At 32.3% G+C, this 72,089-nt stretch overlaps 4 protein-coding genes and 1 pseudogene across 5 annotated transcripts; 3 read left to right on the forward strand and 2 right to left on the reverse strand.

Moving 5' to 3' along the window:
• Positions 1–10,385: 10,385 nt before the first annotated feature.
• Positions 10,386–11,240, reverse strand: LOC114761037 (E3 ubiquitin-protein ligase ATL6-like). The gene has a single exon (XM_028950346.1). It carries the CDS (start codon positions 11,238–11,240, stop codon positions 10,386–10,388), a length of 855 nt encoding a protein of 284 aa, XP_028806179.1.
• An 8,100-nt stretch (positions 11,241–19,340) lies between these two features.
• Positions 19,341–23,766, forward strand: LOC114761046 (probable phosphopantothenoylcysteine decarboxylase). Of its 2 annotated transcripts, XM_028950354.1 has the most exons (4): positions 19,341–19,576; positions 20,964–21,024; positions 22,547–22,955; positions 23,204–23,766. In XM_028950354.1, the coding sequence occupies exons 3-4, from the start codon at positions 22,614–22,616 to the stop codon at positions 23,492–23,494; spliced, it is 633 nt and encodes a 210-aa protein (XP_028806187.1). In that variant the 5' UTR covers positions 19,341–19,576; positions 20,964–21,024; positions 22,547–22,613; the 3' UTR covers positions 23,495–23,766. The 2 variants fall into 2 exon arrangements, with proteins under 2 accessions (XP_028806187.1, XP_028806186.1); XM_028950353.1 differs by lacking the exon at positions 20,964–21,024.
• A 4,938-nt stretch (positions 23,767–28,704) lies between these two features.
• LOC114761045 (protein phosphatase inhibitor 2) lies at positions 28,705–34,951 on the forward strand. Its single transcript, XM_028950352.1, has 5 exons — positions 28,705–28,802; positions 31,183–31,254; positions 33,049–33,167; positions 33,561–33,743; positions 34,431–34,951. The coding sequence occupies exons 2-5, from the start codon at positions 31,250–31,252 to the stop codon at positions 34,664–34,666; spliced, it is 543 nt and encodes a 180-aa protein (XP_028806185.1). The 5' UTR covers positions 28,705–28,802; positions 31,183–31,249; the 3' UTR covers positions 34,667–34,951.
• A 1,264-nt stretch (positions 34,952–36,215) lies between these two features.
• On the forward strand, positions 36,216–45,300 carry LOC114761038 (uncharacterized; annotated as a pseudogene).
• A 3,368-nt stretch (positions 45,301–48,668) lies between these two features.
• LOC114761061 (transmembrane ascorbate ferrireductase 1) lies at positions 48,669–52,035 on the reverse strand. The gene is made up of 4 exons (XM_028950375.1): positions 51,835–52,035; positions 49,855–49,903; positions 49,537–49,736; positions 48,669–49,163 (listed from the first exon to the last, which is right to left on the reverse strand). The coding sequence occupies exons 1-4, from the start codon at positions 51,976–51,978 to the stop codon at positions 48,867–48,869; spliced, it is 690 nt and encodes a 229-aa protein (XP_028806208.1). The 5' UTR covers positions 51,979–52,035; the 3' UTR covers positions 48,669–48,866.
• Positions 52,036–72,089: the final 20,054 nt, after the last annotated feature.

Consider the following 72,089-nt stretch of genomic DNA (forward strand, 5'->3'; position numbering starts at 1 on the left):
AGGGCACAAACTTGAGAATCAAGTAAGTAGTACTTTTAACTAAACTCTTCTTCTTCTTTATCCTCTAAGATTGAGGAATATGATTTTATTCTTCAATTTGGTGAGTTGTATGGTGGGTTGCTAGGTTATAGGTATGGAAAGAGTGAGAGGTGAAGTTGATGATGGAAGATGGTAGTTTGAGCTAGGAGGTTTTGATTAGTTAGAGGTTGGATATTTTTGTTTTTGTAGTCAGATTGTTAACCGTTGATTTTGGTGGGGTTAGTTGCAATGGATAGGGGTTAGGAATATCATGATTGACAGAGTATGGGAGGTTTGACTTTGGTGGGGTTAGTTGTAATGGATAGGGATTAGGAATATCATGATTGACAGAATATGGGAGGAAAAATGGAAGGAGGTAATGGTTATTAATTTGAGTGTGAAGTTTTAAATGGTGCAGTGGAGGGAAAGAATCAGGATCTTGTCATTTTGAATGTTGAAATTGTAAAACCCTAATGTCAAGTTAGGAAGAGAAGAGGTCATTGGTGTTGATTTCTCTACACAAATGATTCATTTGATTGAATAAAATTATATTGAAGCTAATTGCAAAATCTGGGTGCTATAAAAGCACCTCTGGTTTTTTGTTATTTAGCTTACTATTGTTGTAATTTCTCATGGTAATGTTGTATTGCAGATTAGTTAGTTTGATCATAGTAACATGACATGATGATATGAAAATATTGATATTTTGTTTATGGGTAGAGCAATGTTAACATTTAGTATTTATTAGTTGTAAATGGTATTAATGTATATCTATTTAATGTTCTAAAATTCATGACAAACCCACTCACAGACTTATAATTTTACTTACCACAGTTGTTATTTGGCTACTTAGCTTGTCATTAGCCAAAGAAATCTAGAAATAATGTCATTTGACCACAAAAAATGAACTTCATATAAATTGCTTTTTATAACTTGTTATTTGGCTCATTTAACTTGTTATTCACCAGAGAAATCTGGAAATAGATGAAGTTGTAATTTAATATACTTAACTTGTCACATATTATACTTAAGTTGTGATTTTCTAAACTCAACTTATTATTTGCACTAGTTAAGTTGTTATTTGATATACTTGTTTTATGTAATATTTAAGTTATCATTTGCTAAACTCAACTTGTTATTTAGAATAGTTAAATTGTTATTTGATATGCCTAACTTGCTATTTGCTATACTAAACTTGCAAGAGCTGATAATGGACGGAAGGCCAAAAGAAAGAAGAAGTCATTATAGCTAGTTTCAATAGAAAAATAGGGATGAATTGTACATATTGTTATTGTATTTAAGATAGGTTTGATATTTTTTACTTTATTGATAAGTGACCATTATTATGAATTATTAATGATAGTTATGTATTGTTGAAATGACATTTGAATTTAAAATTATTAAATGTTTCGGTTTGAATTACCATTATTTCCACATTTTATTGCCAAATGACAAGAACGGTAAGTCAAATGACAAGAATGGTAAGCAAAATAATAATTTTGTCATTGGATTTCTCATGAAATTAAGTTTCATGAAAAGTTGCTATTATTTCTACATTTTATTGCCAAATGACAATGACAAGAGCGGTAAGCCAAATAACAAGAGTGGTAAGCCAAATGATAATTGTCAGTAGATTTCTCATAAAATTAAGTTTTATGAAAAATTGACATTATTTTCACATTTCACTGTCAAATGACAAGAGTAGTAAGCCAAATGATAAGAGCAATAAGACAAATAACAAGTTTGGTAAGTGAAATTACAAGTCTGTGACTAGGTTTCTCATAACTTCATAACATTCAATAGATCTACATTGTTACCATTTAGAGCTAATAAATACAAAATGTTAACATTGTTCTTCCCACAAACAAAAGACCAACATTTTCAGGTCGTCATATCATTTTGCTGCCACCATAATAACAAGTCTGTAGTTACAACACCACTGAGTGAAATTACAATAATGGTAAGCCAAATAACAAAAAACCAGATGTTCTTTGATAGTAGCCAGTTTCTACAATTAGCCATTTGAATTCAAAGGATTGAAATCAGCTCCATCACCAAAACTTTCTCTTAACAACAAATGAATTCAAATAAAAAAAAATCAGAAATCTTGGTATAAGACCAAGTATCTCATCAATCATCATCACCTTGTTTCTCCTCTGTCATGGAGAAAAGACAGAGGTGAATTAGTATTAAAAGAAGCAAAATGAGTAACCATTTGTCTCTATATGTCTAGCATAAGAACATAAATAGAAATCGAAATCGAAATCGAAATTGTTGTTGGTGGGTGAACATAAATTGCAAACCATGGAAGCTTGAGAACTCAAACAGGTCTGCAACATGTCGATGATAGAGATCTGGAGTTCACCTTCACTAAACAAGCCGCTGGAGAAGATCTCAAGTTTTCCTATGCTAAGAAGAAGCAAGAAAGGAAGTCGGATGGAGAGGAAGTCAGAAGAGAAGGAAGAAAAAGTAGAGGAGAAGGAGGAAAGAGAAAGAAGAAGAGAGGAAGAGGAAGTCGAAAGAGAAGAAAGAAAGAAGGGCATTTTGGTCCTTTAGACTTGATTTGATAATTGCAATTTAGAACCTGGTCTTTCCAAGAAATTTACTTTATTTAGGTATGCGTTTCACCATTTTACTATTTCAAGGGTCTTTCATTGCCATTTTCTCTTCAATTTTTCTAAGAACAAAATGATTCAAATATTTATTAAATTATAAAGATCGATGTTTTAGACTAAAAGAAATTTGGAAAACCAAAATCTATAATTTGGAACTTAAGAAATCAAAACCAAAATGAGTACAAACTTAAAAATTTTAAAATTGTATTAACACTTAAAAAATAATATAATTATTATTATTATTGATGTTGTTGTCATGGTCGTCGTCATCATCATCTTTATTTATCTCACACATTTTTCATTCTCCTTCCCTCTTCCTTCCTAGATCCGCATTCCGTGCTCATCATCTTGATGGGCACAGAGTGCTTAAATGAGGGACCTTTATTTTTTTTTTTTCACTATAAAAAAAATATATGTATTAAAATTATTTTTAGTTAAAATTTATCTAATACGTTTTGAGTGGTGAGTAGTATAATGACGGACCTTTAGTTTTTTTTACTACAAAAAAAGATATGTATTAAAATTATTTTTAGTTAAGATTTATCTAAAGCTCTAAAATATTTTTAGATATGTTCAATATTTTAAAATATTTTATGATATTTTGAAATATTTTCTCACATGTATTTAGTATTCTAAAGTATTTTGATGTTTATTTAGTATCCTAAAATATTTTTTTATATGCGTTCATTATTCTAAAATACTTCAGGGTCTAGTATTCACTACAAAAAAAAACATTAAATTAGCAACGGAATTTAGTGACGGAACTTCCATCACTAATTAAAATTAGCGACGAATTAGCAACAGAATTTAGGTAGCAATGGAATTAGGGACGGAATTTTTTCCATCACTAATTCCACCGTCACTAAATAATTAGTGACGGAATTCAAAATTTCATTGCTAATTAGTTACAGATTAGTGACAGAAATTTTTCGTCACTAATCCGTCACTAATTAGTAATGGATATTCCACAAAAATTTTGTACAAAATAATTATGGATTTGTGACGGAAATTTCTGTCACCAATTTGTGACAGAATTTTCCATCACTAATCCATTGCTAAATTTTTTTATTTTGTAAATTTCAAATACCACATTATTGCCACGTGTCCATCACTATGAGCCGCCACGTCATCAATGATTGCCACCTCACCAACTCCCCTCTCTCTCCTATGTTGCCACATCATCTCTTTGTCCATGTCATCGCCACGTGTCCATCATTGAATGCTACCTCAACTCTTCCTCTCTCCCATGCAGCCATGTCATCATAGCGTCCATGTTATTGCCACATGTCTATTATTAGGAGCTGCCACGTCCTCGCCTTGTCCATGTCATCACCATGTGTCCATCATTATGAGCGGCCATGTCATCGCCTTATCCACGTCATCACCACGTCACAAATTGGCTCAATTTGTGAAGAAGTGTTGGTTCAAACTTGAGACCTCCTGCGTACGTGCTGAAACCTTTACCAGTTGAGCTGAGAAGCACCTGCAAAATTTTTTTTACAAAAATAAATATATATAATATTTCTAATAACAAATACAAATATATATAATAAATATTATATACATAATTTAATATATTATTATTTATTTGAATTTAATTTTTATATTTTAGTAAAAAAAATTGTAATACTTTATATTTTTATTCAAAAATTTAACAACATAATAAGTGTATTATATATTTTTATTTTTATTTTTTAAATATTTGTATTTTTTTCATTTTATATAATATATTATTTAAAAATTATGATATATTATATTTTTATAATAAGTTTAAAAAATAATTATTATATATTTATATTATATTTTTTGTGATGGATTAGTGACGGAATTGCTACAGAAATTAGTGACGGAAAAATTCCGTCACCAATTTTCATCACAAAATGAGTTAGTGACGGATTGGTGATGAAAATTAGTGACAAAATTTTTCCATCAATAATCATTTAAAACAATTAGTGACGGACTTGTGACAGAATTTAGTGACGGAATAAGATTCTGTCACTAATCCATCTCTAAGTTAATGACGGAATAAAATTCTGTCACTAATCCTTCACTAATTTAGTGATAGAAATTTTTTTCTCACTAAATTCCGTAGCCAATTTTAGTGTAGGAATTTGTGAGAGATTAGTGACAGATTAACAACGGAATTTTAAGGTACTAAATGAATTGAAAATTTTTTAAGACATTAAATGTATGTGAAAAAATATTTTAAGGAACTAAATGAATCATAAAATACTTTAAGATATTGAAAAAAACCTAAAAAATGTTTTGAGTACTAGATAAATGTTAACCAAAAATAATTTTTATACATACTTCATTTGGTTATTAATACAAGAGTAATTCGACTAATTCAAGTATATTAAAAAAATTAGCTAAATTAGTTATTTGTAATAAACAGGCGTTGTTTTCTCTAAAAATACTTTTTACTAATTATGTCTATTAACTAGAACCACCAATTGATTAAATCTTTAACATGTGTAATTATTATAAAGACTATATTGAAATATATATATATATATAAGAGATAAAATGGATTGAAATCTTATATTTAAAATTAAATAAAATATCAAACTAGTTTTTATATTAATGATTTGAGGCAGCATAAATTTTTTTGTAGAAAAAACAAAAAAGTAAAAAAAAAATTAAAGAGCTCAGCACTCAAAACTCAGGGCATTTTGACTGATGAGCACGGAATGCGAACGTCTTCCTTCCCTTGCTCCATATCTTTCTCTCTTAATTAGAAAATGAAATACTATAAATTATCCAAATTAAAATCAAATGGTCCAAATCATTCGCCACTATAAGAAATAAAACCTTTAAAAACATTCTCAATTATCTGTTGTTAAAAATAAAACACTCTCAATTATCTAACAAACCGCAAGAAAAAAAGGTGTTAGGTCTATGATTAGAAAAGAAATTAAAAAAAAATAAAGTGTTAAGAAGAAAAAGGAAAATAAAAAAATATCTATTAAATTTGAAAATCATAAATATGATTTTGACATATTTTGACATTTTGACATGTCAAAATTATTACAAGAATAGTTAAAAAGAAAACCAGGGCTAATCAAAATCATTACAAAATTTTGACAGATTTTGAAATTCAACGAGCATTTTTTGGGTCATTTTTTCTTAAAAAATAAATATAATTTCATTAAAAATGAGATAGAATTTAGCTATAATAAAAATAATTAATTTAATTTACTCGAAAACTTAAAGGAGAGAATGAAGAAATTGAAAGGCGAAAAACAACAACAGAGGCTAGTTCATGTGAAAAATATGAGGTGGGATAAGAGTCGTGTCATCATAATTAATATGCAACCGAAAACATGATATTTCATCACAAAAAATTTGTGACTACAAATTTGTTATTATGGCATTAATTCATGATAAATTCGTCATCACAACAGCTCAAATCTGTTACAAATTTATTTGAAATTTTATCACAAATCCACCTCAAATTTTTCTGTTTTTTTCCCTTCAAGTCTTTAATGTCCAAATTTTCCTTAATTAAACACCTCCACTCAATAATCTTGATGCCGATGAGTTGAAATTTTCCATAATTAAGCTTAATAGCCATAGTCTCAGGTTGACATTTGGAAAAGGAGTTCTTATGCTATTCCTACCGTAGTCTCATTTGCCATTGGTCCGTATATTGCTGTGCCGTCCTAACGTGAGTTTCTACTTTCTAATATTAATGGGACAGAGAGAGCTGTATTACACGCATTAGTTTTGCTGTTCATCACAGTGATAAGCATCATCATATTCATCAAATCTAAACTATTTAAATTTAAAATATGTCTGATGTTAAATACTACCTCTAGTCTTAAATATAAAAACTAGTTGGAGATTCTGTTTGGTTATACACATAAGACCATAATCCATTTTATTTTCTATTTTTATTCATGTTTTCTCACAGTAGTTCTTATGATAATTGCGTATATTTCTATACTAATGCATATAATTAATAAGAACATTTCAAATTAAAAAACACACACACACAAAAAAATCCTTCAAAAGGAAACCTGTAAACGTAACTAAATATAACACCACAGAGACATACATCCTAGACGTCCTATCCTTATAAGAACTATATTAAAAATGTCAAGGCCTAAACTAGGTTCTTGTCCTGAGACATCTATTACACAAGATAATAACCACGTTATAAGATATTAGATAGTTCGCCACAAAAGTAGGGGCTTCTCTTGCGACGAACGACCCATGATCAATAGAGAACCCATAACACAAACAAACACAAACACATACAGAGAGACCACTGATCAACAATTCAAGTACAATAAATTTAGGGGGTTACAATTCAAATATCCCAAAAGATGATGACACACCAATACACTTGATGGAATATAATGGATTTACATTGGGTGCTCATCAATTTTAATGAGCACCCAATGCTCATCAAATCTGGACTGTCCAAATCTGATCTGGAGGGTCCAAATTTATTTTTATTTTATTTTTTAAAAATAATTATTTTAATAGGTATAGGATAAAAAATAAAGATAATCTCTTAATTATCATTCTTTAAAAATATAATTTTCATTTTAATATAATTATTTAATAATATTAAATTTGAACCGTCCAGATTGCTCATCAGGTGATGAGCATTGGGTGCTCATCACTTGATGAGCACTGAATGGGGACCTGAATATAATATGCATTAGAACCTCAATTAAATCCCAAACAACACAGTTAAAGTCAAATTAGCAAGTGAAAACCCCATAGATTTCAAAACTCACTTAGCAATATCTAGGTAGATATAGTGATTAGATAGGTATAGAAGATGATAGAAAGCATTAACTTGTTACGTGGTAACCCTTGAAAACACTTTAAAAAGTGCTTTTACGGAAGTTGAGATAAAACTCCACTGATATACTTCATCTACTATAAAATCACTTTTAAAGTTATGGTTTGGTTTCAACCCAAACATTCTCGCCTAAAAAAAAGCATTCCTAATTGATTGGGATATGGAACTCCAGCAGAGCTCTATGATTTGGACCAACCCCCGCCTTTCCCTTTCTTATTATTATCCCAAATGCCATGATCCAAATCTTATTGGATTTTTTTTTTTTTGACTAAGTACAAGTATCTTCCTATTAAATGTAATCCTGTTTGAGATACTAAATATGGATACCTCTTTCAATGAAAACTTGAATCCTAATTCACCACGTTGTGAGAAATTAACTCTTTCTATTAGACCTAACTCCTATTGGTTGAATTTTATCTAATTAGGAAAGTGTGCTGCAGCACAAAGTGTGCGTGTGTGTGCGCGTGTGTGTTATGGCCCATAGGACAAAAGAGGGCCCAATTTTTTCTTTGGATTTTAGGCCCCAAACCGGTCTAACATGTATATTAAGCCTTATTTACATGTATTAGACTTGAAATGCTAATTCCTAACCGATTTTAAAATTGCAATTTAATTCAAATTCACCAACCAAATAATGAGGTTGGGTCTAACAACAAAAGTTAATCCTTTATAATATAGCAAATCAATATTCAAATTCATATTAAGAAAAGTGCCTATATTTAGTGTTTGACACTGTCTCAATTGCCTCAAATGAGAGAATGTATGTGCCTAACAAAAAAATATTAATTCAAATTCAAACTCAAGCCAAATTAAATTACCCTGAACACTCCAAGACAATTCTATAACTCATTTTGACTTTAGTCTATTATAAAAAAAATAAAAATTGTGATGTTACAACCACAATTAGGAAAAGGCTTTTCACGATGACTATTCATGGCAGTTATCAAGAAAAACACTGCTAAGAAAAAGGTGGTGATATTTTTGGAACCATTGTGAAATCCTCATTTTATTACACTGACAACATTGACGTTGCTCCTAAAACTACCATGAAAAGACCTTTTTAATTACCATAAAAAGCGCTTTTTTCAGTAATGAACATTGCTAACCTTACGGTGGGTTACATAAAATTTTACTTATATGTCCCATAATGACCTTGTGATCACCAAAACAAAAAAACAAAAAACACCTGATTCCTTCCTCCATTTCATCCCACCCAACTTATATTCTGTGTACAACACCATCTTCACTGTTACTTTGTGGAATCAATCCGAAGTACTTAAACTTTGTAAATTGTGGTATCTTCTAATGCTCTTCAATATTTACCTCCAAATTAATTCTAACTTATTTCTTATTAAATTTGCAATGCACGTATTTGACCTTGCACTTATTCTAGCGAAAACTTTTCGATTCCAAAATTCACCTCCATAACTCTGGCTGACTAAATAATTCCTCTTCTCCAAACACCCAATCAAAACTGTATCATTTGCAAAAAGTATGCCCCCGGGGATCTCCTCTTAAATGGACTCACTGCTGGGACTAACAAATAAGGATTCAAACATAATTATTGATGCAAACCATCCTTGCTTCCGAGCATTCTCACACTAGTTGATGCTTCTTTATGCATACTCGACACCTCTAATAAGCAAAACAAATACCCTTCTTTTCTAAATCTCTTCAAAGCATATCTCTTAACGATCATAAACTTTTTTAGGTCAATGAAAGTCATATACAAGTCTTTTCCCTGATAAAATTGTATAAACGGCTGTTCAAACAAGACAAAGTTTCAGTCCTCTAAGGTGTCTCTATCTCATCCACATGTCATTTATTTCTTGATCGCTTTCATGCAACAACATTTTAAAAAACACAGTAATCCTTTCGCTTAGCCATAGCGCGCTTCATTATAAACTTTTGGTTGCTTTAAAAAGACGTTCCAAAAGAACATTGGATTTAAATTTAATAGAAACTAATTAAGCATAGCAAATAATCATCACTTTCAAAGGTTTTTCCTTTATCTCTTGGTAAATTTACAATTGAAACATTGTTAGAAAACTGGTTCCTCTCTGACATGGATATATTTGCCAAATAATGTATCAAAGAGATCTTCTTGTCAAAGAAAGTTGAAATCACATTAGAAGGTCGCCTCCAATGTTGGCTAAAGTAAGCAGTAAATCATCATCATTATACTCCTTCGATCTTTAATATAAAACCCATTTAACTAATTTGATTAGATTAAGAAAGTTAGGTGAGTTAGTTAATTATAAGAAATGTGACACTTTTTTCCTAAAATACCATAATCATTTTTCTTAATACCTCCATTCCTCTTCTAGCTACTTGATTATGGTTGAGGGAGTATCTATAGGGATAATTTAGAGAAAATTGATAAATATGATCTATGGTCTTATATTTAGGACCAAAACCAACTGAACAATTAGATTTATATTAAGGACCATAGGAGTAATTATATAATTATAATTGATCTTATTCTCAAACTTGAAGGACCTCATAAAATAACAATGAGGTGAGTAATAAGCCTTGCAAAGTAGAAAGGCACTTTATTACCAAACTAACGAATAGCGATAACCAATCATCAAAATAAATGTACATGTGCATGCTATTATATATTATAATGTTCGAGTAATACATACAACCATGACTAATTTGGACATTTATTCATCGTATAAACAAAATATATGTTAACTTTAAGCCGTATCCTAATCCTATGAAATAACAACTTCTCCCTAATCTTATTAACTAATTTCCTAATTTTATTAAAGTTGTTGATAGAGTGCTTTTTTTTTTCATACACTGTTAATCGAGTGTTACATAAAGGACCAGACGGAGTATAACAATAACACTAATATAGTAACTGATTAAATTCTTACCTTCATGTATTGCATTAACTTGTACATCAGGGTGAATGGATATGCCAATGCCGTTCAATATATAAATCGTTCTCTACTGCTTCCTTCACATGGTCGTCCCGGTGGCGCGAACACATTGTAGCTCATGGACCGCCGTATTCCTCCGTGATTCGTCAGAACTAGCTTCCTCACATCCTCCGACAACCTCAGAGTATACCTCTCCGTGTCCTTCCCTGCTGTTTCAACCAAACTCAGCAGAGAGTGACCCGTGGAATGACACCTTCCCAACCTGGTTCTTCTTTCTCCTGAATTATTAAGCTCCGTTCTTCTACTCGCAGAACTTTCATCGAACTCATGTTGTGCATTTACCGGATCCTGAATTACGATCACAACATCATCGCCGTCCTTGTCACCACCATGGTGCTCCGGCGTCAGCCTTGTGCGACAAACTGGGCAAGTCACATGGGAGCCTAACCAGGCATCGATGCATTGAGGGTGAAACACGTGGTTACATATCGGAAGCAATCGGAGCGAGTCGTGGTGATCGAACTCGCTCAAGCACACGGCACACTCCAGAGCTGCACTATCAAGCCTGAGGTGTTTGATGTTGGAATAGACGAGGATGGGGAAGGTGTTAAGTAATTTAGGGTCGATGCCTTGAGAACTGGAGGAAGAACAATGGGCAGCGATGCCAGTGGCCGCCACTAGGTCGGCGTCGGAGCAGTGTCTGAGGTAGATGGAGAAGAATACAACGAACAAGAAGGAGCAGCCGAGGGCCACAACCACGGGAGTGAATGATGGGTCCCAGCTGGGGATTCCTGAAAAATGAGGATGAGAAGGAGCTAGTTGCCAATCTGACTTGGCTTCAACGGCGGCCGACGAAAGAAGGAAGAAGACGAGAATGTTTGAGAGTGTGATTCCGTCCGTCATATGGATATTATCGGAAACTCAGTGAGGTGGCAGAGGGGGAGAGAGAGTGGGAATTACTGAATTAGTACTGATTTATTTGGCTTTGTTAAAATAGTAGTTGTATTTTGGCTCTACTACATAACAATTATAATAAGTGAATAGTTCGACCCTCATATAGATTTGGGTTAAGTTAGAAATATTTCTTAAGGTAAATCCAAATGATCAGCAGCTTGAAATATTTTTTTTAGGAGGGCTTAGCACCTTAAATTATATGATTTATTAGGTGTGACATAAAGTACTGTTTCATGTGTGCGCAATACCATAAATTACTAAGTATTAAATTGCAATTAAAAATATTTTACTGTGTGACGTATATAAAAAAATACTACAGGATGCTAAATGCACCAATTAATACTTTAGGCCGATGCACCTAGAAAAATAATTCAATGTGCCCCATGCACCTTGATCTTGTAAATTTTTTGAATCCTCATTCAGCTGCTCATCATTATGATATAATCTAAATCATCCAAAATCTAAAATAGATGGTTTAGATTAAGCTGCAATTTTTTAATAATAAATTTATTTTTTAAAAAAGAAATGTTAGTTAAAAAAGTTATATTAGTTAAAAAAAAGTTATATTTATTTAAAGTTCACATCTATTAAAGTAAAAAAAAAACTATTTAAAATATACACATTTAAATTAAATCCGGACCATTAATCCATGTTAAGATGAGTACTCCATGTTTATTATTATGATGAGCACCGAAAGTACTCCATAACTTAACAATGTATTACTCTCAATACTTGGGGAGAGATTGTACTGTAATTCCTACAGAATATACTCTAAATAAAACCAAAAATAAAATTAGGATTAAATATTGACTTGGTTACCATATGAAAAGCATTATGTACAATCAAATGGCTAAAGACTTGCGGCTTGGACAAAAACCAGAAGCGGGAACAATGGTTTAAGATAAGACTTTCAGTCATCCATCTTCAATATTCCTGTAAATGTTCATTTTCAGTTTATCTTATATTTTTAATATTTAATATTTATTTGATACCTTATCTTTATATTTTAATTTTATTGCTTGGAGATGATTTAAACGTTCCCTTCTTTAACAATATAAAATTATTTAATAGAAAAATATTATATAACTTTTTTTCCCGTAACGATTGATAAGTTTTTCAGATCAATTAACTGATAATGGGCTAAAAGATCTCTTAGTAAGACACATTTATATACTTGGATAATAAGATACCGCATAATGATAATATATCGTATTGTAGCCTTTGGGTACCTTTTTGAAACAAAACGATTGGGCAAAACTGAAATGTCGCTTTTCAATGAAGCTAGAAGAATTTTTCAAAATTTGAAAGATTAAAATAAATTCAATCACACTTTTTAGGTCTTTAATATAAGATCTAATTAATTAATTTGAGTATACTAAGAATGTCAGTTAAATTAGTTAATAAGATATTTTTTTTAAAGATACCCTAAGCATCTTTTTTAATTCTCTTCCTTCTTCTCTTACTTAATTATTATTGGAGGAATATTAATAGGGTTAATTTGAGAAAAAAATTGATAAACTTGTAAAATAGATTTTACATATAAGACTAATATTAACTCCTCAATTAGATCTTATATTAAGAACAGATGAGTATATATGAATAATAACTAAATTTAACACGTAGTGAATTTAACATGTTAAACTTTTTATTAAAAAACATTAGTCCAAAGCATAATTGTTATTATTATGAAAAGCACGGAATCCACACTTTGGCCGCATGATGGGAAATCGACCACGTCAAGGAATGAAGTTAAACGGGAAAAAAAAAAAAAACAAACGAAATGATGTGAAAGAAACTTGTGGTAAATCTAAAATGTGTTAAAATAAGCTAACAAAAATTGGGGAGTTGATGGATAATAATTTGGTTCAGAATTTATAAGGTTGTGTATTCAAATTCCTTATATGTAATTACTTTTATAAACCTTTTTTGAGTCTAAAAATAGTTTTGAGCTACCAAAATCCAACTTATCTAAATTTATTTTTAGGTTAATGTAAACTTTGGTTCTTTAAGTTTGTTCTCATTTTGATTTTAGTTCCTTAAGTTTCAATTCATAGGTTTTGATTCATCAAGTTTATTTTCATTTAAAATATTAGTCCTTATAATCCAATAAATGCTTAGATCATTTTGTCATTTGAGCAATCAAAACTAATAGTTTAAAATTTGAGGGCTAAAACTAAAATAAACAAACTCGAGAGATCAAAAATTATATTAACCTTTATTTTTTTAATAAAAAATCAAAAAGTAGTTATTAATTAATTTAGGAAAAATTTTCAACAAAGAAACAAAGGTTGGAGGCAAGTTTCATATTGAATTTTATAATTTATTTTAGAACTCACGATTTGAATGTGTGTGTGTGTGTTAATCATATCTCTCTTTACCATAATCATAATAATTACAATTAAGAAAGTTTATGTCCGGGGCCACAGCAACAATTATTAAACTAGAATCGACTAAAATAATTCTCAATAAGAGACAAAAATTATTAAAATTTGATCCTCTGGATTAGACTGGAAATGCCGTCTTCTCTTTGGTTTACTTTGCGTAAGAAAACTATCTTTCCAAATAAATTAACATTTATGTGGCTATGACAATCAAAATTCTATTTTTCAGCTGAAAAATGATTAATTATAAGTTTTATTTCAAATTATAAAAAATTTAAATTCTTATCATGATCTTGAGTCTATTTTTCCTCATTTAATTAGTTCTTCTCTTTCATTCATTCTAAACATCTTTTGAAGAATGTTTTGTTCCTATTTCAATGCATGCTAAAAATTTTTATATCTACCTTAATATATTTTATTCTTTGTTTGGCCATCTACCTTAGCATATTTTAGAACAAAATACTTTGATCATCCTTCTATTTTGCTTTAATTACACAAACATCTCCTATATATTAAAAACATACATTTTAATCTAAACCATTAATATCGTTAAAGAATATCCTAAAAGGATTTTTTTAAAATATATTGTTTAACTAAAAACCATGTTAGAATAAATCTTATTTACTACTTCGCCCCTCATAATATTAAATCTCTATTTTATCTTTTGATATTTATAGATTTAATATTATATTAAAACTCTATTTTTCCTTTTTAAATAATTATAATTTTTAAGAGAAGGATGTTTGACTGCTTTTTAGTATGGTAATAAGATTCACCATAGGAACTATGATTACCAAAGATTTGGTAATCTCTATTCATACTTTCCCCATATGAATAGTGATTACCACTTAGCTGCATATTTGAAAAAATCTTATTTGTCCTCAATATCTAGTGAAAAAAGACACAAAATAACCTCAATCCCCCTCCCATCTTCTCATTTGACTTCTTCCGTTGCCCCTCTCTCTAACATCTCCACTGCTGCTAATGTCACTCACCCTACCCTTATCTTTTTTCACCTCTACTGGAGTGTTCATAAAACCCGGTTGCCTGCCCAAACCTGCAAAAAAATGCCCAACCACCTTAAAAAAATGGCTCAAAAGAATTATTGGGCATGTTTGGACTGGACAAATTGTCGGGCAGGGCTGGATATCAAGTACGGTATGCTGTCTACCCATTTGGCCATGCCAGCAAAAATATATATAATGTTATTTATATATATTATTTGCCTCATTTATTTCCTGAATCAAATATACTGTTACATCAATATTCAGTGTTTACTATACTTATTTATTTTTGAATGATTTTGAGAGTTAGACGTCTTATCATTTACTATGATCTGAATGACCATTCTCTTTTTTAATGCAAACATTATGACTATTGGCAATTTGTATATTGGGAGATAAGTAATTATACATCATTTATTTTAAGCATGACTTCGATAGTCTATGGAAGGATAATTAAGTTATTTTGAAATTTGTTTTGTGTCTTATTTTTCTACAACCGCCATCTCTTTGTTTGGTTAAAATTAAAAGCTTATCAAGATACTTTAAAAATTTATTAAAAACAAAACAAAGTTTTTTTTTAAATATAACTTATTCCATCCTCTTATGAGTATTTGGGAGTTATGTAAAAAAAAAATTCATATTTGGTTAAGAAATTTTAAAAACTAGAAAAGCAATTAAGTTTAATAAAATATACTAACAATATTTTTTTATCATAGTCCACTCCTCTTAGCTACTACAAAAAGTAGTTGCATAGTATATTAATTAGCAATAACAAAATTAAGGCTAAGTTGCCATTTTAATATAAAAGACATAAATAATTAGTTAATTAATATAGTATATTGACTTCTTGGGCATAAAAGCCCCCTGCCCAGCCCGAACTTATTAGGGCTTTTCATGGACAGGGTTGGGTAACGGATTGTATTTTTCAGCCCGTTCATTCTTCAGGCCAGGCATCAGGCAGGGGTACTGTTTTGTCCAGCTCTACCCATGTGCAACCTTAACTTCCACCTTCATTTGCCATCTGCTACAATGCTAGCGGAGCATTTTTATTCAATTTCGATAAAAGCTCCATCCCCAATTCTAACACTACTAAAAAAAATTCTTTTACACTAGATAGAATGAGCATTTGACATCAGAAAGACGATCGGTGTAGAAACGGACAGTATTAAAACTCTGATCTTTTTCCACCAATTGCAAAACCAATGTAAAAAATGTTACTTTTAACACTGATTGTTATTCCAACCGGTGTAAAAAAATAAAACAAAAAAATAAAAATAATGAAAATATCTATGATTTTATGAGATTTGATAAAATCCCAGAAATAGCTGCGATTAAATCACAGCTTCTTCTAGGATTTTTATCATATATCATAAAATTCAGATCTCATAACATTGCAACAAACAATCCAACAATCCAACAAATAAAGAAATAGTATAAGAGTAGAAACAATCATATCTAATGAGATTGTGAAAAAAAATAGCCAAGTTTTTCAGAAATGATATTGATTCATATCGGTTTATATAATAAAAATACATTTGTTAAACAAAGTTCAAAATTATTCATTAAACAAACAAATAAAGAAAGATCATAAACTTAAAACAAATATGGTGGTGATGAAGATGACTACAGAACTATACAAATATAAGCATCTGGATAACAACACAATGAGAGCTTGAGATAGCATGGATTTGGATGCGTTGAATACAAATCTTGACGCCATGAGCACAGATCTGGATGATGTGAGTATGGATATCTACTTGATAATTGTGGAGAAGTTGATGAACCTGAAGAAGATGACAAGCACATAGAAGATGACGCATTATAAAGGAGACGAGAATGAAGAAGACGTCACAACACAAAGGAGAAGAGCATGAAGAAGAAGACTAGCATTGAGGTTACTGGTGAATAAAGTATAAAAAGGAGCTTATGAGAGAACTTAAAGAGATTACAGGAGAATGAAGTTTGGTTTAGAAGAGGCAGCTGCAAAATGAAGTAAGTTAAACCTTTAGGATTGAAATCACCTTTTGAAAGCTTATAAATATCATTTTTTTGAAAAAATATTCTTAAAACTTTTTACACTGCTTTTAATAAATATCCAGTATAAAAAGTATATTATAAACCGATTGTATGAGAAACCGGTCTAAAACTTGTAAATATTTTTTTTAAAATATATTTTTTATATACTTTTTACACCTGTTGCACAAAAAATTGGTGTAAAAAGTATATTTTGCACCACACCGATTGTATGTGGGACAAGTTTAAAAATCTATCAATATTTATAAAAATGTCACCAGTCATATTTTTTACGTCATTGTCACAATAAACGATGTAGATTATGCGGTGTAAAAAAGGTTTTTCTAGTGGTGTGATTCTCTCTCAATCACATTTCCAGCTATGATTCTTTCTCTTAATTGCACAGCCAGGCTTAGCTTTTGCTTCAGAAATGCTCTGAATCGCCTCACAATCTAATCCTTTTGAATTTCTCAAGGGCCTAGAGAATTTAGTTCCACATCTGCATAGTTGGTTTGATATTTGGTTAAATGTTCTTTGCATTTTCGATTTTGTTAATAAAGCTAGTTTTTCTTGTAGGTTTTTTTTTGGATTTTGTTCTCAAAATCATCATTTTTGTTCTGGTTTTTGAGTATGATCTGATTAAGTCTGCTTTCACTCGTGATTCATGGATTAAGATTAATCTGTTGAAGTCGAATTTGTGGCTTGTTCCTCTTTTCAATTTTGCTGCCTAGTTGCCATTGATGAAATCCAGAAAGAGGAGGCAAACTTTTTTGTTGGATGAGGATATTTTTGTCTTTTTGATTTTTTTACATATACGATTTAATATACAAAATTTTCTTTTGTTCATCTCCAATATCATACAAAACATTTTAATGGTAAGGGAAAACCATATTGAAGGTACCTATACTTTCTCTCAATTTTTAATTTGGTACCTATGTGTTTTTTTCCCTTTAATTAAACATTTAATTTTATCTTTTTAGCAACATTAGCTCTTATAACTTTGTTCTATTGATATTTTTAGTCTCTACATAAGGATTAATGATGTTAATAGAGGAAAAATAAAGATTTAGTTAAGAACAAAAAACACATAGGTACCAAATTGAAAATTGAAAAAAAGTATAGGTACCTCCAATATGGTTTTACCTAATGGTAATCAAGGTTACATTACATCCCCTTGCATTGCATAGGAGAGGGTATCTAATTGAACCAAACGAGTTTATTTGGTTTGATTAGAGAGGAGAGGATATATATAGTAATAATCAATTTATTATTTTACCTGTATATATTAATTATTCTTTTATTTATATATCATATAAATTAATTTATATCTTAACTGAAACTACTTTATTTAATTCTTGGTCAAAAAAAAAACTACTTTATTTAATAAAAATTCAGTCTTGTCATGTTAATATGTGTATTAAAAAATTGGTAAAATAATTTTTATTCTAATTAATCTAATAATATATTTTAAATAATTAAATTAAAAAATTTTATTTGCTTTTAAAAAATAAAATATTTCTTCTCTTTTGACTATGATTTTTTAACTTTAATATACATTTCAATTAATAAAATAATATATTTGCAAAAGCTAATTAATTCTATAACATATAATTTTTTGCTATAATAATATTTTTTTATTTTCAACTAATTTTTATTACAATAATATATATTTTAGTTGTAAATAATATATTTTTTATTTAAAGTTGATGTTATAATAATATATTTTCTATTTTTTGTGGGAATATTAAAAATATGAGAATAAAATGATTCAAAATTTTGGCTTTGCTGAAAAAAAAAAGTCTAATTTGGAGGGAGCTCAAATGGGGATGGGGGAGGAAGGACCTCCTCTTACAAAATGAAGAGACCTCGTCATTTGAAAATCCATTCACTGTCTTTTCTCTGTCCAAAACTATGTCGTTTTTGGTGGGAAATAAGGTGGTTGATTTTCTTTGATAAGATTTAATATATTAAAATATTTTTTAGGAATACTCAGTATCTTAAAATATTTTTTGATACACTCAGTACCTTAAAATAATTTTTTAGAAGCACATAGTATTTTAAAATAACTTTTGGTACACTCTGCAACCTAAAATATTTTTTCAATAGTACTTAATATTCTAAATTAATTTTTAATGCATCTATGATCATAAAATGTTTCGGAATAGCACTTGTGCCCTAAGTTTAGGGTATTTATTACTGCCTAGAAAAATACTGTGAAAATATTGGGTGCTACTAGAATAAGAATTATTTTAAAATACTAGCTGTCATTGAAAAAATATTTTACGGTATAGAGTGTATCAAAAATTATTTTAGGATACTAGGTGTGTACTCCTAGAAAACTATTTTACGATGCAAAGTGTACCAAAAATTATTTTAAGATTCTAGGTGTGTGTTTTCAAAAAAATATTTTAAGACGTAGAGAGTATACTAAACATTATTTTAGGATACTGGGTATGTGCTTCTAAAAATAATATTTTTCTGATATTGAATATTTTATATATATATATATATATATATATATATATAAAAGCATTCAAACCTGTTATTTTCCACCCCAAACGACATAGTTTTGGGTAGAACAGGGGCTTGCTTTGGGTAAAGGAGGGAAGCTGTTTGCTCACCCTCCCTTCAAACCAAACAGGCAGCTAAACCGAGCAGTAATCGCACGCCATTTTCAGTTCTTCGCTCTCACATTCGTCAATCTCACACTCATTATATCTCCCCCTAATTTCGCTCTCTCGTTCGGCCATCACCCTATTTCTCCGTCGGTGGAGCTCTCTCGTTTGTGCCGCCCTAATCTCTCAGATCAGTTGCACTCCCTAAGCTACCAGACATCTCGCGTCATCCGTGGTGCTCTCTCATTGGGTGCAGAAGTAAAGATTAAGGGGTATGATCAATTTCCCGTTATATATGCTTCTGGATAGGTCTTGTTTCCCCATTGTGTGTAATGATGTCCTCTCCCATGGTTGAACAAAATGAATCTATTATGCAAAATGGTGATACCCGATTTCTGTATTCTTTTAAAAAGATGATTACTTTTTTTTGGCCAATCTCGTTAAATGCTATTTTATAATTCATTTCTGTTTATTCGCTTAAAAAATTGTGACTATATGAAATGGACTTCCCTCTTGTCGTTAGTGATCGAACTGCTCTAAACCCCATCCAGGGTGGAGTGGATTGGTATAGAATGTGGTTACTGTACCTTTGTTCAGCCAAAGCATTAAACACACTGCGCCCCCTTTAATATGTTTGGGAGTTTAGATGGAATGAAACAAAAGGCTTATTAGAAATGTAATGGAGTGGAGTGGGATGGGGGAATGAAAGGTAATGTTATATTTGTTTGGAGTTTTAATTGGAGAATATTGCTAGTTGTTATAAAATTAATGGAATGGAATGGATGATGAGTATGTTTTTTCCAATTTTAGACTTAGCTTATTAGCTAGTTTAGATGGAAGAACATGAATAAATTCTTTTTGTTCAAACTTTTCTTTCTGCATGATAACTTAGTAAGAACATCTTAGAAAGAATAAAGGAATAATAATCTACATCACATAAAATTTATTCAGGTTTGTTTTTTAATTTTTGTTCATAAGTGTTTGTTATCAAATAAAAAATTGCATGGATAATTAATAAATAATAACTATTTAAAATATCTATTATTTTTTCACTATTTAAAATATTTGTTATTGAATAACAAATATATAAAATATTTGTCAAGCATGTAATAAGTTAGATCATAGATTACAATTAACGGTCAAATAACATTACTTAAGCATCAACCAAATAATTAGGCTATTGCATGGAGTATTATCATTAGTTTATGGAGGTAAGGGGAATAGGAGGATGGGAAGGGAGAGTCGAATGAGGAGGAGGAGGAGGGGAGGTGGAGGTTGAGATGAAGGAGGAGTAGGAAAAGTGGGTGGGGGGTAATTTTGTAACAATGTCGTTTATTTCAAGCCATTCTATCTTTGACGTTCCAAATTGGAGGGTCAGAAAAATGCGGGTTTAAGATGGCTAAGAATGATTTTGGGAGGCCACACCATCATCCCAAGCCATTCCATTCCTTTTAAAACATATTCCCAAACAATGGTTTAAACCTTCTAGCCATCCTACTCCATTCTATTCCATTCCAAAGATGCTCATAAATGCTGCCTTCAGTTCTCTTTTCGGCCAACGTATTTCAGTACTTCGAATGTATCACTTTTTGCCTCTCTCCCGTCTCTAGCTTGTCCCTTCGCCACTCTTCACTCCACTTTGTGTCTTTTTCGCTTCAGACTGTTGTTGCCCTGTAATTCTGTTTGCCATTCTTGGCTGAAGAAGAAGAGAATATCAGTGGTAAGCATCGATTGCCTTTTAACTATTGTAAAGATCTCTCCCTCTTCTCTCAATGGTTTGATTTCTGTTGGCTTCCACTCCATGGGATCTATGTTCATAATCTGCATTTCTCTCTTTGCTTCCATTCCAAGTAATTTTAGGAGTTTAGAGCAGAGAACACACACGAATATTCAAAATAATGGGTTGCTTTTGAAAGATAATCTTGAAAGCTGATATCAATATCGTGGCTGTGTTCTTGAAAGATAATCTGCGTTTCAAGATGCTTTCTCCCTGTGTGTGTCTCTTGTGCTTTTTGGGGGGGGGGGGTGAAAGCGTCTTGAGAGGCAAGATAATGAAGGTACATGATGATGTATAGAAAAGATAGGAAAGAGGAAGGAAGAGAGAGAAACGGAGGGAAATAGGGAGAGATAAATGGATAAATGGATAAATGGCACACACAGAGAGCTTCCCTTCAAAATTTATCAAAAAAGAAAAAGCCTGACCTGCTGAACATTCAAAGGACCCCAGAATGTGCCACTTTCAGCTGCTATTCGCATCATTGCCATCAAACCTGCATCGATAGCAACCATAGAAATAGAGTCAAACAAACTATTCAAACAAATTAAGGACACTATTCTAACACAGAGAACCTAGAAAACAATTGGCACAAATTAAACACATTTAAACACCAGACTCATTTGCAAAGGACATAGAGATGTATAAATCCAAAATCCACCCATTGTCAACATTTTCCCTCAGACACAAACACCATCAGAAATCCAATGAAAGTCATTGTTTTAAGAACCAGATTGGACCAGCCATTCAACTGGAAGACGAGTGATCTAGTGCATGTTCCAGTCCAGTATATAGGGTCAATCTGTGTTTAAGAAAACTTGTGGTTTGACTGGTTTGTCCAGTCAGATAGAAGTAAATGAAGAAGATGCAGAAGAATTGCCTCTCTTGAATCAGCTTCTTGCCTCCTTTTTTTTTTTTTTTTAAATTCTTTTTAAACCTTAGCAAATTGAGAGAATGAGGAGGGAGAGAGGGCGCGTTTAAAACTGAGCAATTGAGAGGCAGAGGTGATGAAACAGAAACTAATGTTAGAAAAGAAGAGTCACGAGTCTCATCTCCAACTTTCCTGTAGCAGTCTGCAATGTGAAAGCTGAAAAGCTCTTGCTTGGGAAAAAAAAAAAAAGGAATCAAAATATAAAGCTCTTGCTGAACGTATAATTTAATTATAATCTGTTGGACTATACCTTGAGCCAGTAGCTTTGCCTGTTCAATGATTAGTTCAGTTTTGAAAACATTGATATCAACCACTGATGTTGGATCTGATATTCTCCACTTATGAGGTTATGGATATTGCACCTGATATTAGTAGAGGAATATGAAAACTTTTTAAAAGTTCATAGTGTGTGATGACCATATTGTGTCTTCAGGGTTTCATGTAGCTGAAGAATTTATACTTGAGAATTTCAAATGTCACAAACTTTCAGTGAACTTCATTTTATCTTCTAATGGTACCTTTAACTCTTGGTTGAAGGTCTTTCGAGTAAGTTGAGACACCTGTTTTCAATCCTCAACCTAGGAGAATTTTTAAAATCTGTGTGATGGCCTGCTCAGAGCCTCCAAACGCATTGGAGTTCATGCAAGTAAATGCTGGCCCTAGGAAGCCCCGGATTCTTCTTGCTGCAAGTGGAAGTGTTGCTGCAATAAAGTTTGCAAATCTCTGTCATTGTTTCTGTGAATGGGCAGAAGTAAAAGGAGTTGCCACAGCAGCATCTTTGCATTTCATTGATAGAACAGCTATTCCCAAGGATGTGACCTTGTATACTGATGAGGATGAATGGTCTAGCTGGAAAAAGCTAGGTGATAGTGTGCTTCACATTGAGCTTCGTAGATGGGCTGATATCATGGTGATTGCTCCTTTATCAGCAAATACTCTAGCCAAGGTAAACATAGAGATGTTTGCAGATCTATGTCTCTACATTGCATCACAATGGAAATATTGCATTTGATTTATAGCATATTTGGCAAATTGGATGCTCTGAGATTAAATATAGACCATTTATAGTATGATGTTTTGATTCATATTCATGAACGTATTGTTCAATTTTTGAAGTTTACATTATATTTACAACTACAATAGGGTCGTGTGCATTTAAGCACTTAATTTTAACTTAAATATCTGCCGGTGTAGATTGCTGGAGGGTTGTGTGACAATCTATTGACATGTGTTGTAAGAGCATGGGACTACAACAAGCCCCTCTTTGTTGCACCAGCCATGAACACTTTTATGTGGAACAATCCTTTCACAGAAAGGCATCTCATCGCCATTGATGAACTTGGCATTAATCTTATCCCGCCTGTTACAAAGAGGTTAGCTTGTGGGGATTATGGGAATGGTGCAATGGCTGAATCTTCTACCATTTTTTCAACTGTAAGACTCTTTTTTGAGTCAAAGGCTCATCAAGGTAATGACAATATTTGATGACCATGACACTATCTGTAATGATGCTTCGGCAGGATTTGTTTGTTTGATGTCGTAAATCTTGCATTAGTTTCATCATTATTGTTTTTAGTGATTGTGATTCCCTGTATTTAGAATGATCGATGTTGTTGTGTATTACTCTGTAGTACGGGTTTTATGTCTCCCTCAATATTGCCACTCGATTTGTATGATATTTGGAGTACAAGCTCATGTATCATCAATATGTCACTATTTGCTTTGAAATCTCAGTAAACCTGTTCGTAGAATGACCAGAAATGACCCAGCAATCTTGCAGATGATCATGAAAAGGAAAAAAACTTGTAGGTCTTGCTGATGTTGGTTATGAACTCTGTATGGTACTCCTCCGGTTCTAAATATAAGACTCTTTTTATAGTATATACTACAAAAAAAGGTTTTATATTTAAGACTGGAAGAATATATAGTTTTTGTTCAAAATATTATTTTATTCCTTTTATAAAATGTCCTAGTGAGCAGCTGATGCTACTCTTGTTCTTGAAGATTACTCCTCCATCTTTATTTTTCTAATCATTTCAGACTGTTATTTAAACCTTAAATAAATAGGTCACTGATGGTTTCAACATACTTCCCATTACCCCAAGAAGGATTGAGTGTCTGTTTTATATGGATATTCTCGTAACCCAACTTGCGTAAGTGGAAGAAGAAAAAGAATGAAAGATGTCAGCGCGTTTGTGATGAAACTGTGCTGGAAGCTGATGACCCGAGCAAGACGTAGTGGGTTTTTGAAATCTAAATACAAATGTAGTAGTAATATACTGAACTGGGGAAAAAACAGAATGCCTCATTCAGTCACCTGGAGTAGTATTATTGCTGTATGGAAAAAATATAAGGATTGGGTAGGAGAATAGCAAAAGAGGACACATTTTTGGATTGGTGTGAAAGAGAAGGTGGCGGAGTATATCTTGCCCACAGATGAACGGAACAGACTCAAGCTCAGGGATTTGGCTTCCTAACCACGTGGCTAACACTATTACTCATACTCTACCTCTGAAAGAGATGAGTCAGAAGGATATATTTATTTGGAAACCATCCTTAGATGGAAATTTTACTGTTAAATTTACTTACCTGTTTATTTGTTGATATTTTGGAATACAAACGCTACAGTGGAACTGTGCAAAAGAAAAAAAGAATGAAAGAAAAGATGGCTAGGTTAGGTAAGATATCAAGTCTCCCCACCTAGGGGTGGAGCATAGTTGTGGGTAGCCTTTGATAGATGTAAAGGAATGGAGTGGTTAAATAATGGACTGCGAGGAAAGAAGTTGGCAAAAATCGGACCAGAGGGATCCCCTATTGTACTTAATTTGCTGGGATTTTCAGTAATCTAGATGCAGGATTTTGTTAAACTCAAAGGAGAATGAGATCTCTGATAATATCCAAACAAGTATCTTTAAAGCTTGGCAAACATAGCAAAGGATTAAGGAATGTGAAGGTGTCTATTGATCGTGTAAAGCGTACAATTTGATGGTAAGAGAAACCAGAGAAGGTCATACATACCAGACATTGTTGAAGAAGCCATGTCTTGACTTGCTAGTTGCTAAAGACTAGAATGTGCTTTTCAAAACTTCACTTATAGGGACAACATTTTGATTGCTGATTTAGTTATTTATGGTACTATTGTAGTTTGCAGTTCAATTTGAATTGCAAACTAAATCTTATACTGTCTCCGGTCTTTAATATAAAAATTCGTTTGATTTTTATTTTGATTCTAAATATAAGATCCTAATCCACTTTGTTTCTCATATTTATTTATTTTTTTAAGGTAATCCTTGTAATACTGATTATTCTAACCAATACACTTGATTAATAAGGATATATTAGAAAAGACAATACATATTTATTACAAATAACTAACTTAATTAGTTTTCTTAATTTACTTAAATTAGTCAACTAGTTCCTATATTAAGGACTGGAGATAGTATTAAAGATTGGAGGTAGTATAATACTGCTAAGGTTTTTTTAACCTGTGTTGAACCTCAAATGAAAAAAGATGGCACACGATGATATGGTTTGTTTTTTTTGCTAAAGTATAGGTATCCTCCTATTGGAGGGAATCCTATTTGAGGCACTGTTGGGCACTAAATGTGGATACTTCTCCTAGTTAGGATTCGAACTTTAGTTCACCACGTTGTGAGAGACTAACTCCTTTCGCTAGATCCAACTCTTATTGGTTCACACGATGATATGTTTTTTTTTTTTGTGGTTGCCTATCCAGTTCACCGAAACTTTGTTCTGATTACATCTAGATTCGACTCGCGCTGCGCACCTGGCTGTGGTGGGTGAGTCTTTCTGCATATGCTGAGGCTAGAACTTGAGACTTCACTTAAGCGGTACCAAGCCGCTTACCACTTGACCAACCCCCCAACGATGATATGTTAGCAACAAAACATTCTTCTACCATCGAATGGCAGATGGAGTCTGCTGGTCAAAACAAAAAAACAAAAAAGAATGGCAGATGGAGTTGTTATGGAGAATACAAGTCCTTCTTCCCCTTATTGAAGGGAACGCCACTTGTTAAACCTTGTTCATAAGAAGCCTAAGATAAAATTATTAAACCTTTTATTCTTTTCTTTCGATTTATATGAGGGCGAGCTTGACTTCATACTACTTCCTCTTTCTTTTTTCCCCTGTTTTTCAATTTAGAGAAAGAAAAATTAGTCAATAAAATCTTTTATTTTCATGATTTTTGATTTGTTTTCTATTTAACTTCCATAAGAATTAGTCCCTCCAACTATCAATTCTTGGAAAATTAGTCCCCAGAGGGTGTAATTTTGCATTCCGAAGTGACTAAATCCTAGCTGACATTTTTGTACTTTTGTAATTGCAACTCTTAACTTACCTTTTTGTCTTTTAATATTTTCAAACTTCTTTTTATATCATTTTTCCTATTAACCTTTTATTCTTTTCTTTTTTCTTATCGCCTTCTACCCTTTTCTGGTTCTTTTTTCCCTAAACAAATATACTCCTTTAATCCTTAATATAATATCTAAGTAAAAAGTTAATGTTGGTCTTATATACAAAACTTATTTTATGTGTTTATCAATTTTTTTCAAATTAATCCTATTAATATTCTTTTAACAATTAAGTAGAGAATTGAGAAAGGTGTTTAAAGTTTTTTTTTTAAAAAAAACATATCACATTGACTAATAACTAATTTAACTAATATCATTAATTTACTCAAATAAGTTAATGGAGTTTTATATTAAGGATCGGAGGAGTAGTACTACCTCTAGTCCTAATTATAAGAGCCAGTTGACTAATTTGAGGAGATTAAAGAAGTAAGTTGAGTTAGTTATTTGTCCTAAATAGGTGTTGTATTTCCTAAAATATCCTTGTTAATCAAGTGTATTGACTAGAACTACTATTATTAGAAAGACTATCTTGAAAAAAATTGAGTAAATATAAGAGACAAAGTGGATTGGGGTCTTATATTTAGGATCAAAATAAAAGTCAAACAGGTTCTTATATTAAAGACCAGAATGATGTTGACTTCACTTCCTTCAAAATTTAGATTTGAAAAGAAAAAGAAGAAGAGAATTTTTATCCAAAAAAAGGAAAACCAAACAAAAACAACAAATCATGATTCAAGTTTGCTGTGGACGTTGAGTGAGGAATCTCGTTGCGATGAGGCTCTAGACAGTAGTGGAGATCTGAGTCGATGGATTCAAGACGAATATGGAAACAGCACTATGCATCACGGAGCTTCTACTTCAGGAAGGCTGAAGGAGGGTGGACGAGGGAGAGGAAGTAGACGACTGTGTGGTGTGGATAGAAAGTTCTTACTCTAAACAAGATGATGATGTCATGTGGCTCGAGGAGGTACTTTTGTCAAAGGACTTCTCTAAACTAGATTTTTTGGGTTTTTTTTCTCACCCCCATTTTTTTAATTATTTATGTTCACATGCTATTATGTAAACTTTTATTTGTCTTTTAATTAATATATTTTATTTTTTATCAAAGGGAAAAAAGAGAAAGACTATGAGGGAGGTAAAGGCAAATAATGTATTTTTATTTTGCATATTCTTACATTTTGTAATCCCCATTCATATTTTTTAATTGTATAATTCCAATGTATCTATTTAAGTTAAGAAGCATTATACTAACTCCAATCATTTATACGAGAGTTCGTTAACTAATTTGAATGGATTAAAAAATTAGTTAAATTTATTATTTGTAATACATAGGTATTATTTTCTTTAAAATACCCTTACTAATCATATGTATTAATTAGAATTACTATCTAATAATACTTTTAAGATGTGTAATTATTACAAGGACTACTTTAAGAAAAATGAATAAATATGAAAAAAATAAATTGGGGTCTTATATTTAAGATTAAATTAAATATCAAATTAACTTTTATATTGAGAATATGAGGTAGTACTATATACACCCAGCTCAACATTTAAATCACCTTTTTTCCATATGCATTGCATGCAATCCTCTTTCATTTAATCTTTAAAATTCAAATAGAGTCTAATAGCAATCACTCCAAACCATATCTTTTTTAGAATGAGTGAAGGCTAAAAGGAAAATGTTATAAATTATTAATAAAAATTTTCAATTTTTTTTGGACTGAATAAAAATTTTCAATTTAACTCTATTCAAATTAAACCAAACCCATTTTATTAAAAACGTCCCAATTTTGATTGAAATCGCTTGATTTGATTTTACTATTTACTTTACAGAAGACCGCACTTTTTTTGGGGTCAAAATAGAAGCCCACACTTAACCTTTCAACACTTGTAAACTTAAAAAAGGTCAAATTTTTTTTTGTAAACTTAAAAAAGCACGTGGCAAAAAATAATATTAATAAATATTACATTTTATTTTTAATAAAAAATTAGATAATTAATTTTAAAATATTAAACAAATTAGTTAATAAATTATTTACTACAAATATATGTTGATATTACTAAACTATTTTGTTCAGTAATATATATTACATGATTGGAATTATTCCTTACCATCAATATAAATATCCACAAAAAAAAAAGATAATAAACAAAGTAGGTTAAAATCTGGTACTAATATTTAAAATCAGATCACCCCTTCAATTAGCTTTTTCAGGAGGAGGTAATAAATAAATAAAGGCGGTGTCCAGAGTCGGGAAATATTTTAGCCACTGGAATAGAATTAAAAAAACAGTTATCACAAAAAAAAAAAAAGAATAAAAAAGAAGTCTAAGAAGAGGGGAGGAATTTGAAGAACCTGGAAAGTACGGTGCGCTTGGCGAGGCCATCGATTTTCGGCTTAGCGCGGCATTCCTTAGGTGCGACCCTGTTTCATCGTCTCGCATCGTTTTCCTTTCCGTCCTTATAATCTTTGCTTCGTTTGTTGCTCGATGAAATGTTTAGTATTTCTCTTTTAAGGGAAGGCGATTGGTGTAGATTTGGGTGCTGTAAATTTGATTGTGAATTTTCTAAATCGTCTTTGATGGTTCTATCTCCTTGGATCTACATTTTTCGTTTGTTTAATAAACACTTTCATTTGCTTACGAGACCCTGATGGACGTTTCAAACTATATATTAGTTGGCGGTTCATTATATTCGTATATACCTAAAATGAAATTGTTTTTAATTCTCATTGCCGGAATGAAATGTTTTTTTTTTTTTTATGCATTTGGTGTAATCTGTTAATTTGACAGCTTTAGACACATGATATAAATCATCGGGGGAAAAAAACTCAAAACAAATACTTATGAATCTCACAAGTTTGGCCAATGAGATACTGAAATGTAATAAATCATGGGATATGATATTTTACGCCGGAACTATGGTCTAATTACAAAAATCAATGCATGAAATTTAAAATGTATCAAATGTTAAAGCACACCATTATGAACTTTATAATGCAATAAAAAACCCCTGAAGTAATGTTTGACGTATGGTGTTCGTGGGGTGTTTTGTTACACTTCAAAGTTTAGAGGATGAGTTTTTGAGTTTGGAAGTTCATAAGCAAATTTTGTAATTTATCCGTAGTTCAGGGGTAACTGTATTTTATCCTTAAATCAATGATGATATTGAGCTTCAGATTGTATTGGGAGAGGAGCGTATGATTGGTACTGTTTTATGCATATTGTATGTCAAATGCTCTCTTCAATTGTTGGGAGCAAATAATTCCATATGGTAAGTGATTATTGGGGATTTTTATGGATTTCTGCACATTTTGAATTAGCTTTTCCCCCCTTCATAGAGTTCCAATTCTAGGAAAGACAAAAGCAAAAATTTTGAGGAAGAGGTAATTTGTGTATGAAAAAAAAATTGATCATTTCTCTCATCATTATTATAATGTTCAGCAATGTGAGAGGGTAGGTGATATACCTTTCTGGGCCCTTTGGCTAAGAGCAATTAGGAGGGTACGTGAAGAAAGCCAAAAATACTTATGCTAACTAATGATTTTAAATGACGGGGTGACTGTCTTCAAAGGAAAATTTTTTCTGAATTTGCTCAAAAGCATATGCTTCAATTTTCAGCTTCCTTTGTGCATTTGTAAAGCTGTTGCATTACAATTTTCAAATTGAAAAATGTATTTTTATTCCTGAATCATAAAATGTGTGGGATTCTAAGATTCAGGAAGTGAAAAGTAGCTGAGATGGAAAATATGACATAGGTTTGTGGTTATAATATGTAGAAAATACTCAACGTAGTAAATCTTACCCATGACTTAAGAACACTACTTAATATAAATGAAAGATGAACTCATTAGTTAGAAATTTATAACCAGATAATTCTTGACATAGTCACAAATGACATCTTAGCATGCCTCATATGAGACTGACAATATCTAACAAAAATGCAACATTGTATGCCATTTATTGTTTTCTAATTTCTGATTCATAAAATCAACCGCTCTGCCATATCAACTCCAGTCTCACAATTTGCAGCCAGCTCAGGACTTCTGATTCAGTTGTTGATTCGTTTTGATGTGTTTGTCTTTGTTACTCATTAAAAATGTTAAAATTTCAATAGTGAATAATTGTATGCTTTTGACGACTATGGTTAATACTTTTTTTTTTTTTTTTTTTTTGTGTTGGGCACCCCCCCGGGGGGGTTACTTTCTCGTTGAGAGCAATTGAGAACATTAAAACATTGTATAGAAATGTTTAGTTATGAAAAGGACTTCTTCGGCCTGAATACGAAAATATCATGGATACTATGGGAAAATCTGTTTTCTTTGTCCAGTTGGAGGTTATCTTACAGCGTTACCTTGCTGTAATATTAGTTGTATACAGATAAACCCTGGAAGTTTAGCTCCCGTGCCCCCACCTCCCAAGTCCTTGCTTTTCTTAGCTTGAAGTCATTAACATTTTACCATTTTACCTTGTTCTTATTTATGACGTTTATGTGTGAATTATTAATGCGGTAGGATACCTCATAGCTCTGTTGTGAAGCAACTGTCTATGTTAGATGACGCCATCATTTGTATTCTTTTTGGATACATTTTTTAAACTTTTGTTCCTTTTGCTTTTACCCACTGCTTCTTCATTGTTTGTCACTTCATTCATTTCTTGCTTTATTTGTGTTTGTTCTAATTCACCTGTGATGTTGTTTCCTGTTGCCTTTGATTGCTCCCCCCCCCCCTCTGTCTTAATTAGTGCTTTCGAAGTTCAAGAATCCACCACATAAGTCTGTTATCTTTTCTTTTTGCAGTTGATCAAGCTACAATAGAACTGCTTTGCATGCTTTTGGTGTTGGAAGAGGCCATCTATATAGCAAAATGAAGTAAGACCGTCCTTGCATCTTTTGATAATAAAAACTTTCTATAAAATGTAAAGTTGACTGCATTAACCAGTGTTTCATATGAGGGATTTGGAGGGGAGGGGAGGTATGTTGCTCCCCTCCCCTTGTTTTGGGTGCGAAAAAATTATAGGAGAGGAGGGAAAGTTTTTACGTCAGTGCTGATATACCCTTATTTTATTTTAATACCCCAAATTAATCTTGCTAAACCAGGCGTGCCTGCTCGCCTCTTGTCTCGCTCACTTTTGTATTGTCCTCAGTTCTCTTGCTCACCTCAGTTTGGACGAAGAAGATGACCACCACAAATTAGTTGGACAGAATGTGAGGAAGCCTCCTTCTCCACCCTCTTCTGCCACCGCTGTGTTCCATTATTCTCCTACACTTCACCACTGATGCCCACACCCTCTTTCCCACCAATTTCCCTTCTCTAAAGTTTGATCCGCTACATGAATAAATGAAAGAGTCTTAAATCTGTTTTATTTGTGCGGATTTCTTTGAATAAAGAGCTTCAACAGGTTTTGCTGTCTCCCATTAAGACTGGGAATTCGATTGAATCCAAATTTGGTTCTGGAAATGCTAGTTTGGGTGTTGTCAGTGATCATAGTTGTCCAAAAGTGGATCAGATTTTGTCACAGAGAAGAACAATTGAGTGGAAGCCAAAAGCTGATAAATTTTTGCTTGCCATACGCGTTCCTTTGCTTGGAGAAGCATGCGTTTTGGAGGCTCTTATTTATCTGGTTTTGGTTATTCCTGACTTGAAAGTGGCTCATCAGTTTTGATGGAGTGCTGGATATTGATAACATTAATAAAGCGATTATCATCAGTTAAGTTTGAGTGGAATAAAAAAGGTATAATTGATAATTATATATTATTAAAATTGTATTGTGATCATATATAATTTTATACATCCATAATTATATGTATTAAACAGTAACATACAATATGAATAACAATTTAAATAAGGCTATAGTTGTCCATATATAATTTTTTTCCCTCCTCTCCCCTTTGTTGAACCAAACAAACCCTAAGGTAATTGATTTATATATAATGATAATCAGATAATAATATTACCTGGAGAGTCATTTCCTTTGGTGGCCTATGTTGTAACTCCTGAAGCTTAAATGGGCTTTCAAACTAGATTGTCCCAAATATAATATCAATTCCCAGGCCTTCTTCTTGGAGCTTAACTTTTGGGATAAATTGATTATTGATATGGTTTTGAAGTGTTTCCATGCACCATGGCCTAAACCAGTCCTTATTTCCATTTTGTTGGAATTGTTCTTTAAATTTCTTTCTGCCTTTCATCTTGTTACTGAAGTCATTTAGCCAGGGTTCTCCTGTAAAGGGTTGACCAACTGAACATTAACGGGAGAACTCTTAAATGACTTTGTAGTTTGAGTGAAAAATGAAATAGGTCTAGGGCGTGGCTTTAACGTGCATTTCCAAGACACCATGTAACGTGAAATCCCACTGGTCTTGAGCCAAATCGAAGTATGGTTAGAGAGTCAAAGTTTCTGTAAAAGCCAAGTTAGAATCTCATACTCTCATCAAGTCCCATGCTTTGCAACTGGGTTTTGACATTCCATCATGCTTCACGGCCCTGTTGTCCAGACTGGCTGGCTCTGTTATAGCTTCCTAGCCATGGGCTAACACTGTTATACTAATCTCATCACAAACAACCAAAAAGGAGACAGAAAACAAAAACTGTTAATTGATTCCATATATATATAATTTTTCCTTCTTAATTTAATGAGTGATGCATTTGGTATCTCATTACAGGCAGAGGGGACGTGTAAGATGGGACGAGGATAATATTGGAGAAATTGAGGCAAACAAACCTGTGAGACAGAAAATCACTGAACCTAAGACTCCATATCACCCAATGATTGATGATGATAGTATGTACATATGATCATTTAAGGGGCATTCTTTTTTTACATTATACTGCGCAGGTCAAATTATGTAAAAATGTAGCCCTACCTTTATTTCTGTGAGGGAAAAGGAAGAGATAAATCAACATTGTATTTAATGCAAGAAGGCTCATTGTTATTGTTACTTGTGAGTACAATCTCACCGCATAACTATAAATTCTAGTTTAGGTTCCTCAAAGTTGCTTTTTAGGTGCATTAGTGCATCCGTTTCAACTCTTCATATAAATTGGATAAATATGTGCCTTTTGTTCTTTCGGTCTCAGATGAGTATATATTTTTGATACCAGGCCTGTCATTTAGCTCTATTTGTAGAGCCTCTCCATGTGCAGTTAACATTTATCTGAATGCTCTATTTTTAAGGTTCTCTGTCCCCTGTACGAGGAAGTTTTGATAAATGCAGTGATAGCCAAAGACAACCAGTTGATGCGGAAGCAATACGCACTGCTTTGAATGATGTAGCCTCTTCGAGCAGCAAGAGCGCCAAACGATCTGGTGGCTGGGCATCGTCTGAGGATGAGGCAGATGAAATGATGGTGGATGAAGGTTTCCTTTTATGTCCTATGCTATCTGCATTTGTTCTTTTTAATATAATCGCCTTTCTTTCCAGTGTGATTCTTTCTGTTTTTATCTGCATGTGCTTACCAATCATCAGATGCTGATAATTAAGTTTTGATTTAGATGAGCCAAATCATTTGATAATTATATGATACTGTTATCAAATACTTCCAATGTAAAGGACACGAATTCAGGAGAAATGCACTGCACTGGTACATAAACAAGTCCACTCTACTACAGCTACAATGGCACTATAAGGGAAGGGAAACAGAACACACTCCAGATTCTAACACAAAAGTTAACAACCTCACTCAATGACACTACAACCTCAATAGGACAGAAGCTATAAAACCTAAAACAGCAGATTTGCCAATCGTTCGAGAGGATTGGTTCTCTCCATTCCACTGCCTCAGCCTGACTTGGAATTCTTCCTGCCTTCTCCTAGTGAACCAAAAGGGACGACTTATAGACCCCCGAAAAGTGACTCTTACCGCCCCCTTCTCTCAGACTTTGACTATAAAAGTGTCATGAATGAGCTCCTAGTAGCATCTGATGATTTTGTTGTTTATATATATTTATGCACTTGTTTAATGATTTTGGTTGATATGATTATTGATAAATCAGTTGTAATCTCAATTCGATCCTGATCTTCCTCTGCTGTGAATATATTACTAGATTCTGGAACAGATAGAAGCAAGAGTTTTAAAGAGCACAGACGAGCCCACTATGATGAATTTCTGAAACTGAGAGATCTGCGACGGAAGGGTTCTTTTCTGGATGAAGGCGATGAAGACGATGCTGATGTTGAGGGTGATAAGTCAGGGAAATGCGACTCATCCTCCTTAAGTGCCAGTGTGAAGGAAATAGACATTAAGGACGTAAATTCTCCGATGGCCTCGAGTAAAGAGTAACTCTTAGCAGCCTGCAGATAAACCCCCCATGTCATGTTGTTAGTGTTTCTAATTTTGTCGATAGGCGATAACTGAGAGTCATATCCCTTGTATCAGTTGTGTAAATACTCCTGATTAGCTTTTCATTATTTCTTGCAGTATTATAGTGTGAACTTGGATGATACATGTACACTTTTGCCCTCTTGATCTGCTGATGCGGCGGCGGGATTTTGTGGGTTAAAAAAAAAAAAAAAAGCCATTGTGGGTGTTGCTCGGAAGGATAATAGTGAACGATGATTTAGCCTTTGAAGATTAGTTTTTTTAATTTCTATAGTTTTAACTCGATTTTGTTCATGCAAATAGAAAAAGAAATCTAGGAAAGTCATCTCAATTAAATCTGCTTTCTAATAATTTTGGATCAAAATATATACCTATATCTATATGTATAGAGGCCTAAAAATGAGAGGGTGAAGTAAGTATGTGCGCGCGCGCGCGCGGGGGGGCGTGCGGGCGTGGGCGTGGGCGTGTGCGTGTGTTATAAGAGCTATCCTTTCAGGTTCTAAAGGAAAAAGGAAAAAAGAGTTGTCGTTGTTTTGAATGTCTTGACAATACTAATTTTTGTTTAGTCGAACATGTTTAGATTCATCAATGGCAATAAATAGTTTATGCTACTTGATTAGAATTATCACAATATTGTTTAAACTTCAATCTATTTCCTCCATTATTTTTTTTATTAACCAAATTATCTAGGCTTAGCATTTTTTAGTCTGTTGAATAGTATTTCAATCTTAATTTTTCTTTCACTTGGGCTTACAACCTTATACCTCAGAAGCCTCCCCGCTCTGCCTCTCCCTCTCCCTCTCCCTCTATGTATATGTGTGTGTGTGTGTTAATGCACTTTTTGAATTTTACAGTCGTTAATATAATAGACTCTCATATCGTATCACGTTAACAACTTTTTATAACACAGCTAATTATATAATGTGAAAAAGGAATAGCATATAAAGAATGGCATACATAAAACAGAAACATAAAGACAAACCAATCATGTTAACACAAAACGAATAATGGCCAAGTTTTGATCAATCTCAGTTGTTTAAAACCGTTTCTTTCGCTGGGGAAGAGTCAGCAGTGACCAGGAAAGGGAGAGGCGCTGGCATTCATCTCGTGTTCATTACTTCGACCTTTCTGTTATGTTTAAAAATTATGCTTTTTCTGTTTTGTTTCATTATCCTCTCCCTCCATTTTCTTTTTTCCCCATTGTATATACCCCATTCTGACTTTCGTCTCTCTTCACTTCTATCTCTCCTCTCCCCTTCTCTTCAATTTCATCTTGCATTTCTATTAGGTGCATTTTTTCTCTCTTTATTTCTCTCTTTTTTCTTGAACAAAAACATATTTGATATTGGTATTAAGAAGGTTAATTTTAATGCAGGATCATATGTATCCAACCGTTAAAACTTTGAACAGGCCTGCGCCTTCTTCAGGTAATTCCTCTCTTGCTTTGTTATTCATTACTTTCTTCAAAATTTTCATTTCAGCAGCCTTATCTATTTTTTATGGAGCACTCATGACTGTTCATTTCTACCTCAAACAAAAAGAAGAAAAAAAATGAGCCACTGATCAGTGTGATGAAATGTGTATGTTGTTTTTAGGCCCATTTGTTCTTCCATTCACTTTTGCTGTATGCTATTCTTATTCTGGTGTTGAGCTCTTTTGCTGTCACTGGTCTTAAAGAATGCACCAACACTATTACCCAATCTCATACCTTACGTGCCCAGTTCTTAACAGGAAACAAGAGGTTATGTCCCGATATCATCTCACACCAACGGATGACTCTTTCCGGCAAACTTTGCTGCCCAGAAAGTTAGTGAATGAAGAAAAAGAACAACAGGATTAGGCAACGATGTACAGAAATATTAAGAATAAGTGTATGTTGAACTCGCCTCAAGGTCTTCTTAGAGAGGTTTCGCTGCATGATGTGAGATTGCTTCCGGGCTCAATCCATGCTCAGACACAACTTACAAATTTGGAGTATATGTTACTATTAGATGTTGACAGTGTACTCTGGAACTTCAAGAAAATGGCTGGTTTGCCCACTCCTGGCAAGCCTTATGAAGGTTGGGAAAGCCCCAATTTGGACCTTCAAGGCCATTTTGTTGATAAGGTTATTAATTTCATTCATCATCTTGACTATCTATTTTGTTATTTCTAGTTCATGTCTTCATAATACAATGTCTCTGACCACATTTGAACTTTATGGGTCATCTAAATGTGAGCTATAATTGGATTCTATTCGGTTGAAGGAGAGATATATGAGTGAAAAAGACCACGAAAAAATATCAAGATTTTGTGTCAAAATGTGATGTCAAATTTATCTATATATTTCTTACCAAAATCCAATGCAATAGAATGACTTGGAGGATGTATCACAAACCAATTATGTCTCACTTTGTCAAGCTTTTAATGTTACACCATCCAGCAAAAAGCCACAAGTTTTAGCATTTGTAGTTACTTTACATAATCAATATATAATTGATTGATTTCCTACATTGTGAAGGGCACTAATTGAGTGCATCGGCTCATATGTGGGCTAGCACACATAATGATACTTTGAAGGAGAAAATGTCAGCTCTTGTTGCTGGTCTTTCAGCCTGTCAACAGAAACTTGGGACAGGATATCTTTCTGCATTTCCATTTGAATTTTTTGATCGCTTGAAGCACTTTAATTCATGCGGGCTCCTTATGTTGGATTTAAGTGTTTTGATGATAACAAATTAAGTTTCTAAGTATATCTGAATATCTGTTATATTAATCGATTAAATGTTCGATCACTAGTTAATCAAACATGTGCCAGATAATTGTCAAAGATTTTTGTGTTCATTTACTGTTATGATCAATCAATCATGTGATAAATAATTTACTCTGTTCAATAACTTGTTAGAAAAATGGGTTGATCGATCAACTAACCGATCTTTAGTATAACTATTGAATATAAGATGGTTCAGGAAATAATCAATTACTTAATCGATTATTGGTTGATCGATAAGTTTTCAGGAAAAAGGCTTAAGTTTCACACCTATAACAAAGGTTTATCGATCACTTGATCGATCAAGAGGTAATTGATAGTGACTCAAATAATTGGTAAGGTTCCTTGTCTTACTCACTATCTTAAATAGTTTATAAATTATCGAACACCTTATCGATCATTGTTTTATCAATAACTTGTTCAATCAAAGCTTTATTCTGTTATTTTATAAATCAAGCTTCTTACAATCATTAATCGATCACTTAATCGATTGTTTATTAATTGATCATTTAAACAATCATCAACTTATCTTTGTGCATAATTGTCTAAGTCTTTTTGAACTATTTTTTCGATAACTTGTTCGATCAAACCTTTATCAATCAAGTGTCAAATCATTATGTTTAAAAGATATTTTCACAGTAACTCAAAATTATCAATGAGATGTTTGATCAAACGATTATCGATCATCTGTTCGATCAATGCATCAATTCATCACTCAAACAGCTTTTCACGGTGATTTTTCATAAAGCATATTTTCATTTTATCTTTAAACTTTTCTTAGCCTTCTTTGATCATATTATTTTTCTTTTTAAAGATACGAAGGCATACAAATTTGAACTTAACTAACCCTTTAGGATACTACTCAAACTGGCTAAGCATTAGAGAAGATTACTGCCCTGAAGTTGTTAGGAGATTTTACTACAACATGGAATCAATAAAAGAATATGATGAATAGGATAATTTGGTAAAGAATTTTCTGACCACTAAACTTAAAGGCAGAACCATTACTCTTACCTTGCAAAGATAAATAAGCTCTTGGGAACTCAAGAACATGTCAAAGGACCTGACATGAATGATATAAAGGTTTATAAGATTCTGATGCAGAGTGATGCTTATCTTGGATAATTGAGTTTCCCTCCAAAGCAAATATGTGATTGTTATATACTCCAGGAGCATAGTAAACAAGTTTGGGAGCTTCTCTAATCTGAATCAAGATGATTACATCTTACTGGCAAGAATTATCAGTGGAGAGAAGATTAATATTGGGGCTTTAATTTACAGTAAAATATATAATTTCACCCTCCACAAGTCTAAGTCCACCCCCATTCCCTATCCTCAACTGGCCTCATACTTCCTCTAGGTGCGTAACGTTACATACTTGGAGCCTGAGGAAGTCAAAAAAAAAATTCTCATCTTTAGAATCAATCAGTTGAACAAAATGCAGATTCCAATACCCTTTGACCATCACAGAAACTGGCAACCAAAGGGAAAAGGAAACAGCTAGTAGCTAGTGCATCAAGAGGTCAAGATGAAGCTTAATCCTCTACAAAGCCCTCTTAAACCTCTGGCCATTCATTTTATGTAATACCATCCGAGAAATATTCCATACTGAGCTGTAAGAGTTTGAGAGAGGGGTGTATGCCACTGCTAAGGAGTATAGAGAGGTGTCTGATAGGAAATTTGAGGGATTGCACACTATCCTGGACCTTTATCGACAAGCTATGGCAGTGTTAGAGAGAGAAGTTTCTTAGAGATTTGATATGGTAGACAAGGAGTTTCATGAACTAAAGAAGATGGTTGCCTCCCTCTCTGCTAGCTTCTCTGGTCCTATCACCTCATTCTCTTATGAGAACCTATTCTCTCATCCACCCTCACCTCCACACACTGAACTTGCACCCTCAGAACCCACACCACTCACCACTGTCTCCACATCTTCTACCTCACTTGCCATTATTCCAGTGCCTCCACCTTAGCCTCAACCACTACCTCCTATCTCTCAAGCTCTCTCTTCTTTTTCACAGCTTCCTCCTCTTCCTATCCCCTTTACCTTACCTTCCTTTTTCTCTCCTTCCACTTCTTCCCTTGATGCTGACAAAAAGGGGAAGAAGAATTCTGATTTAGACTAGATTTGTGTATTTCTGTTTTTAATTTTGTTGTTTCGTTTTCAAATCCTGTATTCTGATGTTATCGGATTCTGGTGTATTATTTACATTAATTTCAATTTACATGAATTTCAGTTTATTAGTCTCTGCAAATTTCCCAGTATACTATTAGTTTATAGCTTTAGAATTATCATATTCTAAATTTACTAGCTATTCTACAAATTATTCTGATCAAATTGCTTACATTCTTATTCCTCAAGTGTTAAATATTTTTCTATGTTTTGTCATCATCAAAAAGGGGAGAATGTTGGATTTAAGTATTTTGATGATACCAAATTAAGTTTCTAAGCATATCTAAATATCTGTTAGATTAATCGATCAAATGTTCGATCACTAGTTAATCAAACATGTTCCTAATAATTGTCAAAGATTTTTGTGTTCATTTACTATTATGATTAATCGATCACGTAATAGATAATTTACTCTGCTCAATAACTTGTTAGAAAATGGGTTGATGGATCAACTAATCGATCTTTAGTATAACTGCTGAATATAAGATGTTTCAGGAGATAATCGATTATTGGTTTATCGATAAGTTGTCAGGAAAAAGGCTTATCTTCATCACCTATAACAGAAGGTTTATCGATCACCTGATTGATCAAGAGATAATCGATAATGACTTAGATAATTAGTAAGGTTTCTTGTCTTACTCACTGTCTTAAATAGTTTATAAATTATCGAACACTTTATTGATATTGTTTTATCAATAAATTGTTTGATCAAAGCTTTCTTCTATTATTTTATAAATCAAGTTTTTTACAATCATTAATCGATCACTTAATCGATTATCTATTAATCAATCATCAACTTATCTTTGTGTATAACTGTTTAAGTTTTTCTGAACTATTTTTTGATAACTTGTTCGATCAAACATTCATCGATCAAGTGTCAGATCATTATGTTTAAAAGATATTTTCACAATAACTCAGAATTATCAATGAGATGTTTGATCAAACGATTATCGATTAACTGTTCGATCAATGCATCAATTCATCACTCAAACAGCTCTTCACGATGATTTTTCATAAAGCATTATTTTCATTTTATCTTTATGCTTTTCTCAGCCTTCTTTGGTCATATTATTTTTCTTTTTAAAGACACAAAGGCATACAAATTTGGAAGAAATAAACACATGCACAGAATTCAAAAGTACTTCACTTACAAAGATCACCTTGTTTATATTTCACCATTTATCGATCACTTGTTCTATCATTGTATGATCTATAATGAACTCGATAAATGCATACATCTGTTAAATCTAGCTCTTTGTAATTAATCAATAATGTGATCGATCAAAGGGTTATCGATCAAGACATCGATCAAAGATTTCTATAGATTACAAAGCACAACAGATAAATTATAGGCTTAAACCTACTGTGTAGAAGCATTTATTACGAACAACTGTTGTAACTGCCGAACACACGCAAGCGATCTTCCAACAGCTAAAAGCTCTTCAGTCTAATGGATAACTAAAAACTTCTAACTATAAAAGCATGAAGAGCATTGAATGAAGTATTGAATTCACGAGCTACCATCTGTTGAAATTTCCTGTTGCATTCAATACTCTATTTTCTATACTGAACTTAAGTGTTTAGAATATATACTCTATGAGAGATTCTGAAATTTCTTTTACTCAAATTTGTGAATTACTCAAGAGTGTGGACTCTTGGAGGTTGTAACCTTTATGGGTAGTAAGGGAGAGTGATTGAGAGAGACTCAATTACTATACTGAGGCACCAAGAGCCCATTGAATCTTGGAGAGTTAGTACAAAACTCAGAGGTGTTTTGAGGATTGGACGTAGATCAAGTGGTTGAGACCAAACCAGTATAATCTCCTGCGTCATTGCTCATCTGTTCATCCTTGGTGAAATCCTTCTTTACTTATCTTAGTTGTTATATTCATTTATTGATTTTATTAAGTCAAACTTTTATATATCACCCAATTCACCCCCCTCTTAAATGAAACTGCCACTAACACCCTATTACACCATTCATAAGGTAGATTAATTGTGAGCTTGTTTTTGATGATATAACTACATGTGATTAGGTGAATATTTTGTGGGATTGAACCAAACGGGTCAATTTTGACAAATCATGGTTGGCTTGTTAGATCAACATACTTTATCCGGAGACCCTCAAGCTCTAAAAATGGTAACTTGGATAGTTGAGTACTTTCACAATTATGTGTAGAATGTGATTAAGAAGTACACAATAAATAGACATTACCAATTATTGAGTGCGGAAATTAGAGGAATGAATGATATCCTTTACAATTTATATAGCATAACAGTAGGATAACTTGCCTAGTAGCCTTATTAAGTTTCTTGTATTATGGTTTTCACTTATATACTTGTTGATATAACTTACTGGGTCATCTGGGTATGGCCATGCCATGGGTTGATTTTCCCACCACAAGATGTTCTCCAGTTCTTTTGTGAAGCATTGTATGTGGGTTAAACCTAATGAATCTCAACTAAAGAAAACCCCTAGATATAAATATAAGTGCCACAACTTACAAAAATTCAAAACTATAACTTGTAATACCCAATCCTTGCTCTTACATTAAAATCTAAAATTGTACATGTCTTGTAAACCTATACAAAGAGACCCAAGACATCCATTGCTAGTTCAACTTTTTGACAAGCCATGCTTTTTAGGGTTGCTTGCTGTGAATCAATGATTAATAGATTTAGTTAGTTTTATGCAGATTTAAACTATACTTATGAACATAAGTTGTTGTAATTATACTATTGCTAGTCTATTTTAGGACCCAAACACCCAATACCCAAATTAATTTTACTTACAATGCCCAAGAGTTATAAAATTATCATTTTCATCTCATGTAGGCTAATGATATTTTAGACTTGCATGCTAATGCACATATACCAATTGTTATTGGATCTCAAATGCGGTATCAGGTCACTGGTGAACCACTTTATAAGGTAAGCTTTTATTTATATATTTTATCATGTTTATATTATATCATTAAATTTAAAAAGAGCAGTGTGAAAAACCTTATGGCCAAACTTGAAGATAACAAATATTTAGAATCCATTAATTAGTTTCTAACTAGTCCTATTCATGCTTTATGCTATGGTAGGAGATTGGAACATTTTTTATGGACCTGATTAACTCTTCTCATAGCTATGCAACTAGAGGGACATCAGTTACAGAGTGGTGGTAATATGGCATAATTAATTGAATTGTCTTATTTTTGTCATGCGAATTTCATTCAAATGATTCATTGAATACACACATATATTTATTGTAGCAATTGTTCTATTGCTTAGGAATTACTCACTCAAGTATATTTGTAGGCGTGATCTAAAGAGAATAGTAGATAATATCCTTAAAATAGTAGAAACTGAAGAATCATGCACAAACATATAACATGTTGAAGGTATCTCCAACTATCTATACTTTTAATAGCTTTAGATTATATTGAAAGCTTCGAGGAATGAAGTATATCCAAAGAAAAAATTTAATTAGCTTATGTTATATTATCTAAGTTAATAATGTACATAACTCGAGCTAATAATTTCGTAGGTTTTAAGACACCTATTTAAATTAGGGGTGAGCAAAATTGAACTGTAACCGAGAACCGAACTGAACCAAATTCAATTTCAATTTCTTAGTTCATCTATTTCAGTTTTTGGTTACATATTCAATTTTTATTTTTTGAACAATTGGTTAGTAGAAAAAAAAATTTTGGTTATAACTGAAAAACCAAAATAAATATATTATATATTTATATTTAATAAATATTATCATAATAAATATATATGTGGGTTTATGTGAACTCTTTAAATATATTTATATTCAATAAATATAGTTATAATAAATATTATTATAATAAATCATATTGAATGATGAAGTATTTATTAATTAATAGTTATAATTGCGTTTTATTATTATTTTTAATTTAAAATCACTTTTCATATTTATATATTTCGGTTAATTCAGTTTCGCTTAGGTCAATTAATCGGTTTTGGTTCAGTGTTTAAAATTTGCTCTATTCGGTTATTCGATTAATTCGATTATCATCGATAACCGAACTGAAAAATCGAATACTCATCCCTAATTTAGATGGACCAAGTAGGTGACATATATAGATTATTATGAGCATGCCTTAACAAATGGTGTACTTAGTATTCAAAGAGGCACAGATCCTGGAGTAATGATTTATATGCTACTACTAGGCCCTGGGGTTTCAAAGGGTAAATCTGATCACGGTTGGGGAACTAAGTTTGACTCTTCTTGGTGTTGTTATGGAACTGGTAATTCAAATATTTTGCCCATCAAATAAGCTCAAATTATATCAAACTACTATATATCATTTCACAACTCTGCATCTCTACTATCTTTTCTTTCTGTGTCATCTTTAGGTATTGAATCATTTTCAAAGTTGGGGGATTCTATATATTTTGAACAAGAAGGGAGCCTAACATTTTATGTAATCTAATACATATCAAGCTCATTTAATTAGAGATCTAGGGGTCTCATGCTTAATCAGACTATGGCTCCTACTTCATGGGATCCTTACTTAAGAGTCAACTACACATTTTCTCCTGCTACGGTACTTATTGCATTGTTCATTAAGTGGTTGAATCCTCAAAAACGAAATGTGCAACATTTTTTAGGGAAATATTTTGTTTGACCTTTAGTATTCACAATGACGTAATTTTTTCCCTATGGTAAAAGACTTTTTTTTTAATATAAATAAAGCTCTTTTATGATTACATGTTATTCATCTTGCAAAACATAGGAGCCTAAAAAAAAAAAAAAGGATTGTTCAATTTAAGCCGGGGGACCACAAAACACAATTATTTCTTGTATATTTGGAGGATAAGAAGTTTTTATGAGTGCATAATACTTCGACTCTATTTTGTGGACATATAGGAAATTTTTTGTCAATCACAAAAAAATGGAGTGCCGCTGATAGGCTCACCCTTCAGTTTCCTCTTAATATTAGAACAGAGGCTATAAAAGGTAGAAATCCATGTGTGCTTTTTCACTTTCGTTGCATATATGGAGAAAAAAGTTTTTATTGTTGACATTGTGTTTTAAAATTGAATTCAATTGATCAGATGACATATCAGAATATACTTCTATTCAAGCAATTATTTATGGTCCTTATCTTCTTATCGGTCATACTACTAGTGATTGGGATATTAAAACTAGATCAAATGCATCTACTGCTAACTGGATTACTACAATCCCTATGACTTACAACAACCAACTAGCGACTTTTACCAAGTCATTTCAGGCACAACTTTTGCTTTAACAAACTCAAATCAATCTTTGACCATGCAAAACTCTCCTGCACCAGGCACAAGATCAGCACCTTATGCATGTTTTAGACTTATTTCAAGTGAACCCAACTCATAGTTTTCAATAATGAGAGATTCTATCGGTAAATCAGTGATGTTGGAACCATATGATTTCTCAAAAAGCTTTTAATATACCAAGGAGCACAAAATGGTCTTGTCAATGGTGGAGTCTCTAGTGTGTTCAATGTGGTGACAAGATTTGATGCTAAAAAAGGAACTATATCCTTAGAATCCAAAAACAATAAAGGTTGCTTTGTGTGTAGTAATGGTTCTAGTGCAAGTGTGAAGCTTGGATGCAAGTCTGGTCCTGATGCTAACTTCAACCAAGCTGCAAGTTTTCTAATAATAGAATGACTAAGTCAGTATGATCCCATCAATTTTGTGGCTAAAGGAGCAAAGAGAAATTTTGTTTTGGAGGCCATTATATTCCTTTAGAGATGAAACTTACACGGTTTACTTCAACATTCAAGCTTGATAGAGATTTTCTTTTCCTCCCTCTTGTATAGTACTTTATTGAAGTTCTTCTTTGTGTCCTAGCGTATTGAAATATCTCAAATGGCAAGAATGATGATGATGCAATGTACAAGAAAAGTAAATGAGTAAATAAGAAAAATAAATGAGTCCTTAGTGTTTAAGAATTTTAAAGACATTTATATATTTGATAACATTTATAGACGCTGTTAATTCTTATGCTTTTACTACCAACTAATCCATCTTAGGGTCATGTCAAGATTTTTGGGGGTCCTAGCCAAAATTTATTGGAGGCCTGATGTATTGTAATTTATTTTTGTGTCATTTTTCTCAATTTTAAGATGCGAAGTTTATCAAATTTAATAATAAAATAATCTTAAGTTTTGACTCTCAATAAATAATATTTGTAATTCATCTAATATTTCTTACAAGACTGTTCATTTTATGGGAGATTTAACATTTTAGTTTTTGAAACTTTTTTAACATTAGTAAACCATAACAAATATTGTTAATTATAATTTATAAGTAATGTAAATATATAAAAATAGAATTTTTTTTCCTGCGTAGTTTAATACTTTCAAAGTCTTAATTTTTTGATGTTGATATTTCTCTTAATATCCTTAATTACAAATATAAGTTTTTTTTGGGCCAACAGTTATAAAGATAAGTTCAAACCACTAATTTATCTTTATCCAAAATTTCACATATTTGTTATTGAAATCAGAATAAATTAATATTCTGAAAATAATATAGAATAAATCCACTCATTTGATAGTTCTCTTCTTATTTTTTTATGTATTTACTAGAGTAAATACTATAATAAATACATGTGGGGCCGACATTTATGTGGGGGCCTTAGCCAGTTGGCTCAATTCCCTAAATACGCGTTGCCTTGATACACCTCCACATGTTTATGTGGGTTAATAATATTATTAATATTAAATAACAGTATTCACATCTTAAAAAAAATGATTATGTTGTATCAAATGATGACATCAATTTTGTGGTTAACGAGGCAAAGAGAAATTTTGTTTTGAAGCCATTATATTTTTTTAGATAGAAAACTTATACGATTTAATTCAACATTCAAGTTTGATAGAGGTTTTCTTTTCCTTCCTCTTACATGATACTTCATTGATGTTCTTCTTTGTGTCCAAACTTACTGAAATATCAAATGGGAAGAATGATGATGATGCAATGTATAGGAAAAGTAACTGTGTGGATTAACAAAAATGAGTCCTTATTGTTTAAGAATTTTAAATACATCTATATATTTGATAACATTTGTATATGTAGTTAATTCTTATTCTTTTATTACCAACTAATTCATCTTGAGGACGTGTTAAGATTTTTCTGAGCCCTCGGCAAAATTTATTGGTGGCCTAGTGTATCATGCTTCTTCCGATTCTTATTATAAACTAATTTACGAATAATGAATAATTATTTAAAATTAGTTAAACGCAATAAATTAGTTAAAAATATATTTTTGTTCTAAATATGCCCTTGTTAAAAATGAGAAAAGAATGATAAAAAGAGAATGTGTGAGGAGTGTAATAAAAAAGAGTGTGACAAAAGCAGAAAGATTAAATAATTAAGGAAAAAACTAAGCAATAAATAAATTAAATATTAAGACAAACTTAAATTAAAACTTATAAAATAGATTATTCCTCTTCTTAAATTTGAAATTTATAAATAAGACCGGAGGTGTGAAATCATTTTTCTAACTTTTATGATTCAATATTCATCAAATTCATATTAAAAAAGTCTTAAGTTTTGGCTCTCAATTAATAATAATGTTAATTAATCTAATTTTATCTTATAACATTGGTAATTTTGGATGGGATTTAAGTAATTTCAATTTTTGAAAAATTTTATAATTGATAAGTAATGCAAATATCTAAAACATATTTAAAATTTTTACAATATATTTTAATACTTTTAAATTTTTTATTTTGATATTTCTCCTAAAATTTTTAATACGAAAAATAAATTAAGATCATTAATTTCATCCTTATCCAAAATTTCACATTTGAGGGATTCAAATAAAAAATAAAAAACGAGTTATAGATTCGAATAAAAAATAAACAATGATTTATATTCTTAAAATAATAGAGGTATAGAATAAATCTATTAATTTTCTCTTTACTCTTCTTATTTTTTATATATTTATTAGGATAAATAATATAAAAATAGGGAGAATTAAAATGAAATCCCAAGAAGGAAAATAATGACAAAATAAGTCTTAGAAGTTGTTATCTCCTATTATGCAACTTATTTTGTTAGTATGGGCTGTTTAGATTGTTATTGAGACTTTTTAGTTTTTTTTTTTTTTGAGATCTCATTATTATTCTCCTATAAAAATAATTACTATTTGCATACATCCATGTGGGGCCTATATGTAGTAGGGGCTTAGGCAATTGGGTCAATTACCTTAAAGGCCCATGACCTTGCGGTCAAAAACGGTACTCACATTTGTACCCAAAAAACAAAAAAAGTACTCCCGTCTTTGAAAAATGATTATGTGTTGTACCAAATGAACAAGTTAACCTTTTCTGAATGATTAGTCATGTAAATATTTGGGCAGAACTTGCCGGAATTGCACTTGAATTTTGATCTTATCCCAACAAACAAAACCTAGGCCCCCTTATTCACGTGATTTATTTGTTGTAGTTTTTATAATCGGAGCAAAAATTGCATAGGAGCTATTCAAGTGTACCCGAGCACCTGTTAATCGTTTGACTAGAAAGATTATTTGCAAAAACAAATACATTTTAATCTTAAATATAAAATCCTAATTTTGTCTCCTACATTTATCTTTTTTTTAAAAAAAAAAACTCTTATAGCAATGATAGTTCTAACAAACACAAACACATTTAATTAATAAGGATATTTTAAGAAAAAAATAACACTTACTTGTTATAGATAACTAAACTAACTTGAATTAGTCAACAAACTCTTATATAGTTCATATATTAAGAACTAAAGGCACTATATTACAAAAATTTCACATCCAAGTGATTGACAATAATGCACTTCCGAGTGGAGGAACACGGATTTTTAAAATGTCGCTAGTCAAGGCAAATTCTTATGAGTGTGAGCTCGGAATCTACCTTTGAAAATCAGTTATTCAGACAAAGGAACGAGGTTTTTATATCAAAATAGACAACCTGATATCGCTGGGGGCAAAAATTTAGCAAATTTTATAATACTAAGTCTATCTGCAACGAAGGGGAAACAACAATAAACTAATGGCCGGAAATCAATAATATATAACTACAACTTTTATTAACAGCTTAAAAGCAGACGCTATACGGATATTGTAGGTAAATGAACACAAGTCCGATGTCCAACCCAACTCTACATACGGACAATAGATACCCGTTAATCCCCACACCCAATACCATTATAACAGAAGAAATTGATCCTCAAGATACAACATGAACAGAAGCCTATATGGCAGTATAATCATCTTCAGCTGAAGAACCCTGAGAGATAACAGTTAATATAACAAAAGCACCAAATAAGACAGTGATCACAGCAGTGAAGTTCACCAGCAATGCCTCAGAACCATATTTGGCCAATCCCGAGTTCTCAAGGAAAGTGAGTTTCTCCAGAAACCCAAGTGTAGCAGTGGCCACAGCCAACACATACACAATTAGCCCAAACAGAACATGCCATGGAAGTGACTCTTGTCTCAGAAATTGGGTCCCTCCAGGGAAGAAGAATGTCAGAAACCCATACAGCCACTACACAGCATATTATTACTCGTCAATAATAAAACGTCCATTAATTCACATTTATGTGTGGGGTATGAGGGTTAGGTGTGTAATAGTGGATATAAGGGCACAGTGGGGCAAAGAGAGAAAATAGCCACAAAGGATAGGTAAAACCCTTATGTCAAGAAGGGACCACCTGTCCTATATGTTTGCCTTTCTCTTTACAATACCATGCTGCTAAAGTAAAGAATCAAAGTTAAACAGCAAATAAAGACTCATTCAGATGAATCATAACGTGTCTCTATTCTATTCATAACTATTCCATTTTTGTGTCAGTGCTTCTTAGATTCCAGGAGATTGAAAGGTCTTCAAAAGAATACCGTTTTGATGAAAGATTGTGTACCTGAATGCCATAAAGGCCAATCACCGCAATTCCAAGCCAGGAATGCAAGCTGTATAGATTGACAATCCCACTTTCATTGTGGAACTTGAAGGCGCAATAGATTCCAATGATTCCAAGTGCTAGTGCGATGGCGTGCAGAACAAGATGTATCACTTTCTTCACCTCTTTCTTCAATGGAAGAGATTTGTAGCTTGTGATAGCTGCAATTGTCAATTTTTCACTTGTAAACGTGAGAATATTGAAGGCATGGGAAAATTAACAAGTCATTACGTCTCAGAGTAGAAATTCAACAACGTTCGCAAGTGTTCTGATAAGTACCTTCACCTCCGATAACAATCAAACCAATTAGCATAAGAACCGGATGGAGCTGTATCAAGAGAAAAGACACACCATGAGATTGACGTCAAAAACACAGAACTCAACGTGTGGCAATGCCGACTTTAATAATAGATCACTACCATTAATATAAAGTAAGAGAGGCTTATTAAATTAATCATGCACATCAACTTGTCCAATTAATTTTAAACTATGATTGACCCCTGATGCGTTGGAAACGTCATACATCATGGTTGTTCAGATCCGAAATCTATTTGTATACAAATCATCCAATGTTTTTAATCCAGCACTAACGGGGCTTTTAATTATTTGCCTAGAAGAAAGCAATACACGTGAACTAAAAGTCAAACTTCGTAGACGTGAACAATAGCGAAATTCTAAACTAATCTACTAAGACTGAGATGCTGATAAAACTCGGGGTTTTCAATGCGTCGCACTCTTGATAATCCAAAGCTACCAGCAAAAGAAAAAACCATACAGGAACATTATTTATTCACAATTACCACTAGAATTGGCGCCACATGGAGTAGTAGTACTACGCGTGAAAGTCATTTCAAATAAATCAGAAACAGCTAAGCTCAGAAGTGTGGGCACTCATCAAAAAGCCGACTAGAAAATTTAAAACTCCATCCATCACCAGGACTTGGGGGCCACTGGATAATCATAACCCAGTTTTCCATTTAACCTTTCATACTATGCACCAGTAAAATACCTACTCCTACCTATTCCTCTGATGCTATTTACGGGGCAAAAAGAGAAAGTTTTTTTCATCATGTTTATAAATCACTTCGTTAAATTTAAATTTTCAGTGAATGTACTATTTTGTCTTTTATTTATTATAGTATAAGTAGTTATCTTTTTGAAAAGTCTATATATTAAATATAGATAAAGTTAAAAAATTGTTATATTTTAATAAAGAGTTAATATGTTTTAAAGTTTTTCTTGATCTATGTGAAATGTGAAATATGCTGAAAACATCTTATAAATAGGATAAGAATAAGAAGGGTATTTCAGTTGAAACTAACAGACAGGTTAATTATTATGACTAGACTCCAGAAACGACATGACGGTAAGGATTAACTTGACTAAGAACACTGCAACAATAACAGGGGGGAAAATGAAGGGATCATAAGACGCGGGATTCCATCAGAAAGAACCTCAAATATAAAACAAATGAAGGAATTTTTATCTTAGCCAAAGTTATATCTTTCTCCTATAATCCTATTCATTCGGATATTTGCAAAAAAAGAGAAAAAAGCTAAAGCTACATGAGCAGGCCTAGCAGCCCCCAGGGAGTGATTTAGAAAAAAGGAGGGAAAGTTTAATGTGTCGGTGTCAAATATAGCGCGGAGGAATTATTGAACAATAAAGTAGTAGGAAGGTCATCAACGAGTCATCAACTACTACAACAATAATTTAATAATTTTTTGCTTGATAAGATGAACCAAAAAAAAAAAAAAAAACAAAAAACAAAACCAAAAACACTGAGACTGACGAAACGAAATGATATCTTGGTAACAAAATAAGATGGTGATCTGCAACTCTAAAACTAAAATGTGACACTACTGCAAATTGAAAACTAGATCACTCAAATTAAGCTTGACTAATCACTACTACAACTCGCTTCACCCCCAGCTCACGAAACGGCCATGTAAAGCGTCGTTTAAATGAAAAATGACATAATTTCTGAAATGGCCCAAAACAGCAAAATCGTTAGCGAATTTAGGAATAAGAGAGGAATAACGGCTAAGAAGAGGAAAAGAAGAAAGTACACTACACTCTGGACTGAACTGGAATTAAAGCAATCGCAATCCCTTGAGAATTCTCACGCATAAGCGTATCAGTGAGATTCCGAAGCTCCATAACCACATAAAATCGATGAAATTCGAAAGAAGAAGAAGAACAAGAATCAGTAAATTAAGTAGAAAATAAAGAAGGCAAAAGTTCTAAAAGGAATCATACGTTGAAGATGAGGCTCTTGTTGGAGGATTCCCAAGCTAAACCGCCCCTGAAGTGTATGTTCCAGACCAAGACCAAAACAATAAGAGCGATACCGAGAAGGTGAACGACGAAGGTGAAGGGAAGGGCACGCACAGCCAAAGCCATGTTTGGTGCTTTCTCTCTCTCTGTTTCTCGTTTCCCTGTAGCCTCCGAAAGAGATAACAAATGGCAGTAATTTTATATTTGGACTTCTCTTGAAGGGAGAAAAAAATCGATTTTTGCGCTCGAGTGATTACAAGCGTCCGATGGAGATCATCTTCTAGGATATCGCCGCGTGTACTCATGTGGTTGTGCCCTTCAAAATCCATATGTTTATAGCCTCGTGTCAGTGTTATCCACCCCACATGGCCTCTTCCTCTCATAATTAGCAGCAAAATGCAGAATTTGACAATTTGTCACTTTTGTATGGAAAGATTTTATTTAATTGACATAAATTCTAGTAAGATTTTATTTTATTTCATAAATATTTTTTTAAAAAATAAATAAACAATATATCGTTTTAAGGGCGTAGATATTATGTGGGCCTGGCAAAATGAAGACGTTGCAATCTCTAAGAAAAAACAAAGGAAAAAAAAAAGGGAGATGATTTATCCTTTTTTTTCATTTAACCAAGTCGTTTTCGCAATTGACTGACTTTACGTTGTTTCAAAAACTAGGGAATAAATTATAAAGACCCAAGCCCAACATTATATTTAACGCTAATTCAAATTTCATCTGACAAAAAAAAAGAATTAATTAAAAGCCAAAAGAATAAGCACTTTCATAAACAATACTAGTTCCAATTTTTAATATAAGAACTTATTTTATTTTTATTTTGATTTTAAATATAAAACTCCAATCCACTTTATCTCTTATATTTATGTATTTTTTCCTAAGATAGTCTTTTTAATAATAGCAGTTCTAACAAATACACTTAATTAGTAAAGATATTTTAGGAAAGACAATACCTATTTATTATAAATAACTAATTTAACTTATTTTTTTAATCTCCACAAATTAACCAACTAACTTTTATAATTAAGATCGGAAGCAGTACACCCGATAGAGAATATTGTACTTAAAAACATTATTCCTCCAATTAAAATGGAAAAAAGAATGGAATTATGATCATATACTTCAAAACAAAAGTTTAAAATAATTTATAAATAATTTATCAATTGTAATTTATGAAGCATGAAACAAGCATACATGAAAATTTTGTCTCAATTTATTATACATAAAAGTGCTTATAAAGACTTAAAATAAGGAAATCACGCAAGCAGCTTTGAAGTTTTGGGACGCGAAAATCATACGAGGAAAGCTCTGTCATGTACTCTAAAGAAGCAAAAAGGCCGAGGGATCAGAAGAATCACGAAACCACGAAGTCTCTGGGTCTAGAAGTGATGTAAGCAATGACGTTAGGAAGCTGGGACGGATATTTTTGGTGGACTAACGCTAAAAAAAACGTCACTTGGAGATTAAAACAACAGCAGTAGAATGCTCTATCATAATTTGATTTATACATTGCTCTCAATATACTGCATGCTGTGATTTTTAATTTTTTATGAAAATTGGTAGATATTATATGATTTCTTTTATTAATAATTTTATGTAAAGTTTTTAAACAAACATTTCTGAATAAATATTAAAATATTTAAAATAATCAACCAAAATATTGATTTTTTTAAGTTTTTAATTCATATAGGAATATTACATCTGGTTCTTAATACATAAGCTTAATTAATTTAGATGGATTAAAAAAATTAGGTATGTTAGTTATTTATAATAAATATGAGTTGATTTCCCTAATTAATCATTGTTACCCTTGAACGGAAATCCCCTTAATATATGTAAATCAATAGGAATACTTTAGAGAATAAATTATAAATTTAGGAGACAAAATATTTTTGAATCTTATATTTATAACCAAATTAAATCATAAACTAATTTTTATATTAAAAATTAGAGGTAGCATTTTGACAAAAAGGAATAGTTATACAAAGGGTAGAATGTGTTATCCGTGTCATGTGAGACCCTATATAGATCGTACTGAAGATGCTTACCAAATTCAATTGAATTGGGCCCATCAACAAAACTTAAACACAAAACCTTGTTTAATGAGAATGGGTCAAACCGACTAGAATAATTATTGTTGATAAATGAAATGACTATCTCTATTTTTCGATCCGATATTATGTTGCAAATGAAAATTGCCAGTCCTATTTCTTGATCATATGGTGGCAGAAAAGTATTGGGCTTATGAAAACATCGAGAGCGTCCTCTCATCTATAGCCGAGGGAATATTCCCTTGTTTTCTTTATCTTTCAATTTGGGCTTCTTGTACAAAGGCAGGCCCAATTGGATGAATTAATACAACGTGCAAAATGTATATTGTTATCTTGAATTAGTGGTAAGCAGCTTCGTACCGTTTAAGAGAGGTCTTGAGTTCGAACCTCAACATATGCATAAATCCCCATTAGGAGACTCACCCACCACAGCCAAGTGCGCGACGCGGGTCGGATCCAAATGTAGTCGGAGCAAAGCTCCGATGAACTGGGTGGGCAATCAAAAAAAAATGGTAACACAAACTAGTGAGTGTTTGGATTAACTGATAAAAGATATTCTAACTTAACCAAAGATCCACAGGTTTGATTTTAGTTTAATTTTTTTTAAATAACTTTTTTATTTTAAGAGATATAAAATTTTTTTAAAAATAATTTTATGAATGATACATCTTAAAAAATAAATGATTTTATCATTAAAAAGTTATATATTAAAATTTTTAAATCTGGACCAATCAAATCAAATTCTAAGTGGTTCATATTTCATTATAATGATGCTTATTAGTGTGTGTGATGATTGTTGAATACTGAATGAGGACTTGGAACAATCATTTATTTATACTTATAAATACATTTATCATAACTTAAAGATTATTCCACCACTGCTAACTAAAATAATTTGATGACGATAATCCCTGTGACTAAACAAACTCTTCTTGGATTAATCAGAGATCAGAACTACATGGTAGGAAATATAATAAACCAAAAAGGCAACAGAGACGAGGAGTGCCACCATGCATATGGTTTCTCAGATTAGTGAGATGAAATGATCAGTGGTTACAATACTTTAATTTAATGAAGTGTTGGCCCAAAAAACTTAATAAAGTTAAAGCTATAATAATTACTAGTCTACAAGGACAAATTCAACTAAAATATAATCAAATTCAAACCAATATAACCTGTTACTGAAGAGAATGAGATTAAAATTGACTTTTTAAGTTCAGCCAAAAGAATCCGGGTGAAATATATCCCCCCCCAACACACATACACATCCAATAAGACTATAACACCTGAAAATCAAGATATGAATTGCCAATATCATACTCCTCCAATCCTTAATATAAGACTCATTTAACTAATTTGATTAGATTAAGGAAGTTAGGTAAATTAGTTAATTATAAGAAATGTGACACATTTTTCCTAAAATATCATAATCATCTTTCTTAATACCTCATCTCCCTCTTTTACTTGATTATGGTTGAGGGAGTATCTATAAAGGTAATTTTAAGAAAATTGATAAATATGAAAATGGGTTTTATATTTAATTAGGACCAAAACCAACTCAACAAGTAGGTCTTATATTGAGGACCGAGGAGCTAGTTTTTTTGTTTCTTTTATCCTCGAGAAGAGGGGAATATAATAAACATAACATCATCTAGAGAACTCGAACTATTCTCCATCATACAGTTATAATATGTGTCATCCACTTGTATTCCACTTGTATTAATAATGTTATGTGTCACTGAAAGCGAAGGTTGAAAACGCTTCAACGGAAGGATGAACTCCAGAATATCGAATTTAATAATCCAAACCTCTTTGCAATGAGTCATGACTTTGAAATAAATATCGAGTAATAATACAACAATGTGCGAATTGACTAGCTACATATCTATCCAGTCATGATATCTATTTTCTGTTTTTGTTACACTGATTCTCTTTTAGATAATAAAGGTTTAATCGGTTTGGATAAATAAACTGTACCGTAATCATGGTATTAAAACTTAAACCAATTTTAAAAATCAATTTTTAAATCAGGTCTTATCAAGACTTGAACGCAATGTTGAATTTTATATTTTGTCCCTTTTTAAGCCTAAAATGATGTCATTTTAAGTTAAACAAAATAGTAGTTCATTGGATTCATGCTTTAGAAATATGTATGGTTTATACATGAATGTTCCATTTATTTGTGGATTAATATTTTTAATTTAAATATTACTCTTTTTAAAATTATATATAAATATATTTGTATATTTGAATTATGATTGGGTGATTCTACTACCTTAACTGGCTTAATGATTGGTTTGGTTTTAGTACCTTTGACAATATTAATATATACTGAACTAAATTTTTTTTAGGTTAACACTATTTTTAGTCCTTAAAATTTAACCTCAATTTAGTTTTTATTGTTGAAAAAAATTAGTCATTTTAGTCTCTGATACATGGTCCTTGAAATCTTAAACCAAAAAACCGTAGGCAGGAAAAAAACGACGCCCAATTTTAAAAATTATAACTACTGGATTCAAATTTTAGAAATGAAAAATAAAAGATATATCCAATTTTAAAAACTGAAAATGGTATATTAACCCTTTTTTAGTATAACTATTTCATAGTTTTTTTTGTTGTTGAATTTATTTCATAGCTTTTTATTTAAAAGAAGAGAACAGACATAAGACTACGTACAAGTAATAAACTTTTGGTTGGGTTCCTCTAGAGAGAGAGACATGTCCATAGCTTTCTCTGCGGATATGGTTGTCTCACTCATTTTTCCCTTTTCTTTCTTTCTATCCCCTGATTGATTTGAGTGGAAATTTGGATAAGAATCTTACTCTGGGGTCCAGATATAGTAATTGATGAGATCATATATTCGACACATAGAAGCTTGTCAAGAAAACATAATCGTTAATAATTTAGTGGATAAACGGACTTTTATTTGCAGCGAGAATATTCTAAATTTTCACAGATTGTGAGAAGCTTCTCAAAAATTAAAACCGTGATACTAAAAATACGGACCTTCAATATGGTCATCTTTTCTTTTGGACCAAAAAAAAAATGGAAATCTTTTCTCAACCATGCTCTATGTATCATTACTTCAAAAGAACCTTTTTCGAATCAATAAATAATCATAACAATGTTGTAATATGTCATGAATGAGAAATCGTTAACATATCGTTAATTGGTCAATAAATAACATTATAATAGCGTAAGTATATTATGAGATCCTTATAACAATAGTTATTCCTCATGTCCTTTACTACAGAATGCTGTATAAGTAATGCATGTTTTGTAATGTTTATTCAACTAATCTCATTCAGGTCAAAAAAAAATTCAACTAATATCACAAGTGCTATTACTCTATTGTTCGTTCTATAACATCCTAATTTTTAATCAAGGATTTTAGAGTAATCAAGCTTGATTGTATTACTCCACAGCAAACGTGCCTAAAATTCAAAGGATTGGCACCTTGGTATTTTTCACCAATGCAAAAGGTGAGGTTTGCCATGGCGAACTCACGAAAACACTCATAAAAACCAGCTTCAGAAACCCAAAATTTAGAAGGAGAAGGGAGGATAAGCAAAGGAGCTCTGCTAGGATTTGTGTTTTTGGGGCTCGGGGAGTGTTTTTGAGCTTCCAAACCTTCAAGTAACTGATTCTAACTTGTTTTCGTGAAAGTTGGAATTTTTAGGGTTCTTGAGGATTTCAAATTTTTTTAGTTTTTTACATAATCTTTTAGGTTCCTTAGAGTTATTTGAGTTAGATAAGAGATTTAATCAGTTTAGTTTTATTGGATTTTGATTTATTTGAAATTTGGGGGTTAGGGTTTGATATTGGAAGTGGGATTTGTTGAGTTTTGATAATGTGGTGATTAAAGTGAAATTTTGTTGATCGGGTTTGTTTATTGAGGATAGATAAGAGTATTAATTGATTCAGATTGTTGATATTGATGATTTTTCAATATTAGGTATGTTAGAGGTTGAAAATTCCAAGTGTATGACTTAAAAATTGATTGAATGATTGTTGTTGAGGCAAATCAAGGAGTCTAATGAGTTAATTAGATTGAGGAATTGATGACTATAACTTTGGATTGAGAGCTTTGGTTGTGAGTTGGGAAAGTTGGATCGTGGGATTTGTTGTGAGATGTGAGACTTGAGATTTTTGAATTTTGAATTTTAATTGTTGTTTATGTTTGACTATAATCTATATAGTGATGTAGATTAGCTTGTGTCTCAGCTTGTGAAACAGTACCTTGTGTTCAAGCCAATTGTTAAGCTTGGAGTTGAGGTATCCGAGGTTAGTTTGCTTTTTATGCTCACTATAGATTGTAAGGTTTTCTAAATCCTTTCAAACTATATTGATTACAATTAAGACATATGAAAGAAAAGTATGTATAATGTTTGTATATCAACTTTTGGTGAAGTGAGAAGTATTTTCATAATGTTGTATGGATTGTAGTGGTGGATATTCCTTATGGTATTTGTATCGATGAATGTTTTGGAGTATACCCTTCGTTATGTTGTTGATTATATTCTTAATCTGTTATCTTGTATCTATGTATGGGGTTCATATGTAGAGGTTGTGATTGCATGTGGAGAATAATTGTTTTTGAAGCCCGTACGGCATGCCAACACTAGGATCAGGTGTTTGGCTTCCTACTAGGCCCTTGTAGTTCTACCTTTTTCCTAATCCGAAATCAAGATAGAACTCTTGGGCAGACACATCTTTGGCCTTGGTCGGACCATAGGGCAAGGAGGGACCTATTAAACTTATACGAGTAGGGTGACCTTTGGCTGGATTACTTCGCATGGATGGTTCGGGTCCATGTCAAGGAGTCACAAGGAGGAGTATAGTGGATAGAAGAACATAAACTATTGTGTTGATTATTGCATATGTGTTTTCATGTTTTTAACTTAAGATATTTTATGTAGGGCATTATTTCACTTACTTACCATCCTGTTTGTATATGTTGTAAAGTAAACTTTGGTTACTGGGACTTTATGTCTCACTCCGTTAATCTCATTGTTTTGAGGAAAGCCCTCTAGTACCCTTTGTTGTGAAGGAAAGTAGCCAGAGGCTTAAGCAAGTACATCCTAGTAGGCCTGTCATGGCTTGGATTTCTAATGACTGTATAATTTGCCATGCTAGAGCTCATGTTCTGTATCTACATATCTAACTGTATCTTTCATACTTCTGGATTACTGTATTTTGAAGAATATCTATTTAATGGCTAGAGGCCATAGGATTTCTTACATATGAACCTTATGGATCCATATTTGTCACCATTTGGGAAAAAACTTCTATCCTATTAACGGTTGTTATGATTTTGAGACTGTACGAGTTAAGCAGGTGTGACTTGTGGGTAGGCTTAGCCCTTGCTTTTCTTGTATTCTAAGTCTTTGTGTGATGGGCTTTTTGGATGGTTCTGTGGGCAGTTATTGTGCCCTGGCCCCTACTTGTTATTGTTATTGGTTTGGAGGACTTTGGTTTACACAAAACTCTCTATAACCATGCTAGTGTTTAACATTCTAGTCAAATTTCTTTTTCTACCATGATTAACTTCTTAAACTATTACAAAATTGTGATTTTAAAGAAAGGTCTTTTCACGTTCCAAACTGCAAACCCTTGGCCTAATAACCTCCCCAATTAAAGGTGAATACCTAAAAAAGAGATCTAAAATCTAAGCTTATATATAGGTTTTTTAAGCTCAAGTCTAAGTCTTCAAAAGCTTGACATGACTTGAAATCGTTTTAAAGATTTACTTAAAATGTAGGCCTTCAATGCCACCAAATCATATATTACCCTTCAAAGCTAAAAACATATGTTGTCTTAGGTAACAGTAGGGCTAAGTTTAATTTTACCACCTATATAATGTAAAATCTCATGTTGTAAATTCCTACTTCAAAATGAGTAAAATCGATTAAGAACTTGTTAAAAACTTCTCAAGTTTAGGAATTTTGCAAGGAATAAAAAAGTGGACCGGACACTAAACCGATCACGTTACTAATTGAAGAGTTAGTGGGTCAGATTGGGGTCAAATCGGAATCAAACCAGTCTTAATTTAATAATATAATTTAATAAAAAATAATTTTTAGCCAATTTTAAAGGGTGCTAAGTACATTTAAAAAATAAAATTAGAAATAAATTTGTATCTTTGTCCTTTAATATTTTTACTTAATTTCAATGTGCAACCTTTTTAAATATTATATAATATATTTAATATTTTCTTATTCATTCATGTACTATCATATTCTCTTTCTGGTTTGATATGCATGTTTCTTACCCCTTGTCAAGTAATCTTTTCTTGTTCTCAATTTTCACGCGCTTCCTTTTCTTGTTTTTCAACTTTCCTCTCTCTCTCTCTCCAATTTTCCCCTTCAAAATGAAAGAAAGACTTCGAGCAAAGAGCTTTGCATTTTCATATCTAAGATTCAAGTTGTTTGAAAGGCAAAAGCATCTTCTCCATCCAAAATCAAGCACTACTAGTCATTTTAAGGGAGGGCACAAGTCAGAGAGTGTTGGGAAAAAAATTGAAGGTGCTCATCTACTTGCCTTTTGTGTTCGTTTCCTTCTTCAATCACTTCTTCTCATCGTCCTCAGCTCTTCTCCTTTTTTTCCAAAGCATGTTCAACAATTTAAGGTTTTGCTTTGTTTTGTTTTTTTGTTTGTTTTTAGTTTGAGACTGAGAGACCAGAATTTGATTTCAGATTTCGAACTTTCAGATAGAACGATGCCATCTTGGGCAAGTTGGATGAAGGAAATAATTAAACTGGGTAACCCTCTCTAACTAGCGGTTTACCTAATTTAACACCGATTTTAACCAATTTTACCCTTCAATATTGATTTAAATTTTGACCAGTATATCTCTTGAATCAAACCAGACTTCAGACTAGTTCACCACATTTTTGGTTGAACCAACTGATCCGATCTGTTTTTTTATATTGCAATTTTGGAATTGTAATGACGGGTCTGATTCTTTTTTCCCCATAAAAAGAACATATATATAAAAATAATTAAAAGCAAAGTTCAAAGTACAACATCAGAATAACTAAAAATGGAAAATAGAAAAAAAAAATAGTTCCTAACTAAATCACTATCATGATTTGGAAAGGAGTTGAGCATCATCAAGATGTCTTGTGTAATAGTGGAGGAAGATCCTGCATAGAAAGAGTGCAAACTGATGAACTTTTTTATTTGTGCAAATGACAAAAAGAGGTTCATGTGGGTTAAAATTAGTAGGTGATAGAATCTAATAACTCATCAGACGAAAGCAAAGAGTATAGAAGGAGTCATGAGTGGCCTTAAAGCGCAAGCAAGAAAATTTATGAACTAAAGAACCTCTCGAGCATATGGTGCCATAATAGAAAACCATTTTAGTCCTCTTCTTCTCCTCTGATAAAATAATGGACAAGCCTTTGTTGAGAGAATTGATGTCAAAATGATTTATAGAAAGGCTACACTACTGAACAAGTCAATTATGAGGACAATGAAAGGCTAATTAGGAGTACTCATGGGTGTACCCGTCTCAGCTGTCCTGTGCCCACCTAGTGGTTTAGAGACCGAACAGTCCTATCTCGAGTGAGACTGGGACTAGGACAATAAAGGGGTTAGGACACAATGAGACACAGGATGACTATCGAGACATCTTATACCATCCAAGTCCCTTTATTTATTATTTTGTTTTATTTTATATTTTTATTTGCTTATTTAGTTATTCTATCTCCCTCCCTTTCCTCATACTCTCTCACTTTCTCGACAAATGTTAGCCCTAAAATTGTGCTTTTTGTTGCCTTTTGCTCTTTGGTCTACTTCTCATCTCTGCCTTCTCTAGTTCTCATTCTCCCTCGCGTTTGAGTCAAACGGCCAATTAGTCTATTTGATGTCGTTACCTCTCACCTTCACCAGTGCCATCGCTCATCTTCCTTACGAATACCATGCTTGCTCATCCTCTCTCACCTTCTTTCTCCTGGCATCGCCATGATTTGTAGGTATGAGTTCAAACTAATAAAGGAGAATGCCATCAAAGCAATGTTTAGAGGAACCCACTTATGACTTTTTATGAACACGATTTTAGAGGGTGAAGGGGGTTAATAATAAAGGATGATGAGATTGAAATAGTGAAGGAGTAAAAGGGAGATGAGTATTAATGATATAGGATTTGAAGAGTGACAACCATAAGGGAGAAGGAGAAGGATGAGCCAAATCTTGATTTTTATTTGCTTTATATTTTGCTAAATTCTTTTTTTATATTTGGCTTAAATGGTTTGAAATATGATAGAATTAAACTTTTTTTGGGTAAGTAAAGAGGGCCCAAGCCCAAAGAAACTAACTATCCCTTGTCCATGTCTCTAGTGATAGTCTCAGATTCTTCTCGTGAATCAAGTACTCTAAGAATTTTGTCTTCTTCCCATCTCCTCCAAAGCTCCGAAGGAACTTCACACTTGATTTAAAACTCAGAAGTGAGATCAAAACTCATTCATGCCATGATGTCCGCACTTCCCTTCGCAGCTCTATTAAACTTCCTAATTTGAATCCTCTAAGTCCTCTTAAGCAAACTATAAATCTGCAACCAAAGACCACAAATAAAGTCTTTAACTTTATCCTTTCCTTTCAGCTTCAAAGCCACTTTTTTAGAATCAGTCTCAATAATTATCTTCTTTAATCCAGATCTACACCCCAACTCTAATCCCTTCTGAACTCCCCATGCCTCTGCTTCAAATTAAGAGTAACACCCAATCTTCATAGAGAAGCCTACCACCCAATTCCTATCATTATCCCTTATTACCCCTCCGCATCTTGCAATCCTAGGATGTCCTCAACAAGCTCCATCTATATTCAATTTATACCAACCAATTGGCGAGGCACTCCAATTCCTCAACCCCCCCGAGCAACAGTGATTGGGGAAGATTGATTAACACCCTTGGCCTTTGCTACCTCCTGACTAAAACGAAAGATCTAGAAAAGATGACTAGGCAACAATCTCTTCACTTCTTCAAGATTAAAGATTTTCATATTCCTCATCTTCCACAAAGACCAGCAAGAAATCCCAAATAAAATACTCCAAGGTACACCTCTTCATCTTTTGTCTACTAGCATATTATTTTTTATCCATTCTACTATTGACTGGCTGTTAAAGAAATCCCTTTTAACCCCCAACTCCCTGAAGTTGTCCTAGCCTCCTCATAATCTCTTAGGAACAGGTAGTGTAGGCTCCTCCAATCTGCACAGAACATATTCCCCCCGTGGCCCCCATCTTCTTTGTCTTAGAGAATTAGTATGGAGTCTATTATTAGCAACAAACCAAAGAAAGAGTCTGACTCTCTTAGGACCTCTCTACCTCCAAATTACCTCCCAGATTCTATCTTTAAATTGTAACTTATCTTGGTTTAATAATCTGTAAGCACTTTTAACTGTAAAGGCCCCATTCTTATTCCCTTTCCAAAGCACCTTATCGCTCCTTTCTTCTCTACCTTGTGGAACTTTAGCATGGATTCTTTGTAAGAGTTCTTCAGAAATAGTATTCTGTAACAAATCCCAGTTCCAACTTCCTTCCTGATTCACTACATCTACAACTGTCCAATCCTCTATTTGTTCCCTTCCCTTCGTTCTAGTATTTGCAAGAATCGTCTTGCTATCAATCCAAGCATCATTCCAAAAACTCATATCTCTTCCATTAACTATACCTTTCCAGCTCCATTTTCCAATATCCTCCCACACTCTTCCTATATCCTTTCACAGAGGAGAAGTAAAAGGTTTAACATTTAGGATTGAAGGAAGCTCTTCCCCCTTATTACACTTATGAAGAAGTATTTCTCTCCATAATTCCCCCTTATTTGTTCTCAAGTTCCATGCCATCTCCATCATACAAGCGTTATTTACCTTACTTAGATTTAAGACCACCAACCCTCCACATCTTTGGTGTCTCTCAATCTGCTTCCAGCCTATCAGATACGTTTACGTTCCTCTTCCCTGTGTCCCCAGATGAAGCATCTTTGCAACTTCTCTACTACTTCTACTAAGGTCTTAGGCAACTCAGCAATCATCATAGAATACATAGGAATAGCCCCTACAATAGATCTGGCAAGAGTAACATGCCCTGCCATACTCAAACAAAGAGTCTTCCACCTAGCCAACCTCTATTTGACTCTGTCCAAAATGAAGCTAAAACTTCTATTCTTTGATTTTCCATAAGAGATGGGAACACGCAAATACTTCCCCAAATCATCAATTAACTGCACTTCTACCTTGTTTGCCAATCTTCTGGTTACATCTCTACTTATATGTTGGGAGAATATTATTGCAGATTTTCCAAAGTTTACCTTTTGACCTGAGACTCTTTAAGTTTTGTTCTTGCTTCTTCTTCCATTGTTCCAAGTTCCTAAATGTGTTGTTTTTGTTTCTTTTGATCTTCTTCTTTAAATATTGTTCAATTGGACTCTAGGGTTTTTTTTTGGATGTCCCGATTTGTCCCGGTCCTATCCCCATCCTATTTAGGATCAGAGCACCTTCAAGACAAGACAAGACACAAAATGAAAATGCCGTCCTATGTGTGTTTTCAGGACAGGACCTGAGATAGGGGTATCCCAATCTCATCCTATCTCGTGAGCACCCCTAAGGCTAACTTTATGAATTGCATATTTTCTAGAATCTCCATTATTATAGCTTCGGGTTGCCAGGACTTACCTTCATGCAGTACATAATTCCTTTTACTCAGTCTTTTTACTCTAGAGAGTATTAATGAGAATTATAATGCCTTGAATTAGATCTTGTCTATACATCATCTTTATCTAGTTGGAAACGGCAATGTTTTTGTGAATGATTGATGGAAATTTCAATCAAAACGGACGTTGAATTGAATGGATTGAAGGGTCACACAAGAACCCTAGAGCTTGACCACGCAATAGCACCTGTGGAACAATCTAAGTGAGTGTTTAAGAGACTTTCTAGGTATTTAAGGTGTAATATCGTGTTATAAATAAATTAGTGATTTGAGATGGATAAAATCAATTGCAAAGTTGTTAATAACTTCTCAATTTTAGCAATTTTACAATTGCAATAACAAGTAGTCTAATTTTTATTTTGCAGTGTACAATCGTGTGTTGTAAATATTCAATCCCAAATGATTAAAATACATTTGAGAGTTGTTAACATCTAATAAAGTTTAGAAAATGGGTATAATCCAAACAATATTAATGAATTTTCACTCAACTATAAATGGCTAATCCAAAAAAGTTAAAACACATTCAAGAATTATTAATACCTGATGAAGTTTAAGATATGGGTAAAATCCAAATAATAGCAGTGATCATTTTCAATCAAGTATACCTTGTTAATCTGAAATGGTTAAAACTTATTTAAGAGTTGTTAATGGCTGATGAAGTTTAAAAATATATATAAAATCTAAACAATAGTGGTAAATTTTTTACTGAAATGTAAATTGTTAATACAAAATGGTTAAAATTCATTCAAGAGTTGTTAATTTATTCTATGTTTTTGAAATAAGAGGTATTTTTACCTTTTTGCTTGAATTTTAAAATTCCAATTCAGATTTTTACACTTCTATGAAATAATACATATTAGGGTATACACTCGTTGATGGATTTCATACTTTCAAGGTTGTTTAATTGTCATTTTCTCTAAGATATATTTAATCATTACAACATTATGGTGTATTCAAACAAGCTCAAGTTCTCTTACCAATGCCCCTTCTCATTTTCTAACTTTGTAACTTCTCTTCTCTCCTTTTTCTTTTACTTTTTTTTTCTTTTTTCTTTCATTTAATTTCTTTTCATTCTTTTCCTTATTTTATGCATCTTTCTTTCTTTTTTCATATTTATTTTTTTTCTTTTCTTTCATAATTCTTTTATATTTCTTCCTTATTCTTCCTCATATTGATATAGAACTGATCCAACTTTGATTTTGCTTCTCTTTTTTACATGGCACATGAATTGATCTTATCGAATTTTTCAAATAATGCTGGTCTCTTGGGAAAAACTAAAGAAAGATAACTTAGCAAGTGTGTGTGTATACATATAATGCCATGAAAACCAACCCAATAATGGGAATAGTCTAATTAAACAAATCCTAAACTGGCATTGAATCTAATAATCCACATCATTACATGTGGCTAGTCGCTGAATCTGCCATTTGTTGTATCAAACTAAATTTATCTTTATTTGTTTATTTATATATCTATTTCTAAGTAACGTGTAGCTATTACAATTGTCACTCATTTTGGAATTTATATCATGCCTCATTTAATGCCTACAGTCAAAGCTTTTCGTTCATTAAGAAACAAAATTAAAGACTTCGAAAGACACATGATGGCATGGTTACCTTAAGTATGATTTATTTAAGTAAATATGATGATTAATTACATGTAAAATATTTTTTGAAAACAAATAGACATCAATGGCAGAGTTGGCTTGGAATTTCACTCTCTATCTCTTTTCATTTTTTGGCTTATGATTTTCACGTGTTTATACTTGGTGAATTGAATTGCTGTGAATGCATAATTGAATTGATAAGGGATATAGATCTGATTGGAATAGTATGTTTTGTATTGATTTCTATATCTAGTCATATGCCTACTGTAATATCCCACATAAAACTATGCCATACTTAAATATACAAGTAACACATGCGTATGTTTACTAAGGTACATAAAAGAAGAATCTTAACTTTCTTTTTAGTCCGCTGAATAGCCATGATATATAAAAAGAAATACCATACCGAAGCACATATCATGGTTATAAAAAAAATATCATACTTACTTCTTTGCCTTAACCATGTTAGGGAGAAAAAAAAAGGCTCAACCCCTAACATGGTTATTTAAATCCCCAACGTACCTGATTAACATAGACATTATATAAAATAAATCACAAGAAAAGCATCACTAAATGACCCACTTATTCAGATGCAATTGCCGCAATGTTCAGCTGTGGGTCTAAGGCCCTTAGGGCCATCAATAAAAATATCCATAGCCAAAGAAGCAAGACAATCTAATAGTAATAACAAGTCCAAAATAAGCCACTAACTGTCTAAAGAACATCATGGCTCCGAGGTGGCAATTAAACGTAAATCAAACATAAATTCTAGAATCGAAGCGCAATCACTAGTATAAGTGACCTCAAGCTTACAGTGCCTTCCCCACTGCGTCTCCCTTGCTACTCTCACCTAAAATTAATGAAGTAACGGAATGAGACCACTATCTCGGTAACATAAATCCTACCCACCTTACCCTTATGAGATGCCAGGTAAGACTAACAGTTCAAAATCAATAGTTACCAATAGCATATGAATAGCACACAGACAGGCATATCATTCAATATCACATTATGTCATAATATTCAAACTAAATAAAATGCATCATAGTTGTCACATTATCACAATATATTAAATTTCTAGTTCCACCTTATAACCTCCTTATAATTGCCGACTAAACCCATGGGCTAATTGCTACCTATGTCATAACCGACTCTCGCAAGCTTCCCACAAGTATGATGCAGACTGGCCAAAGTCGACAAAGCACACAAGGGCTATGGGTTCCTCCAGAAAGGGTTACTGCCCTGGGATACCTCTGGAGTGTCGCAAGCCAAGGGTTATTGTCCTGGTAATATGGGCCAGCCATAGAGCGCCATATGGCGGCCTACCACGTGGTCACAATGTCACACAATTTCCCATCAATTCTCTACCATATTTATTTTCCACAATTATATTTCATAATCATAAAATATCACAGCAATGGCATATAGTATAGTAGTTCATAGGATTAAATCTCACGAATCACAATTTGTAGCATTACTACACAGCACCTAGCATGCATCAACAACAACCAATAAAACTAATTATAAAACAGTAAGACTCAAATATGGGTCGTTTGCAAAAATCATCCCACAAGGCTAGCTTTTGGATCTAGAAGAATTTTCATGATTCCTAGCAAATCTTTTCCCAAAACGATAAATGACATGTTTATAAAGATTACATATTTATTAAAGGACTCATAGGAGTCACTAGCAAGCAAAGTAGGTAGAAATCTACGTTACCTGTTATCCTTTAGCCACAAGCAGTTAAACAGAAATTTTAACTACCAAGGCTCTCCGTGAGAGGCTACAAGAATCACATATATACAATAATATTAATATATATTTATATCAATAGCTCATACCTAGTAAAAGTCTATCCTAAACCTACACTGAAATTTCTCCAAAGTTATCCTTGTGTCTTATAACTTATCCCCTGGAAACATAAATCTTCTTTTAAATTCATATTCCTTTATAATTTAATTAGTCCACTATAATAGTAAATTATATGAAGGTCTTGAATTCTTTTTAGAAATTTCCAAACCTGCAGATTTTAGTTTATAAACTAGATTGATGTTGTATATATGTACACATATGTATTGGGGAAAAAAACGATGACCAGCTGTAAAGGAGTAAGTTATCTCTAATCCAAAACTATTAGTTATATATTTTATTCCATTTGTTCACATTGTGAGTTTGAAAAACATAATATGGCAAGGTAACTAAATTATCCTAAACATTCATATACATATGTAACTAGATACAAGGCCCAAAACTTTACCGACCTCAAGCCTTTTGATCATCGCTCACGTCATGCGTGTTTTATTTCATTCATGTGCAACTAAATTATTCACATATATACATGGGTACAATTTGATGATAGGACGGGTACGTAGTGATCAAGACATATCCAAATATATATATTAAAGATGGAAAATTGTGGAAAGGAAGAGAGGGAGCGGTGGGGAGACGCGCATGTGTGGGTGTGTGTGTGTGTGTATAACGAGTGTGTGAGAAAGAAAATAATATATATGTTTATATACCTTTGAGAGAAGACCACGCCAGTGATTTGCTGATTGCAGAAAGGATAAGGAAAGCCAGTCAAGACTACCGTGGGGGGGGGAAAAGAAAAAGAACAAGAGACAAGAGGACTGATGGTTTGGCTCAAAAGGATGGAGTACAAAAAGAGAAGGAATACAAAAGAAAGGGAAGGACAAAGGAGAAGGTACCTACAAAGCGATCAGGTTTGCATTGCGGCAGCCACAAATGAGATAGAAACTAGGTTCTTGTATTTGTAGAATTTATAAAATTTAAACTCCATCCCCTTATCTGATCTTAACTTATTATTCTTATTATTATCAAAATCCTATAAGATATGGTAAATTTAAAATTTAAACCATTCTTTCCTAAATATATATATTTTAAATATTTGATCCCCTGTTATTTATCTTTAAATATTTATACATAGCTCTCTTTAATTATTTCAAACTCTTATTTTCTATTTAATCTTTACATCTAAATTTATTATTTCCCTTCTCTTTTATTTTATAATAATTTTTATATATAGCACTACCCGTACTAACTCCCCAAATAAAAAAAATAAAAAAAAGGGATGTTACACCTACAATTTTTTTTTTGTCCTAAAATTTGGTGTGCTTATACTTGGGGTGGTTCTAAGTCAAATTCATAGTTTTAGCTGTTACATGACTCAAAATTTGGCCAAATTCTATCATATTCATCCTTTTTTACATTTTTAAGTATTTTTCTTGAACAAGGTTATATTTAAATTTGTTCATATTTAATCTTTTTTATTTTTCTTTGCTGGTCTTAGTTTTTTTTCCATTTTTGTTGTCATTTGAGTTAGGACAAGGTTTACTTTTGGAGAATTAATTGATTTTGATTATATATATTAATTAAAAGGATTTTGCCCTTTTATTTTACTCTTATTTGACTGGTTTCATTTCGACTATAGAAATATGTGGTTTAGTTACTTATTCCTTAGAAAGCTTTTGATTCTTAAACTGAGGTACTGTCTAGTGTTTTGTACTTCTAGTTTTTTCGATGCTTATCATTGTTATACATGTATGGTATAATGCTTTAGTCTTTTCAAATCATTCAATTAAATTAATATTTACTTGATATAATATAGGTAAACTTTAGGTCATTCTTTTTTAGGTCCAATTTAGGGATTATTGGTCTTAGGTTGATTCTAAATGTTTCTAACTAGACCTAAACTAAATGTAAGGTTTCTAAACTAAAAACGCAACTTATAATGCAATTAAAATGCAAGTATAAAGTGTATGTATACTATCTTGATGGGTGCTGATTATGCCTATATGTTTATTATTAGTGCATAAATTTCTTTATGTAATAATGCATGTGTCCTAAATTGATTATGAATGGGCAGGGTTTTGTTTAGAATTAATATTTGCTAATTAAAGGAAAGTTAAACCTACAGATACTATGCTCTAACAAAAATAGGATTTAAAGGTAATTAATTAAGGAGATTCAACCAACAATGCATAAAAGTTGGTGGTAACCATAATTTTACTAGGGAAGAGGACCATCTTTGCTCAAGTAACCACAATTACAACTTCGGGAAATAACAATTGCAAGTAAAGACCTAAGGAACATTAATTAGGTACAATTTCATATGCCTTAACTTACCAAGAAGACTATATTAGATTAAGTCATTTACAATTATTATAGACAATTAAACTCATTAATTCACAAGTAAAATGGACCAATTAAATTCCGAAATTTAAGCTAGCCAGAGTCACTCAATTGGACAGTCCAAGTAACGCCATCACCTAAATATGCAAGTAGGAAAAAAGTATCCACCAATTGACCAAATCAATGCAAGAAACCAAAACATTAATTTGGTATACCTCCAAAAAGTTACGAGGGCCAAAATTCCAACAAGCTGGAGAATTTGCACAAAACCAAGTTGAAATCAACTAAAATCATCAAGCTCCGATTGATCTGAGCCACAACTGAGAACTAGGTCTTAATCAAAAGATTATGCTTAAGTTGACCTCAAACTAGAATAAACTGAGTTTAAACTTGAAAATGAAAGGAGAAAGATTAGGAGGAAAAAATCTCCAAGGTCCATTAGCTTTGAAGTCCATAAACTCAAGTCTCCTCTCCCTCTAGCTTGCTCATGGTGCCACCTCTAGGAATTTGAATTTGCATTGGTTGAAGAAGAAACGGGGGGGAAAAAAAACAGAAGATGAAGAAGAAAGAAAATCGAGGAGGAAGAAGATGTGGAGGGCTGAATTCTTGAATGAATTAAGATGGGCGCCGTCAATTGGGATGGGAGACAAAGTAAAATGAGAATTTTATCTAATGGCGAGCAGAGGGGCTAGAGAGTTTAGAAAAGAATTAAACTATGGCAAATTAAATTAACAGATGAGATTTTTTAAAAAAAATTCTTGATTTTTTTATAAGTAAATTGCCAACTTTGTCCCCTAACTTGTATTTGTTTTTCTTGAATATTTTCATCCATCAGATCCCTTTTGGAATACAATAACTTATTCAAGCCATTACATTTCTCCTCCGCTTACCATTGTCAAAAGAATGGTGAAATCAATATCCAACAAATCTATTTCAAAATTTTTTTAGCAAATTTGTTTACTAAATTACTTTTTGTCATAATATTTAAAAAACTTGTTTATAATATTAGACTTTGCAAACCCAATGATATTAATTAATGTTATTAAAAGGGAGAGTTAATACGTATTGCACACTCTTTTTTTTCTTGTTTATGATTTTTCTTGTTGGATTTTTCTAGCAAAATTTTTAATGGTACAACACTAGGTAGTGTATTAATAAATGATGTACTCCTCTTATTTTTAATATAAGACTTATTTAATTAATTTTATTAGATTTAAAAAGTTAGATAAACTAGTTAATTATAAGAAATATGACATGATTTTCCTAAAACACTATAATCATCTTTCTTAATATCCTCCCTCTCTCTTCTATTTGATTATGGTTGAGAAATTATCAATAGGGATAATTTAGAAAAAAATTGATAAATATAAGAAACAGATATTACACTTAGAATAATAATTAACTTAATAATTAATTCCTACATTAAGGACCAGAGGAGTATTATTTTATTTCTGCAAGAGTTTTGTCTCATAGGATTTTTTTTTCTAATTGGAGTTTTTAAATGAACCACATTGATATATATATATATATATATATCTCATATATACATACACACATATATATAATGTATATCCAAGGGCAATGGTGTGATTATATCAAGAGTTGCGTGAATGTCCATCTTCTTCTGCTTGTTCATCTTTTCCCAAGTAACTTGTTATTCTTTCGCCATTCCGATCTAATTTTTTTTAAAACTCAACTACTCTCACTC

This window comes from Neltuma alba, unplaced genomic scaffold (genome assembly GCF_004799145.2).
Source record: "Neltuma alba isolate B1F8T4 unplaced genomic scaffold, ASM479914v2 tig00011067_pilon, whole genome shotgun sequence".
In the NCBI taxonomy this organism is placed as follows: domain Eukaryota; kingdom Viridiplantae; phylum Streptophyta; class Magnoliopsida; order Fabales; family Fabaceae; genus Neltuma; species Neltuma alba.

Coding starts and splice junctions, on each gene's coding strand:
- LOC114761045 (XM_028950352.1), top strand. Junction 33,168..33,560: donor CCCAATGATTGATGATGATA/GTATGTACATAT, acceptor TCTATTTTTAAG/GTTCTCTGTCCCCTGTACGA. Junction 33,744..34,430: donor TGAAATGATGGTGGATGAAG/GTTTCCTTTTAT, acceptor ATATATTACTAG/ATTCTGGAACAGATAGAAGC.
- LOC114761037 (XM_028950346.1), bottom strand. CDS start 11,240: ATGACGGACGGAATCACACTCTCAAACATTCTCGTCTTCTTCCTTCTT.
- LOC114761061 (XM_028950375.1), bottom strand. CDS start 51,978: ATGGCTTTGGCTGTGCGTGCCCTTCCCTTCACCTTCGTCGTTCACCTT. Junction 49,904..51,834: donor ACAAGAGCCTCATCTTCAAC/GTATGATTCCTT, acceptor CTCTTGATACAG/CTCCATCCGGTTCTTATGCT. Junction 49,164..49,536: donor TTGGCCTTTATGGCATTCAG/GTACACAATCTT, acceptor TATGCTGTGTAG/TGGCTGTATGGGTTTCTGAC.
- LOC114761046 (XM_028950354.1), top strand. CDS start 22,614: ATGGCCTGCTCAGAGCCTCCAAACGCATTGGAGTTCATGCAAGTAAAT. Junction 22,956..23,203: donor CAGCAAATACTCTAGCCAAG/GTAAACATAGAG, acceptor CTGCCGGTGTAG/ATTGCTGGAGGGTTGTGTGA.